At 36.9% G+C, this 72,089-nt stretch overlaps 1 protein-coding gene across 1 annotated transcript; it reads left to right on the top strand.

The window, feature by feature from the left end:
- The first annotated feature begins 20,731 nt into the window (after positions 1 to 20,731).
- LOC129249782 (apolipophorins) lies at positions 20,732 to 59,098 on the top strand. Its single transcript, XM_054889413.1, has 8 exons — positions 20,732 to 20,878; positions 21,403 to 21,485; positions 47,018 to 47,047; positions 48,769 to 55,904; positions 56,003 to 56,223; positions 56,290 to 58,399; positions 58,464 to 58,584; positions 58,676 to 59,098. Exons 2-8 carry the CDS (start codon positions 21,413 to 21,415, stop codon positions 58,996 to 58,998), a joined length of 10,014 nt encoding a protein of 3,337 aa, XP_054745388.1. The 5' UTR covers positions 20,732 to 20,878; positions 21,403 to 21,412; the 3' UTR covers positions 58,999 to 59,098.
- The last annotated feature ends 12,991 nt before the right edge of the window (positions 59,099 to 72,089 follow it).

Below are 72,089 nucleotides of genomic sequence, written 5' to 3'. Positions count from 1 at the left end.
TATTGTAGTTCTGATAGTAATTGACACTATAGTTATTAGTATTTCCTGTATTGTAACTTCTCCTGTTGTAAGTATTTGTTTCGTCCCTGTCTTGACCATAGCTCTGAGGGAAATTGAATTTCTTGTTATAATTTTTATAACTATTATAATTTCGAACTTCATTACTTTTAATTCGATTTTTCGCATCTTGGTTTTGGTTAAAGTTGAAATTGTTTCTACGTTATCACTAAAATTTCGTCTAAAGCTATAGTTTTTTCCCGTTGGTCCATACGCTGTATAATTTTGTTGCCTGGTGTCTACAATTATTTTATAAGTTGCTTCTAGAGTTTCCGGATTCCTCCCATAAATCATCGTTTTCGTCGGCTCTGGTAAAATTTCCTTGAAAATTTTTAAAGCTATTCTGTTGATTTCGTCGGTCGTATAAATTCCGTCGTTATGCGTTAGGTTTCTGTTATGTAACCTATTTACTAATTGAGTTACGTTGTAGTGATAGTTTTCAATAGTACCATACACTTTTAATTTATCCATTAAATTGTTGGTATTTTCTTTTTCACCAAAGTTATTTTTTAAAATTTCTTTCAATTCGGCCCAATTTCGCGTATTTGTGTGCCGGTGCAAAACTTTTCGCGTGTCGCCTACACACTTGTTTTTAATGTAATCGAACAACACCTTTTTATTATTTGCGTCAAACGCTTCCACTGACGGCAGAATATTCTCTACTTGTGTAAAGAAGTCAGGCAACTGATCAACATCTTTGCCGTATTTGTATTTTCATCCATGTTTTTTTTTTTTTTGTTTTTATTGTTACTGATTGATTTTTATAATTACTTCTATTTAGTAATTAATTAGATATATGTAAATTTTTTTTTTATCGGTATAGTTCAGAGAAAGTGTGTGAGTTTATTTTTAAATATCTTTCGATTATATGCACTTGTACGTATTTATTTATTTTTTGTTATCATTACGAGCTTCTTTTAGATTGAATGCGACATTGCTGCTCGTTTGCATAAAAAGTCAATTTCACAGTTTTATTTTTTCTTATAGCATTTACATGTGACTCATTTGCATTGCTGCTATACTTTGGCTTGTTGATATTTTTGCGCTCACACTTTTTTTTTTGCACTTAAAAATAAATGTATCTTACTAAGTTTGATAGTCCTTCCTTGGCTTAATTTGATGCTTGAAGTAGTCCTTCCTTGACTTAATTTGATGATCGAATTAGTCTTCCCTTGGCTTGATTTGATGCTCGAATTAGTCCTCCCTTGGCTTAATTTGATGTTCGAATTTTGTAAGCTTAATTTGATGCTTGAAGTAATCCTTCTTCGGATTAATCTGATGAACGAATTGATTTCATCCCATCCTCGTCGCCAGTTAAGTGTCGAATTGAAAGAAGTCTTCCTTCTTCGGTAGTTTTCTTCAACTGCATTTATTTTCGCTTGCCGCATGCCGAATTTGAAGCTTTAATAACATACACCTGCATTTCGTTTACGTTTATGTCACGTCTTTAGAACTCGCGTGTAAAGTGTCTTCATATGTATGTACGTATGTGTGTTTATTTGGATTTATGTATTTATATATTTATGTATTTAAGTATGTCTTTATGTTTATGTATGTAAGAATGTCTTTATGGAGGTGTCTCAAGTAGCCCATATATGACTATATCCCTCTTAGCATCATTCACCGAGTAGCCGCTTATGCGCTATAATTTGTTTTTATAATATATATTAAAGCAAATGCACATCGTGGCCTATTAAAGAAATTATGTAGTATGTATGTACATAATTTATATAATAATAATTTTGAATAACACACATATATTTACTGATAAATATATTTATGTAACAAAGAAAATATAGCCATTTACGCAAAATCCCATATAATATGTTAATGCTTTTATTATATTTATTTATTTTTGTTTTATTTAAAAGAGTAACAGTTACTTATTAATAACTATTACATTTACAAAATAAGCACTGGCTGCCGGGGCCTTCGGCTAGGTATTATTTTATTAACAAATAAAAATATTATATGTACGTGAATCATAATAAGAAGTTATAAGAATATACAAGTTCGGATTTTACATTAAGCCAATGCATTGTCCGTACCTCAGTAAGAATAAATAAATAGTTTTTCATTAATATATTTAAGTAAAACTGTAAGCAAGTCAAAATACATAGATAGAGCTTATCGTACAGGGGTCGAGTTTGGACTGCGTTTTTATACCGTTAAATTCTTGACTATACTTGTGATTTAGCTTTCATGAATAACGAAATAGTGGAGCGTCTGGAGCGTTAAAAACATTAAAACCTAGGATGTCTTAGGGACTAGATGAAATTAAATTATCTTTGCGAAAATGTGTTGTGAATAACATAAATAATAATCTCTACCTATTTAAAAGTTGTGCATTTGATTTTTAAATAGCAAAAATTTATGATTGCAATAACTTATGTGCTATAATGCAAATAACGTTGTAGAATTTATTTATTTTGTAACAGAAGTGGAAGCAACAGAAAAAACAAATAGATTAAGAATCATTAAATGTTAAAAAAAAAATATTACGTAAACTATTTGTTTATTTAAATAATTAGCATACAAAAAAAAAAAATAAAAAAATTGTTTTCTGTTATTATAGCATAAAAGTAAAATCGAATTAATTATTAAAAAAATAATTAACAAAAAAATTTGTCTATTGAAAAATTTACATTTTTTCAAATATCATCTTCAATTTCACTGATGTTAATCATAGGCGCTATATTTAGACAGCTGTCGTCGTTGCACTGTAGGCATGCTACACTGCAGTATAATCCACTTTTTCGGCATCCGCATGCAGCTCCACATCCTTTTTTGCAATTGCAAAATAACATTTTTAATAAATTTTCCGGAGCAGGTAATTGATTCGTAAATATTGGATGATAGGTATTATTGGAATAGTTCCATCCCCAATTTTCGATGATTAAATCATTCCCTAACCACATCTGGATTTGTGGTAAACCCGTTCTCAAAATTTTTGATAAACTTAATTTTTCCTTTATTGTAAAACGCAGAAGTAGTATCACAGCCCGTGAAAGCATGTAAAAATAGAAAATGTTCTTTACATGCTGGTAGAGATTTTTCTAAACTTTTCGATGAAAATATTTGTTGGTTAACTTTGCCTCGAGATGGTTTTAAAAAATATATTTCACGATCAGTAGGCGCCAATGCCATTAACACAACCAAGACGTCAATGTCTTCAGAAATTACAACAATATTTTGAGATTCTAAGCTAATTGCTGTATCAACAATTAATTTATCTGCATCGCTTTCCGCTTGGCATTTAAAAATATTGTTATCAGCTAATTTTATTCTTAACATTTCGATTAGGCGAGATTTATTTTTTTTATTCGTTAGAAATTTATCTTGAGCGATTTTTAATGGCATATTTTCATCAAATTCAATATCTGTACTTATATTTTTTAGTGCGCGACGATTCCTTTCAGCAGATTTAATACTGTCCTTCTTATATCCATCAAATACCACGTATGCGTTATTATAATTATTCCTCAAATATCTTACGTAATGTTCGCATTTCATTTTGAATGTTTCATTTAATTGCCATTTGCAACGATATAACAACATGCCTCCATCAATAACATAATGAATTAATCTGAATTTCCGGGAATAATTCGTAGAAAGTTGATTTTTTTGTCTTTCGCAGTTGGCCATCTTCTAACAGAGCAAGTGGATATGGTGCCAGTTCATAATTCATATAAGTTTTTAGTTCATCATTTGTTTTTTTCAACACACAAATCCGTTGAAACAGCAACAATGGATCAACGGGAATAACATTGTCATGAATTTTTATGTTATTAGTTTTAGCCAATAGAGAATTTATTTTATCTTTCCTTAATAACTTCAATTCGCGCACATTTTTCCCTTCGATTTTCTTCATAACTTTTAAACCTTCGTCAAAAGCATTGTAACAATTTATACTTTTATCACCGGTAATTCCAGTGGCAATTGACATAATTGCATCTGTATCAGGAAAAGGACTATGTTCTTTGAAAAAGTTTACCAATCTTTTTACATCGATACCATGCCTTTCTATTCTAACATCTGTAGAATCTGTGTTGATGACTTTTATTGAAAGATATGTCACAAAAATTTTCTATGCTTTCAATAATACCTTTACTATAAATATATTAACTCCTCTGATCCATTTATAAACTACACTTTCAGTGGCACCTCGTTTAAAAGGACCCCCTTCGAAGCTCATTCCTTTCATCAATAGTCTGATCACTTGCAATACCAGAAAAGTTTGACTACCTGCTCAAGGTCTCTTCGACCATTCAAATAAAATGGAACGTTGGGAAGATGTTTGTCTTTATCTATTTAAGTAAAATTTAACGTACAACTAAAAAAAAATTATTTCCAACTAAATATTATGCTCCAATATATTAATTTTTCATATTTTTTGTTTAAACAATGAAAAAATTAATTGCACTATATAATATTGGTAGAAGTTACAATTTAGAGCATACAAAAGAAAATCCTGTTGGTTACATGGCAATTCATTCAGTCCCTATGAGATCCGAGCTCAAAACCCCCGGGCGCTCCACTAAAAGTGAACGTCAGCTGGCGCACCCGCGGTGGGTGTGATTGTGGGAGGGTACGAAACGTGTCGGAAAAAAAATTCTACCAACTCATTTTATACCGGTGAAAATTTTTCCATGTATTGTTGACATTTAGTAGAATAAAAAATAGTCAGCTGCGCGGTAGAGGGGGTAAAACACGTCAGCTGAACAGGTGAACTTGTAAAAAAAATTGAAAAGTTACTTTATGCCGCTTGAAATTTTTTTTACATAATTTTTAGTCCGGGAGCCAGGGGTCATTTTGACCTCATCATTTCATGCCGACTGATTTTAATTCTGAAGCCAGATGCCATCCAATGAATGACGAAACCAACCATCAACTGGTCCAGTAGCGGCGGGTACGTGCGTGGGATGCTGCGAAACGTGTCGAAAACAAATTTTTAACAACTCATTTAACACCGGCTGAAATTTTTTTTGTGTATTGTTGACATTTAGTAGAATAAAAAAAAAATAGTTAGCCGCGCCGTAGAGGGGGGAAAATACGTCCGCTGAACAGGCGAACTTGTAAAATAAATTAAAAAGTAAAACTACTTTATGCCAATTGAAATTTTTTTACATAATTTTGGACACATATGAAAATATAATAATGATGGTCAGCAGCGTTTATAGCGGTGGAAAGACCGTCAGCCGAAGCAAGAAAGGATCATTTCGTTCATACATCTCGGCGGCGTACGGAATTTTCAATGCTTCGGTTGATTTCGTCATCCATTGGAATTAAATCAATCGCCATGAAATGATGACCCCTGGCTCCCGGACTATATGTACGTAACCGAATGCTACACGGTAGTGCCCGGGGAATGAAACACCAAATGATAGAAACAGTTTTTCTAATAGCGTTCGACTTCCGAGTGTATTTCTGCCATCGAAAAGCTCCGGAGGCGACATAAAACTATAGGTAGAAAAACATTAAGATGCACACCACAAACAGGAGAAGGAGCTTGGGTTTAAGCACCATAAATACAATTGACCAGCTACAATGCCTTCTTAAACATTGCGTTTTTATTAAATTTCACATAGCATTATTATTCCTAATATTGTCAACCTAATTAATAACAAATCTATTGATTTATGTATTTTTATTGCATTTTAGAAGCTCATAATTGCATAATACACTTGTATGTAATATAGTGTATAACAATTTTCTTGTGTAAAAAGTCGTGAGGATGCATGTTCTTTATAATAAAATATTTATTTATAATTGAAATATAATCATAAATAACTGCTTAACTGCTTAATAAATAACTTCGCCTTAATTTATTAACTTATTTCATAAATCCCTTATGGTTAATGTGCGCCACGTAGCGTAACTAAATACGATACGTATAGGTACAATCAATAAGCTTAGTTTTTAGTTGGAAAACCAGCCAGCTGACTATCCTTTCTGTTTTATTTTCTTTACTATTTTTATACCCGTACTTGTGTCCAAGGGTATTAAAATTTTGTTCACATAACAAAAAATGCTCAGAGTTATGAGATAAGCTAATTTATTCATGTCAATCCGTTCGCACGAGAATTTCACCAAATTATTATTTTTCAGTTAAACTTGGTTCATACATTACTCCTTGTCCAAGGAAGTTTCGTACTTAAAATAGGAGAAATACCTCACAGAAATAAGTATATGTGCAAAGTTTTTATACCGATGTCTTTGTTGATAGTAACGGTACATTTTTATTTGGTATGCCAAAGTCTGCATCTAAGCGAAAATGGCAAAAGTATTTATGAAATCGCTGGTAGAGTAAATCGGGATAGGAATACCATCAGTAACTTTCTTAAAAATTCAACTAACATCGACAGCACATGCAAACGAGAAATTCGTTGTCTGGCTGCTCAAAAAGAAATGTCTTGCAAGAAAATCAAACACCATTTAAGTTTTAAGGTCACCGATAGACGAATAGATCAAATTTTGGTCGAGGACGGAACGCTTAATTATTGTTTGCGGCACGCCACATTAAAGCTCGTTTAGCAATTGCCGGAAAATATAAATTTTGTACTAACGAATTCCGAAACGTTTTATTTTCGGACAAAAAACAGTTCAACTTAGATGGTCCAGATGGTTGCCAGAAATATTGGCTGCACCTTAGGCAACCACGGCAAACGCGCCATAAACGGAACAACGGTGGCTAGTCTTAGATGATTTGGGCCGCTTTCGGACATGGTGGAAAGTCTCCAATTTATTTTATTCCGACAAGAACCAACGCAGAATTCTATGTTGAAATAATAGAGGATGTTCTCATTGACTTTGCGGGAAACATATACGGAGACGACTGGGCTTTCCAGCAAAACAACGCTCCAATCCATACGGCTTGTTTAACTAAGGCCTTCCTATCGTCAAGAAAAATTTCAGTTCAGGATTGGCCAGCACTAAGTCCCGATTTTAAACCAATTGAGGACCTCTGGGGAATATTGTCGGCCCGTATTTATAAAAATGCTCGGTAGTTTGAGACAATCAAAGACCGGATAAGATAGCCTATCCCACTCTTCAAAACTTGACAGACTCTAAGCCTAAACGTATAAATAATGTTCTTTCTCAAAATGAAAAACATATTAATTATTAGTAAATCGAAAGTTTTAGAAACGTTGAAAAAAAAGTGTAAAGAAAGGCCAATGCGCATGTACTTATTTCACATGAAGTTATTTTAATTTAATAAGTTTAGTCAAGTTGAATTTTTGTTGTATAATTTTTTGTTCCTATTCTTCCTAAATATATAAAAAAAATTATTGGTTGAACCTTTCTCCTGCTTCTTTACAGTTTTTCATTTGCAAATACCCTTGCACATATACTTATTTCTGTGAGATAGGTCAATATCCATGCCCAAATTTTTGGAAAATGAATAGTGCCGCACCCGCTTTTTGGTAAATGCGTGTAAGTTTTATTTTTATTATACTTTTTTATTATGTCTAGGCATGAGCATTCGTCCTACAATGTGACACCTTCATGTAAGCGGGGACCAAAAATAGTAACATGCTCCAATTTTTATGATATTTTGTATATGGTCTACCTTCACTTAGGAAAAGAGAAATATGAAATACGGTAAGGATAGGCCCTAATGCTAGACCTCGCACTCTGTTAAGTGGAAGAATTAACTATAAAATTTATGAAATTTTTTTTAAATTTACTGAAGCATTATCGTCAAAACCAAAGGTATTATTGGGAAAAAGTGATTGACAGCCAAAGGGTATTTCTTTGTGTTTCAAAATTATATCTTTTGGACCGCGAATAAACGAATTTATTATATTATTATATACGATATTGAGCTTAAAGGCTTAGTGTTACGGAAACTGGGTTTCTTAAATGAAGCCATTAATTTAAGCTTGCTTCCCGCACTATTGTATAATTTTCTAAGTTCAACTTCGCTTACTTCATTAGGATTAAATTGCACTTACACATCCTTGTCGTTGTTGTAAAAAGACGAAGGCAGGTTACATAATTTTCATATTTTGGTAAAATATTTTTTTGAGAGATATAATATTTAAAATCTTTTTGTCGTGTTAAGTATAATGCATACATAGTCATTTATAATAAATCATATAAACCAAACAATAATGTCCTAATAATAAATTAAAAAATAATTATACATTCAAAAAGCTAAATACTAGTATGGATATAAGAAAATATTATGAAATATTATAAAATGAGAATAAAGTAAAATCAAATACTAAACGCTTAGGAAGAACGCAAATGGAATTCATCGAAGAATGAATGTGGATGTATGTATTTCTAAAAACTTAAGTGCCTAAAATTATCCATGCAATACACAATTTTTTATAAAACTTAAATTTTACGAATATTAGTCACTTAATAGTTAAATAGATAGAATATCATATATCTTTCTAAAAATTCACTGAGTCACAGAAGTCAAATTCGAACATATGAAAACTTATATGTATATTGATCGTCTGCATAACAACTACTTATATATGTACACAACATAGAGTACACAGAGTCTTTACATAAATACACTTGTATATTTTCTTCGACGTGCATATTAAAATGAGAAAAATGAAGGATTGTTTCAATCAACAACTCAAGAAGAAGGATTTATTGAATTTACAAACGTATACACAAATACTCATACCTAATAAGAACTTATATTACGTTTATTATTACATTATTCATTATATAGTGCTTGTGAGATAGCTCTTATGGTCTATTAAATAGGATTTGGTTTCTCTACAACAAGTTTGTTTAATACTCATTCAAGTTAATCTAACTAAATAATAAAGTATTACAGAATTACATACACACAAATAATATGGTTACAAAAGTTCTTATGTAGTATTAGTAGCACATTTACTGAGCATGGATATGAAAATTTCAAAGTTCTTTAAGAATTTTTTCGTTCCTAATTTTTTTAGAATGTTTTTAGTAACCCCTTCAGAAAATAAAAGGAGTATGATTAATTTTTGTAAAATGTACTGCTTAACTAATTATGATAAACTTATACTATTTGTTAAGTTGCGCTTTTAAACTGTTTTTATTAGTAAGACAATTGTAAAAAGAATTCTTGTCGTTTTGTAAAACTAATATAAAAATATTCAAATTCAATAATATAAGAATATGCTTATTTTTTGTTGGCGCGTAAGAGTCACAAGCCTTGCTCTAGATTAAATTCGCAATGTAGCCGTATGCAAACGAAGAAGATAACTGATACGAGCACTTTAGTTTTACCATTATATCGGCAAATAATTTAAAAGTAAGAAGAAGAATTTAAAAGTAATAGTGGAGCGTTTAAATACAAATAAAAAGATTTATTACTCGGCTCATTCGTTTTGGTTTACAAACAATATTGGAAATATCTAATGGAGAAACAAAAGCCTATTTGAATATCTTCGCTATGGCAGAATCCGAAGTAGATTTAATTTAAACACCGCTCAATATTCCGTTTGATAATTTGGCTGCCAACTGGCATATGCTCTGGAGGGAGCCGTCGTAATATAAAAGTTTCGTTAAACAAATATACATAATTTGAAAAACGGGGCATTGCTTCAATCTATAACTAGAAAGAAGTATTAAATTTACAAAACGTATACATACTATATATACATACCTAACTACCTATACATAGGTATAATGTTAAATAAAGTACTTGTAAAATAATGATTATGGTCTGTTAAATAGGACTTGTTTTCTCTCAACCTACTTTTTGTAATACTCAACCAAATTAAATAAAAAAATATTGTAAAATTACGCTCGTTAAAAGGAAAGCTTATAGGTACAGGACAGTTTGGAAAATACAGAAGTGCTTATGAAAAGTTTAGTTTCTATTTCGTTTAGGATATATTTTTTGGCTTATTAAGCGAACAACTATGAAGTTAATAGCTTTTTGTACAAATAAAGACATCCCTTTAAAAACTAACATTCCTCTTTCGCAAGTTTTGTTTTACAATTGTAGTTTTTATAAGTATCTACATACTACTACTTAATGTAATATGATAACCTTGTATTGTATGTTACGTTGCGATTTCAAAGAAAATATTTATTTAAGAAATTGCAATAAGGTTTCTTGTCATAACATGAAGATATTAGAATCAATAGGTAAGTAAGAAAATACATTTTTTGGGATTAAATTCTGAATAAATCCATGTAAGAGAGCAATGGTTGATGAACAAGAAACGACGAGGAATATCCCTAATTTTTTCTTATACTCGTATAAATAAATAATTTAAAATTTAGTTAAAGCATTTTAATATAGTTAGATTGTTTCATTTAATTAACAAAGGAATGAAACTTTAAACGTAAAAAGTAATTGATCGGAAATTCGACACTAACCCATATGTATAATATTTTTTGTGGCAAAAGGAAAGCTTATAGGTACAGGACAGTTTGGAAAATACAGAAGTGCTTATGAAAAGTTTAGTTTCTATTTCGTTTAGGATATATTTTTTGGCTTATTAAGCGAACAACTATGAAGTTAATAGCTTTTTGTACAAATAAAGACATCCCTTTAAAAACTAACATTCCTCTTTCGCAAGTTTTGTTTTACAATTGTAGTTTTTATAAGTATCTACATACTACTACTTAATGTAATATGATAACCTTGTATTGTATGTTACGTTGCGATTTCAAAGAAAATATTTATTTAAGAAATTGCAATAAGGTTTCTTGTCATAACATGAAGATATTAGAATCAATAGGTAAGTAAGAAAATACATTTTTTGGGATTAAATTCTGAATAAATCCATGTAAGAGAGCAATGGTTGATGAACAAGAAACGACGAGGAATATCCCTAATTTTTTCTTATACTCGTATAAATAAATAATTTAAAATTTAGTTAAAGCATTTTAATATAGTTAGATTGTTTCATTTAATTAACAAAGGAATGAAACTTTAAACGTAAAAAGTAATTGATCGGAAATTCGACACTAACCCATATGTATAATATTTTTTTTAGCTAAAACACTCCGAAATATTCAATTTGAGGATATGGTCACAAGCGGCCGTATGCTTTGTGGTAAGCATAAAACTATACAAATTTCTAGTATATGATTAGAGTGCGTTCAGATAAAACGACTTTTATTGCGGCAGCTCATAACACTTGGTGAGATGGTCGCGGGAAGTGGAGAGTGGCCTAGTACTCGCGCAATACATTTTGTGCTTTGCAAGGAACGGAGTACATGAAAAGAGAAACCGCTGATAATAAGAAATACCATTTGCCCTATCTTAACGCAGTCTTAGACACCCGCCATACAAGTAAAAAAGTAAAAAATATCTGATTAGATTCCCTATTTGAAGAATCTAGTAGCATTATCTGAAGGCATACTTCTGAAATGGCGGACTTCATAGTACAAAATGAAAAGAAAAAGTACGTTTCAGTTCAGTTGGAAGATACTAATTTAAGAGTAAAGTCCTTTCTAAATTAAAATAGCTGAACACTCTGAAAGACTTCCACGAATGTGATGGACAATGTGCTTCTGTGTGGCAAAGTAAGGTAAAAAGTAAAAATTGTTTTTGAATGGTTAGCTATGTAAATTTGGGATTTCAAGGTCCAGACGATCTTTCAACATTGGTCTTACTCGAGTTTTAAAAAGCGATTTAGTAACTCGTGGATCTTACTTTATAAATGTTTATGGATCTTGATTTATAAATTAAGTTTGGTATCCATTGTAATATATTTACATTCTGGAGTATTTAAAGAAACTTCAATTATGCTAGAAGCACAGTATAGTTAGGAAGAAATCAACTTTAAGAACAACGCTGAAAACCAAAAAGATCGAGTATATAAATAAGCAATGCGTGACATATTTTGTCAAATGCTTTACTGAAATCAGCATACAATACATCACTAGGAACATTTTCTCTAAAGCTGTTTGAGAAGTAAGGTGTGAATTCAAGAAAATTGATAATAGTCCATTTGCTTTTACAAAACCAGTGTTGGGAAAAGAAAACTTTGGTTAGAAAAAGCACCTGAAATAATTTTGGCATATAGCATGCTCCTGCACCCCTGTAGTTTTCTATAGATTACCTCCTTCGGCTTTTAAAAAGGGGACGAATGACTCTTTAGGTTGCTATATCTGTGTTATCATTCCAACCAAAATTTTATCGCCAAGGCTTTACATTTGTAAAAGTTAAAAGTTATGTTTGAATAAATCTACCTCTTCACGTGTTTTAGATTTTTTATAGTTTTAAAAATGGATTTGACATTATTTCTTTAGCTTAATCCGACGCAACATTAATTAAATGCATCATCACTTGAGAGGAGACGTGGGTTTATGAGTACATGCAATCCAGACATCAAGAAAGTGAGTGGAGAATTCCGAATAAACCAAGATCGTTTTCAGTTACAAAAGAAAGCGATGCTCACGGTTTTTATGGATTACAACGGTAATGTACATCACGAATTTTTGCCAGAAGGTTAGAGTCAATTAGGACTATTATTTGAGCGTTATGAGGCGTTAAGGGGGCAGATACCTGTAAACGGCCATATTTTCCCAGAATTTCATTAAAATTATTTAAAACGAAGAAGTCAATATATTTTTTTCAATTTTGGCATACAGTCTATTTATACATTAAAATAATATAATTTTTATTTTTATTTTAATCAATTCTTCCAGGAAGGTCGCAGCGGGGCTTCTCAGCCGGCGGGCATTGTAGCATCGGCGTCAGTGACCTGAATACAAAAAACCAGAAATTTTTTTGTTTATTAATGGCATAATTTCTACGAGTATATGAACTAAAAACAAATAAAAAAAAAAGATTCGCGGAATAAAATGCTTCAAAAAAAATTAATTTTGGGGCGAATTTTCCTACTATTTTTGCTTAGAAAAAATTATATTTCGGTCGATAACTTTTCGAGTTATCGTGTACGCCAATTCGAAACATATAGTTTTGAGAAAAGCGCGTCTAAAGTTTGAATACATAACTATACCTCTCCCAGCGCTCGAACGCAAAGTATAGAGTCGTCACGGTTGACGATCTATAATATAAGAAATACTTAAATTTACGTTCTAAAATTGTTTTGACATATTCTTAAAGAATTATATCTATTAACATCTTATGAAAAAAAAAATTACAGGTATCTGTCCCCTTAACGTCAAGCAATTCAACAAAAATGAAAGGATTTGTGGGAAAACTATTCGTAAATGTTGCCCCATGATAACGCACAATCGCACAGTGACATCATTATCCGTGATTTTTGACGAAGTATGAAACGAACAGCCATCGAATTCACCTGATATGTCTCTCTGTAATTTTTTTCTGTTTGATCGAATCAAGAGACAACAACAGGGAACTTGTTTTAATAGCCGAGAAGGGGTAATGGAAAAATCAAAAGCGGCTCTGATAGCTATACCAGATATGTTTTGAGAGCTGAATCAAACACTGGCAGTTGAAGGGATTACTTTGAAGGCGATAATATCACTATTAAGGAATACATTTATATTTTTAATTTTCGGAATATATCCCCGAACTTTTTTATCAAGGTGGTACATTAATTTTTGTTCGAGTTGTGGTGCGCACGGACAGACGGATACAGGAATGGACTCCTTTCATCATTCTGAGCATTTGATGTGCACACTATTCACCGTAGCTGCTTCATCATCTGAGTACGTTGAGTCTCTCAGACGCTGCTGGACGAATGTCGATTTCCAAGTTTAACGTCCAACATATACATCCAACATCCAACTTGACGAAGATAACCTATATAACATGAGTATTACTTTTAGTCTAACAATAGACCATAATGTAATAATATGGAGAGCAATATGTACATTTTATCTATAATATTTACTTAAATCTACAGAAAATGTTTTTACAAACTAACTCAGTTAATTACGTATTGTAAACAGACCAAGCTTAAATTTTACAATATTTTCATTGAAATTAATGACGTTACAATAATTGTTACACAATCGCTCATGTTGCAAGAGGTTCATTAAATTAGTTGTTTTATTAAAAAGGTTACAAAAAACAGTTAATCCTTAGACTATAAAAAGAAGTATGGCTTAAAATTGGCTTAATAACTCATAGCAATCGATATTACCATTAATGATATTGTAGACAAAGACTTACTTATCTATAAGGGGCAGAATAATCTTGCCAGCCCGTTTTAAACAACGGTAATTTTGTGAAAATGTTTGTACCTTTTCGATGAATCCAATGAATCTCGAAGAATGGGTTCCATATTAATTAACAGTACTCAATGCGAGATCGTTGTTTATAAAGATTGTAAACAGCAATGGGATGCAATGAGTTCCTTGCGGTATACCAGACCCCATCTTCTATGATACTGTGAAAGATATTGAAGAGATTTCCTCTAATTCCATGGTGATCCACCTTATACAAAAGTATTGAGTGGCCTACCTTGTCAAAGGCTTTCGAAAAATCTGTATAAACTGCGTCTAATTGGGAACAGTTTTAAAACGCACTTACCATTTGATTAGTAGGTAAAACGAGATTAGAGCAAGACGACCTGCCGGGGACAAATCCCTGCTGGCAATGAGTATAGCCTTATTTATGTGATCAAATAACGTCATTTGTATTATGTGGTCGAATAACTTAGCAATAGTGCTGTGCTTGATAATAGGCTTATAGCTACAGACGTCATTCCGATAACCTTATTTATAGACTGGTTTAATCGAGCAAAGTTTCCATGAACCAATGAAAGTTCCGTTATTTAAACACATTTTGAAAATCAACAATAAAGAACGAGCTAGTAGTAAAGTCACTACCTGATCTAGCGCTGGGCTTAAGTTTAGAAATCGCTAGAAGCACATCACCATCACCAACCTCAAAGGAACTGATAGTTTGCAAAGGTGAAGTTGGTATGGTAGGAAATAGCGTGGTGTCATATCTATCATACACTTTCTAAAAAAAAACGATCAAACAAGTCACATGAACATCGGGTTATCAAAAGCATTTCCAGCAAATTCTAAACTCACAGGAAAACCAGTGGTTTTTCTTTTGCTTTTAATGAAATGCTAGAAACTATTTAGAAGAATTGGGCTTTAGTCTCGTTTCAATATTTCATATTTTATTTCATATTTATTTTTTTTATATAAATAGTACATAGTAAGACTAAGGTCTTTTAATAGTACTTCAACAATATTATAAGCAACTGGAATATTTTTAACATACAAGTTTCTTAATCTAAATTTTACACCAGTTCATTTACGAATCAATCCAATATATTTAACTTAACTATAATAATAAGAAGAAAAGAAGCAATAGGAAAAGAAAAGAAGGATTTAGAAAAGAAAGAACAAAAGTAGTAATTAGAGAATGTAGAGAGAAATTTAATGCAATCAAACACTTTTAAAGTAATTATAGACTTGTGCCCTGAAGTTAAATCTGTTAAGTCCAGCCTTCACAGTGTCGGGTAATGAGTTCCACACTTTAACAGCGCTAATGAAAAATAATCTGGATGATGGTAGGTAATTAAATTTTGGAACGATGAATTTGTTGTGTCTGCGAGACCTTACTGGTATCAACTTCTCTGTCAGATAGGGAGGAGACTTGAATAATGTAAGTTTGCACAAAAAAATGCAATTTCTTGCAGACAAATAACTATTAATGCAACAGCCCAGTAACCTTAATCGCCATGCAGAGATATGGTCATATCTGTCAATCTCATATACATACCGCGTGCGTTATTAAATGTACCATTAAGTTTATGGCAAGATGTGGAGTCGAGATAGATAGCATATATTGTGTAAATAACAAATTGTGAAAGGAGTTGAACTCCTTCCTTAATTTAAGAAATTGTCCATAGTCTTACTTTAAATTACTGAGCTTAAACGTTTTGAAAGCTTTATTTGTTGTGTTTTTTAAGTTCACTAACCTAGAATTGGCAGCTGCCGTAGCCGAATGGGTTTGTGCGTGATTACCATTCGGAATTCACAGAGTGAACGAATCTCTGTGAAACACCAAAATTAAGAAATAATTTTCTAATAGCGGTCGCCCCTCGGCAGGCAATGCAAACCTGCGAGTGTATTTCTGCCATGAAAAAGCTCCTCATAAAAATACCTGCCGTTCGGAGTCGACTTATAACTGTAGGTCCCTCCATTTGTGAAACAACATCAAGACGCACAACACAAATAGGAGGAGGAGCTCGGCCAAGCACCCAAGAGGGGTGTACGCGCTAATTATATATTATATATATATAATCTAAAATTAAACCATGGTAGCCTATCTTTGGCTACTGATTTCTTTAAAGGAACAAATTTTGAAACTGCAAATGAAAATCTTCGACACGAAATCTCATAAGAATAAGCAGGATCACTTGATGACTCCAGAAAGCTCAGAGAGGAAGTTTAAGTATTCAAAACCTACTGCGAATAATTTCTGTTTTGTTGAATTTGTAATATGTCTTTTATTTTTGTGAGTTATGCTTGAAATCTAAAGAAAAGTAAAGTTTAAAATAATTTACAATATATTATGTAATATTATCTTGAACTAAAAAATAATAAGTTTAACAATTACCACCGATAGTAAAAACATTATTTTATTTACTCAATTACGCTGCATATAGTATATCAACATGCTGGTGTATCACGAAATAGGACTGATTGTCAGATCGCAGAGAAGCCTATGTTTGATGAACTGTAATTTTTTCTGTTGAAGAAAGAGAATTCAATACTTGTTTCCCAGATAGGATTGTGACGTTGCTTATCGAAAAATCATTTGTATAAATACATACATATATATATGTATATACATGTGTAACATTCAAAAGTATGTAATATACATTTTAGCTATCAAATGATGTAGTGACTTAATTGAAAAATCCAACTGAGAAGAAAATCAATTTAATTATTTATGTATTTTACTTTCCTGTAAAAAAATTTGTGTAAATACACCCTTCTTTTGGGTGTTTTGCGTTCCAAGCTCAGCCAAATCTGATTTTCTCTTGTACCATATGCATAAGTATACTAACTAAGAGCTGCCCTAAATCGTGTGAATACTTTTTATTATTTTCATAAAATTATTACTTCTTGATTGTTATGACCAGGGAAACATTTAAGGGCATTTTTTAAGATTATCATTAGGTCAAATAGCATTTTCATGTCATGGCTTCGATCATATCACTCATAGCGTACATACCTAAATTACAGGGTGGGCCATACAGCGTTTGCTTTTTGAACCACCTATTTTTTTGAGAATGGTAACACAAATGACATGTCAAATGTGTTCATAATTTACTTAAAGGTTTCACATTTACGAAATGGGACGCTTACGCTTGAACAAAATTGGGAAATATTGAAAACCTATTTCCAAAGTGATGAGTCTTCTTCTTTTTTTCTGATTTTCACATCGGTGGCTACGTCAATAAGCAAAATTGTCGGACTTGGAACTCAAAAAATCTACACGTTACTGTAGAGAAGCAAATGTATCCACAACGAGTCACTGTTTGGTGCGGTTTTGGGTCTGGCGGCATCACCGGGCCATTTTTTTCGAAAATGAGCGAGGAGCCGCGGTTACAGTAAATGGCCGACATGCTCAACGAGTTGTTTCCAAATATTGAAGAGGATGACATGGACGACATTTGGTTTCAACCGGACGGTGTAACTTGTCACACTGCCAAAGTTACACTCGAACTTTTGGCTACCGTTTTTGAAAACCGAATAATCAGCCGAAATTCCGATATCAATTGGCCACCTCGGAGCTGTGATTTAAGCCCGTTGGACTATTTGTGGGGAGCCGTTAAGGACAAATGCTATGCGAACCATCCAGAGACGATTGATGCTTTAAAACGCGAACTCGAAGTTGCCATTCATGAAATTGGAGCCCAAACAATCGAAAATGTGCTTAAAAATTGGGTTGATCGAATGGCCTACATTAAAGCCAGTCGTGGCAGTCATTTGAATGATATTATTTTTCATTCATAAATGACAATGTTAAATCTTCAAAATAAAAAAAAGTTTGAAAAAATATTGATTGGTTTTTTTTTGTAGCCGAATTAAAAAAGCAAATTTTACATGGCCCACCCTATATAAAGACGGGAGAAAGCACCTATTTTGTTAGTTTGCTTCTCCTTGTATACCTTTATCTACTTATATAATCTGGGTGTTATATTTGCTCACAATATACTCGTATATTTAGGTTTACCACTCAGGCTTTTCCGACTAATGCAGAGTTTAAAAATGGCGTAAAGTCGATACATAGCCAAAACATGTAGTAACCTTAAGCTAAATTTTAAGCTCATGCCCGATTTTCTCAGCTAAGCTTGAACTCGACGACACCCCTTCCAGCCATTACGGCTTTCGAAGTTGTTCAGGCTTGTTCAGTAGGCAACTCCGTATGATAGTTACCTGACGTGACATTTACTCGCAATGTTTACGTTTTGTAATGAACATTTGCGAACGTTGCAGGATACACGCTTGTGTATGATATGAGACTGAAACGCAAAAGCGTAGAGAAGAATTTTCAAATAAGTAAGATGAATATGAATAAGATGAAAATAAAAAAAATTGTTATTTAAAAAGAAAATTTATTTTGTTTATTGTATTGCAGATCTTCTTCAAGCACATACATATTAGCTTAATAGCAAATGTTTCAGTTCATTTGATTTCCCCAATTTTATATTTTGTATAAAATGTAGAAAGAACTATCGATTACATCATTATTGTATTCACTCGCACCAGAATTATGTATGAAACAACTATTTGTCCCCAAAATTTCGGCTATTTTTACTAATTTATCTTTCAAGGATTAAGCTCAAAGTAGAGGCGCCATACCATACCGATATTTATAGCTCAAAGTAGAGGTATCATACCATAACGTCATAACCTAAACCAAAGCATTAACCGTAACGATACATATGCCAACAATTAATAGTGCATTTCAAAGTGCAGAAACTAAATAAAAGATAACAACATGTATGCCACAATGCAGCAATTCACAATGTAACGCACCGCAACATAATGCAACTGGTTATGGTTACGGTGAAAACCAAAATTCCATTGGTCTCTAGGCTTATGCTGAAAACAGTGAACACCGTAAACGCAATCCCCTGTCAGCTGTTACGATCAAACTAATGAGAACCCCATGTAAATGAAAAATTCCTTCCTTCCGTATCGTAGTACAGTAGATTTTATTTCACGATTTTTAAAAAATCCCGTAATGCCCTTTAAGCTGATTGCTCTGTCACCACACAGTGTTGCCAAGCAGTACATATAGAAATCATTTACAAAATAAACTTAGAAAAATGATAATTTTTGTTAAAATAGCTTAAAAATACTGTTGAATAATGTTAATTATAGATAAATGAACTATTTGCATTTGTTGGTTTTTGGCTTTGGTTTATTAAACAATGAAAAATTGTAACTGATAACGCGGATGTGTGAAAAAGTGTGTAAGCAAAAATATCAATGGCAACGTAGATACAACCAAACACATACACACACAAACCGATGTATTGTGTAAATATGTAATTAAAAGAACGCAGTTGTTCTCAGTGGTGAGTTTTTGTAAGGTAAGGGACTGCGGTAAGGGACTCCGTACGGTGTTCACTGTTTTCAGCATTATGCTTATGACTACGGAATTATGGCATGTCACCTATAATAGATTACAGTGTTGCCCATATATTGGTTCGATCAGCAAATTTATGGCGTTATAGTTATGGCACCTCTAATTTGGACTTTAAGTGGAATATGCGGCAACGGTTGCAAAGACCCTCCATACTGGTCTTGCTTTATATATTCCAATTGATTGTGATACTGTCCACTCATTAGTAAATACGTTGTTACAACGCAACGTAAACAACTTTATGCCGAAAATGCTTAATTAACTAACTAACTAAAACTAACCTTCAGTTAGTGGTGGTCTCCATATAGCATTTATTTAATTTTAATGTATCGACAGAGGTGTGTGTGTTGATAGGAAATATTGATCTCATGAACACATACTCAAATACATATGGGTGTATAATATGTACACATAGACATGATTCGGTACGATCGGTTTGTGAACATATATTGTAATAGTATTCATTGCTCGCATACGTACACTCGTAAATAAATTCTCTCAAGAATACTTAAGAACATATATATGTATATGCATACATACGCCTATTGAGGTGCGCTGTACTTTTTTTAAAGCTGGCTCTGAAGTGAGAGCGTTAAATATTAGTATGCTATTGAGCTCCGAAACGAGTATCAATGTATTATGTATGCCTCACTGGTTCTCATTTCCCAGCAGCCTTAAGAGTTTTAGTGTGCACAACTTAGTATTAACTTTAATTGAGATGATAAGCGGATGCAAACCCATACGCATACATGACTACATACATACGAACATGGATAAAGAGCGGAACATCAGCCCCAGGGAAATCGCTTTAGGAGGCATTGACTAGCACAGCCCTATTATTTGCCCCTTGACAAGGGAAAGCAACATATGCATACATCAATGTGTGTATACATGTACATACATATATGCATGTACAAATATATTAATACCATTACATAAATTTGAATATGGGTATTAATCACATTGGTTCTCACTTTGAGATCTACACACAAGCACAGATCCAGATGACAAGCGCAACAGTGCCAGGCTCTAATTCTTTAACTTCAATTTTATATTCACCAATGAATTGTTGTTTTTATTTCATTAAGATATTTTCTGTGAGACAGCAAGTCTATATAAGGGATACAAAGCGACAAAGTTATGACTTACTTTTAGATTGTCGTTGCATTCGGTGAATGCGGCCAGCCTATTATTTTTGAAATTCCTATACCCCCGAAATCTATAGATATCTGAATGCAAAAGTTGTATCAGGCTCATAATTAAAATAGTGATACAGAAAGTCCAAAGGTATACATAATAAAGAATCATTTACATATATAAATGGATTTTCGGATAAGTGAATACTTGTACTCCTGGTTGAGGATAATAAAAAAGAAAACAGTAGCCAACCTCAAATAATCCTGCGAACATTTCCTTGTTGTCGGGTTATGGTGGTTTTAAACTTCAGCCTGAAAGTGGACACGATTGATACATAAAACATAGCAATGAAAATAAACAAAAGTGTGTGAAGAAGCTATAAAAACGTTAATACATATACAATAATCAAAATATATTATTTCTAAAGGATATAGAAAAAACTACCATATCAATATAAATGGTGTTAATTATAACAACTGGATAAAATGAGAAAACCGACTCTTAAAATCAACAAACCCTTTTTTAATATGTTTTAGTTAAAGTGAGAAACCCGAGTATTAAAGTTATGCCTTACAATATCATTTATTTTTTCATATTATGTGATTAAAAGGCAAAATTTGTTTAGATTCCAAAAGCAATTTAAAAACAAGTTCTTTAATCTTTTTTCAAATTAGAGCTCGAACGATGAGGGTAATTTATCCTTCCCTACTAAATGCCGTCCTGTTTTTTAGTTTGGTTGTTGGTGTTGTAAAAGCAGGTGAGTTGACAAAATTCCGCTTAAAATACATGTATGTATATGTAGCTATATAACAATTTAATTTATGTTACAAACAGGTTAAATTTCTAAAAAAATAATATCTTTATTGGTAACAAAATATGGCAAAGTTGTCAAATTTTTATAAAATCCCAAGAAACATTTGTCGGTTGGAGTACCTCGCCACCCTGCTGAACTGTGATAGCGGTTGAAATTACTAATGAGATGAAGAGTCTGTTTTTGCAATTGCTTACGACAGAATTTAACTCTCGTTACCCGACTGCGATTGATATCTGAACATCGAAGTCGCTATAAAACAAAAAAAAAAACGAAGTTCCGGAAGCCGGCAGATTGCCATCTGAGGCATTTAACAAAATACGGCTGTGAGGAGCATGGCGTAAAGTGCAAAATATGGTCGAACGAATACATGTCTTTCTATTGGAATTTAAATAGGCTTAGTCCTATCCCCAAAAGGGTTCTAGGTTCTATTATGTTTATGTATGATTACGAATGAAATGACTTAATCTTAACGATGTGGCTTTAAACTTGGTAAATTTACCACCTACCAGGTATTAATAATAAGCCAAAACTTGGAAAAGACGACAGAAAAAACAAAAATGGGGAGTCTCTTCAGCAGCACTTATCTATTGGGCACCTTGTTAAGGTTCAATACCGGCGATAGGCAGGACCGAAGTATTGAAATTTAGTTTTATATCTCATCACAAATCTTTAAAAGCTTCTTTCGCGGGTAATGATAATTGAAGCTCAATTAATGGCTTCAATGTTTTCTGCTACACAGCATTCAATATAATGTGTTTTTGTGTGTGTTAACTCCCTTAATCATAAAATATTCAACGGCACTTAGTTTCCTTTACGGTGAACTCACTCATCTGTTCAAAATAGTTCACATTTTTCTTCCCTGTCTTAATTATTGACATCGTTTTAAAATAACCAACATTCCGCATCTGCTACTGGCTGTATTCTAAATTCCCAATAATTTGTCTAGAAATTCTATCAAAACTATGAATTCTTCCTATACTATCAGATAATTAGTGCTCAACCAAAATACTAGTTAGTTCCGAATCTCTTGAACTAGAGAGGAGCGAGTCGAAATTTTTTATGAAGATTTACTTAGATCATCAATCTCCTTTTCAAGCAGCAGAGCTCTATCCCTTTAGCCCTCCAATTCCTGTAGAACTCATATGCCGATCAATATCGTTGCATGAACAAGGACAAGATCAAATGTATCCAGTCATAAGTTTACTGTTAATTTTAAAGTGTTAGATTACCACGTTTATTTGAGGATCAACGTTTACACCTATATTAATGTAAACATTAATTCTTTTTTTGAGCTGCGTGGCCATTGAGGAGCTAAGTCTCTTCGCAACGAACAAAACTCCCACTGTAAAAGTTTCCTATTGCGCGCTTCGTATTTTAAGATGCAAAAGTATTTACGATGGCTGGACTTGGATAATTTAAATACCTATCATTGTTTCGAAGGGCAAGAATTTATATGTTATTCTTACAATGATTTGTGAGGGAGGGGATATCTATTCCTTAAATGTTTTGAATTAGATATTTTTTCGATCCAGGTGTCAAAATCTTAATGATCGCATTTTTCTGAGAAATGTATCTTAAAGCTAATACGAATATTTATGGGACTCGGGCTCCTGGGAAGTTCGAAAATCCAGAATAGGACATATTCGTGATGGGTATTTCACAGATATAGCTTCTTGATAAAAGTTTGGCCATCCGAAGCAAAAGTGTGAGATTAACTTCGGCTGCTACGTCCTAGGGTATTCGAAGAAGTATTGTACCCACGATGGGGAGAATAATAAGGTGACGCCTATCTTGGTACCGTTACTTTCTCTTAACGAATTCGAAAATATCAGCTGATTCTCGTGACACCGCACTGATGCATTTGGTTATCATAACTTAATTTAGCTTTTTTTTGTTCTCTAACCTCGGAGTTTTAGTTCAGTAATTCACTCAGTTCTATTTTCCCTTCTTTTTTTATCATCTGGTCACATTGTCGGCGATTGTTCGAGTGTTATTTGTGTGTGACATTTCTTCGCTTTATTTCAATTTTTTCCAAGCAGTCAAATCTCTCTTTCGGAACTACAGTGATGCCTGGCACAGAAATGCCCATTTAAAGAAAAAAAAATACCAACTGAATTACTTAAGAACTCGCCCAAATTGTCCTTACTGTAAGCGTTTTTTAAATAAATGGTTTATGGTTATGTAGACTGTATTGAAAAAACACAATTTGAAAAATCCATCCTTGTATTCAAAACTTATGTTAAAAGAATTTCTTTAAAAAAGGCTGAAAAAACTTCTTTGCTATATTTGAGGTTATGTACAATAGATTAGGTACTACTTCTTTAAAAAGGTTCTTATAGTTTCCTCAGTACTATCTTGTATTTTTGAAATGAAACTTCTGGGCGAGCGAGAATTGAGAGTAAAATTTCGAGGCCATGCAATATTTTGAGCATTTTCGTTCCGCGAGAGAGAAAAAAGATATAACGTAGAGGAAAAGAAGACAGAGAGCCATACCTTATATATATCTTAGATACACTTTAGGCGACTTTTCCTGAGGTTTTTGTTGTGGTTGCTAATTTCTAGTGAGAAATAACACTGCCTACTTTTTGGCGCTTGTTTGTTGGTGCAAACTTGTAGGAAATACATTTTTGGTGCCTACTTTTTGGCGTTATATTTCCTTGGTGACTACTCTTTGGGGCGCTTTTTGGTCAACTTTTTTGGCGTTTTTTTTTTGGTGCCTACTTTTTGGCACTTATTTCCGTTCCCTGGCTAGTGCTTGTACGTACTATAAAGTGCTATCCATTCCGGCGTCGGACTTATTGGTATTGCGTTGCGGTAATTTGTGCCGTTGCTGTGGTCCTGGAATCGTTGCGTTTGTGCGGGTGATAAGCGTCTGGAGTAGTGCGCGTTGTTGCCGCGGTTTGTGTCCGGCGTTTACCTACATCGGTCGACCCTTCTCCGTAAATTTTGTCTATTTGTATTCTCTGCAAATGTTGTGCATTTATTTACATATACATATATTCTTTCTCTCTCTCTCATTCTCCCTCGGGTCTCTCCCACTTTCTTTGTCTGCCTTGAAAGGTTTACTTCTGTTATGTGCACTACACTACACGCACTTTTTTTATTATTGATACACCATAGCTATGGCTTTTAAAATTTATAAAAAGGTTTTAAATGCTAAGAAGAGGTCCAGGAAAGAAGATCCAATATTCTTGCATACCCTCAAAAGGACCAACAAATTAGCTCTGTACTTTCAAAACAACAAATTTTATAAGTATCAATAAATTTTCAATAGCACTGAAATCTTCTCAGCATAAGCTTTAAATGCAAGAGGGACCATTTTTAGCCTTTTTAATTATACCACTTTTTTTACTTACAGTTTTGGTAGCTTTAAATTAAAAAAAGGGTTACGCGCTGTCCGCTATAATTCTGTTTCGGGCATTAGACGGCAACAAAGTAACATTAGCGGTGACTTTCTTTATTTTTTCTTATACCACTACCTCAATCTCAGTTTTGCCCGCCATAACGTTCCCGTTACGTCAGCAAATCAGCTTATTCCATCAAATTCACTGAAAGCCAGTTATATGCCTAATTTTGGCTATACGTTCTGAATTTTTTTCACCATAATTGTATTTAGCCTTGTCCATTGCAAAGATTGTAAGTTGTACATATATTGTAAACTAGCAAACCCGGCCCCCTTCGCTGGGCACACTAAAATAGAATAGATATGGTTTAGAACAGAAAATATATGGTTTTCATATTATTTATTTCTTTATTCATTATTCAAGCGCTTTGGCATAAACAATATTTTTTTTTCTATTTGTTTTTGAGTAAATATAAAATATAAATTGAAAATCAGGAAAAAAGAAGATTGTTTTTAAATTTCAAATCAACGCCAATGAATAACTAAGAAACAATCGTCTTTTTTCCTGATCATCCATGAATTTTTCGTTTCAATTTATATGTTTTATTAAGCATTGGAGCTTTTTTAACCATTATCCATTTATATTTTTCAAAAAAAAAAAACGAAAAAAATTGTTTTTTCCACGAACACATAATTTCATTCGGATTTCACATTAAATTCTCAAATTTCGTAAGAAATTATTCACTGTTCCAAAATCCACTCCAAAAAAATTCACAAACAATTTTTACATGTTGCACTTACGTTTTTTCCTTATGGCATCCAAATCAGAAAGAAATATTGACACATTGTAACTCACACTGTCAATTTGACAGTTCAGTTCCGCCCCAAGCGTTAAAAAAGTAAGCGACATTATGGCTGGCTCAAAAGAACGCTGTACCCGTTGCCACTGCTCCGAATTACAACCAAACTTTACGAAACCCATTTTCAATACTTACTTAATAATGTGCATAAGTGTGGTTTAATTCGATGCAAAGACACGGCGGGTCCACGTTTTGGCATATATTTCGAGACCCTAGTCATCAATAAGTATGAAAATTACCCCGTATTAAAGCACTTATCAACAGCTTTCATTTGATACCCATATTGTACATACACAACCAAAGGTTACCCGGGTCCACGTTTTGACCTATATCTCGAGACCCCAGTCACGTAGCGGCATGAAAAATACTCTGTACAACTTGATATCCATATTGTATTATACATACACGTCCGAAGGTTACCCGGGTCCACGTTTTGACCTATATCTCGAGACCCTATCCACCAATAGGTATTCAAACTATACGGAAATCATCTTCAATACCTACTTAACAATGTGTGTAAGTTTGGTTTAATTTGGTTCAAAGACACGGCGGGTCCACGTTTTGGCATATATTTCGAGACTCTAGTCATCAATAGGTATGAAAATTACCCCGTATTAAAGCACTTATCAACAGCTTTCATTTGATATCCATATTGTACAAACACATTCTAGGGTCCACGTTTTGGTCTCTATCTCGAGACCCTAGTCACGGAGCGGATGGAAATACTCTGAACCAAAGCACTCACCAACAACTTCCATTTGATACCCATATTGTACATACACATCCGAAGGTTACCCGGGTCCACGTTTTGACCTATATCTCGAGACCCTATCTACCAATAGGTATCCAAACTATACGGAAACCATCTTCAATACCTCCTTAGCAATGTGTGTAAGTTTGGTTTAATTCGGTGCAAAGACACGGCGGGTTTTGGCATATATTTCCAGACCCTAGTCATCAATAGGTATGAAAACTACCCCGTATTAAAGCACTTATCAACAGCTTTCATTTGATAGCCATATTGTACATACACAACCAAAGGTTACCCGGGTCCACGTTTTGACCTATATCTCGAGACCCCAGTCACGGAGCGGCATGAAAAATACTCTGTACTAAAGCATTCACCAACAGCTTCAATTTGATGTCCATATTGTACATACACATCCGAAGGTTACCCGGGTCCACGTTTTGACCTATATCTCGAGCCCTATCCACCAATACGTATCCAAACTATACGGAAACCATCTTCAATACCTTCTTAGCAATGTGTGTAAGTTTGGTTTAATTCGGTGCAGACACGGCCGGTTAGCGAACACACACAAAAAGTTGACTTTATTTTATATATAAGATTTTTTTCAGTTTGTGTCCGAAAAATCCAAATATCTTACGGAACCCTATTTTTTTCAAAAATAAAATGTAATCCATGTTACTCTTGAATAATGTAGTTTTCGAATGGTGAAAGAATTTTTAAAATCGGTCCAGTAGTTTTTGAGCCTATTCGTTACAAACAAACAAACAAACAAAGTTTTCCTCTTTATAATATTAGTATAGATAACACTATAACACAAAAAACACCATATATTTTTCCGGGCGACCTCGGGCTGTGAGAAACGTAAATTATTCTCACAAAGTGGCCTTGAGCGAGCAAAGGAACATACTGACTTTGATTTAATTTTAATATAACTTCACTTTTTTGTTTAATTGAAAACTTCGCCAATTTTTCCATGAATCCCAGTGTAGATGAGATAACATATCAATATCCGCACAATTGAAAAGAAAACACATAACACTGTGTGACAAAAAAAAAAAATTAAATATACTTTTATGGAGACCTAGCACAACTTGTGGCTATAGAAAAACTAAAAAAAATGGTATAGGAGAAATTTCCAATACACCCCCAAAATCTCATTTTATGGCCATAAAACCGTTTTTCAGTAGGTTGATGTGAAGAATAACTCCTAACTTCGCCAATTTCCATCCGATTTCGAATTTGCTTTTTTAGTTCGAAAGAACAAAAACAAGCCTTTTTGACAGTGTGTTGACAATTTTTCTGAAATGACAACTGACGAGACTGTAGAGGGAAGTATTTGGAATTTTTTTATTTTTTCGACTTTGACATAATTTTTACGATATTATCCGATATTGAGGATTTTTTTTAGTACACTACTGTTATAGTAAATTTAATTTTGCGTCGAATGAGCTATATTTGACTGTAATTGAATTAAAATTAATAGAGTTGTGTGGGTTTTAAGAATTTTTCTTTTTTTTTACTACGAGATTTGGTATGCGTTTCGAAGCATGAAAATGATAACAAGTGTCACGGTACATTTGTCATTCTCTTCCTCAGTTTTGAATACTTCTCTGTAAGAAATTCGATCATCATCATTCATCTTAAGTCCTCATCAACTAAATTCCATTGTTTAAATCGAGAAGCGAGCGTTTCAGATTGTCTTCCCGATAGAAGTAAATCACGAGAAAGATCCTGAAAATCTGAATTGGATACAATGTGTCATTCTGAAGACTTAGAACCAGACGGAAAGTACTCTTCGTCATCAGGTTTATTGTTATCAGTTTGATCATCATCAGCAATGAGTTGAACTTCCTTCAGTTCATGACCTGCAGTTGAGTCAATCATATCGTCCAAGACTACGGAGTTCTTAACAGTTGCAACATCAGCATACTTTATGTGCTTTCGAGTTTTATAATGATGACCGTTTACGTCCGTTTTACAAAAATAACAATCATCTGGTTTATGATAAGGCTGATGATGCCACATCATCGGAGAATATTGAGAAATTCGACTTTTCTGGCAACGTTTTGATTTATATCTCTTGAATTTCAATGAAACAAACAATAAAACTTTGACGTTTTAATAAGGTTAAATTATAATAACAAACTTCTTTTGTTAATCAATGTACAGTGTGAACTTTGGTACACTTTGAAGCTTTTTCATATTTCTATTGAAAAAAAAGTGCTATAATATGTCAGATATTTTCGTAAGTTCTAACCAGTTCTGTTGTATGCAGTACAGTGTACTCTTATGTATACATATATACTCCAATAAATATTACGTATCTATAATAACGCATCAAAACACGTCCTTATTCCCATTTAGCGTGAGCTATACCTAAATACCAAATTAGTAAAAAAAAATCTTAAAACTCACACAACTCTATTAATTTCAATTCAATTACAGTCAAATATAGCTCATTCGACGCAAAATTAAATTTACTATAACAGTAGGGTACTAAAAAAAATCCTCAATATCGGATAATATCGTAAAAATTATGTCAAAGTTGAAAAAATAGAGAAAAAATAAAAAAAATCCAAATACTTCCGTCTACAGTCTCGTCAGTTGTCATTTCACAAAAATTGTCAACACACTGTCAAAAAGGCTTGTTTTTGTTCTTTCGAACTAAAAAAGCAAATTCGAAATCGGATGGAAATTGGCGAAGTTAGGAGTTATTCTTCACATCAACCTACTGAAAAACGGTTTTATGGCCATAAAATGAGATTTTGGGGGTGTATTGGAAATTTCTCCTATACCATTTGTCTTAGTTTTACTATACCTACAAGTTGAACTAGGTCTCCATAAAAGTATAATTTCACTGTCACACAGTGTAATTAAAGAACCATTGTTGTACATCCTGATAGATTACAGTGGAAGAAATAGAGAGACAGGATAGATATTTTATGGGTGGTAAAATTGAAAAATTTCTTTAAGATTACTCTTCCGCGAATTTTTTGGATTCATTGATGAATCGTACGGGATCCAGAAGAAGAAGACTATGAACTTTATCCATACTCAGTACATCGCACCCCAATAGACTAAGTCTCATTCTAGAAAACGTCGGACAGCTACAGAGAAAATGTTCTCTAGTGCCTTCATTCTTACGGCAGATATATCGGGTCATCAATGATTCCCATGGTCGCCATAGGCGTTGTGCACTGTGATTTCATCCACCAGTACTTCTTTCACAAAGCACTTGGTTACTCTGCAGGAGCCCAACTCAGACCAATGTCGTCCTAGTTTAATCAATGGAGAATTGACACCTGGAAAGGGTTCAGGGCCTAGTGGTATGCTTGCAGAGCCTTCAGTTTAACACCCAATTCGTTCCCTGTAATACCACAATGTCCAGTCACCCAAATAAGACAAACTTTTTTGTGTTTTGAAACACTGTTCAGTTGTGTCTTACATTCACCGACTAATTTGGAAGAGCAGCGTGGGTTAGCAAGGGCTCTTACTGTAGTACTATAAATTCCAATACTACTATCCCACCGCTTTTCCTCACTTAGTTAATTTGCTACATTCAAAATAGCATAGACTTCAGCTAAGAATACCGTAGCCATCTGTCCTGTAGCGTAAGAGTACTTAGTGCCTTCGTCTAAGTACCATCCAGATCCTCTACCATCACTGGGTTTGGATCCGTTCTCTGAACCTAACCATTGATCTTTATCTACCGAAGCGAACGTAAGACACAATTTCAGGATGGCATTAAGGGCATCGCCAGATGTCGTACTCATAGCACCTGTGATACCAACGAACACACTTCTCTGTAGTCTGAATAATGGGTCTAATCAGAGTAATGTACAACCATTGTACTATGGTCAGTCATAGACCCCATGTCTTGCTAAAGGTTCCTTTACATTGCCAGAAGACTTTTATTGTTCGAGAGCTTCTGCTCGACGTGCGTCTACCAGGTCATCTTACAATCTAGGATTACCCCTAAGTACTTAGTAACAGGCCTTCCATATTGCGTTTCCTAGTGAAAGCTACTAAGGTGCTTTTTACAGATGCAATTCGCACCAATGCTCAATCTTGTTTAGAACTACCTGTTTTTTATTGAATAAAGCTTCTAGTGATCGTCCTGAGATTAGTACGCACACATCGTCCGCATAAGCTTTAATGTGTCCAATTTCTTGCAGATTAAGAAGAATATACACAACAAAGCGCCAAAGTAGAGGAGAGAGTACACCATCACTTTGATAAGCTCGTAGTCTGATATTCAGAGGGTTGTGACCTAGAACCGTCGTCCTGATATACTTCTTGGCCATAAGTTCCAGACTTGTAAGCATAAACGTTGTCAGGCTTATAGGTCTCAAACATTTTGGTTAAGCATAGTTGTCTTTGCATGGCTTTGGGACAAAGATGACTTTCAAAACGCCACGATTGTGGTACAAAAGCGTTGGCAAGACACGATTAAAGATTATTTTCAGAACGTTCATTAGTTGTTCTCCGCCACGCTTGAGCATGAGTGGGTAATTTTCTGGTTAACTATCCTATACGCAATGAGGCATGATCAGATTTATCGATGGAGCTTTGACCAACAACATTTCTGCAGCCTAGGAAATGTGATGAAAAGAGCCCATCGTTCACTTCTGATTTTGAGTCAGTGTAAGTACCATCAGGATTGAGCAGTGAATCCAGCTTAGTCGTCCGGTCCCTTTGAAGGACCTTGCATAACATTGCTGAACTCTTCCAATCCTCCAGCTTACTGCAGAAGGTTCTATAAGAGTTTAATTTAGATTTCCTTCATATGTTCCTTCCTCAGTTTCTCCTAGGCAGTCCAATCCACTTCCAACTGAGTTTTCAGAGCTGTGTTAAAAAGCTTTTTTGAAAGATGTGCATTCCACCAAGGAACAACCGAACCCATTTTCTCCTACGTTCCGAGCATAACACTCAAACAAAATTCGTCCCACTGAGTGTGTGGCTTTTTCAATCGTAGTTATTGTCCGGAGTTTGGGAATTTCTGCTGGTTACGTAAGTCGGGCTGGTGCCAACGTTCTGTATAACCAAGCGAGATGACTGAATAAAATCCATGAGTTTATGCCCCTTGAAGTTACATTGGGTTCTACCCTAGGGTGTTATTTGTGAATTTGCGTCACTTCCCACAATAAGACCTAATGCCATGGATTCTGCGTATCTTACAACTTTCATAAACTCCCTTGTAGAGGGAGGGGGAATAGAGTCGCAGGGAACATAGATTGAGACAACGAATGTCTTTACCCTCTAATCGATACTTTATCTTGACTGCAACTAAATCTTGACACCTGAGTTGTCTTAACAAAATGCAGTCGACCGCTTTTGCACGATAATACATGTTCAGGGACGAATCTCTCCCTCTTTATACTATGTATCTCCAAAGCCCTGTATTTGTCCTTTAGACACCTGCTGTGACACCATAAGAAGGCCGTAGCCGATATGCTGTGCTGCAAGTTAATTTGTGTAAAGGAAGTGTTGAGTGTCATATGGACAGTCACAATTCCAAGTTACACCTTGCCATATCTGAATCAAGAAAGGCAACGGATTACCTTCAACGATTCGATCATATCGCTAGCAGCATATCTGCCTCGACAGACGATAGTGGATCACTAGGCGGACTTAGTTTCACGCTCGCTCCTACTTTCTTAGCCCCCGCAGCGCTCGTTGCTCTGGGTTCGTTGATACTACTACCAGGTATGTGATTAGTGTAGGAGGCTCCTCCTGTAGTCACTGCAACCTGTTGTCCAAGGCTGTTGTTCAGGCTTGTTACCCTTCCTCCTTTTCTTCTTCCCTTTTCCAACTAGTGCGCTTGCCGTAGCTATTGCTTCCGCTTGCAGACGCTTTCTTCATAGCCGTTAAAGCAATGGTACTTTTCAGATTTGCATCCGAATCAACCATATTACTTCCGTCCGAGGAAGAAAGCGTCGGAGCGTTGATACGTAAAGTAGCTGGTCCAGCCTACCCAGGATTAGCAGGGGTAACCAGCGCCTCCATAGCTTGCACTGGTGTCACATTATCACCCAATAACAGGCTCTCGATAGAACTTCGAATAGAGCCCACCGAGGTCTACTAGGTGTTTATTCTTGACCAGTAGCTTGCTTCTTCCAAGGCCCTGATTTCCAACCCTGGTCGTGTTAGTAGCAATTGAGTTTTCGGCCTGCACATCCGATGCACAAACCGCTGGAGAACTAGCGGGAGGATTACCACAAGGGTGGATACCCCGTGCAGAAAGTGCTGGTTTGCATTTCAGCATTTCACGTCTGGTGTTCTGCTTTAACCTAATAATCTCTCTGTTTGTCGTTTAACACCGAGGGATATTACTGAGTTAATGAGCAGGATGAGATTCTTTACTCTTGCTATTGTTTTAAAAAATATCTTCTGGTAATCTAGCATCAATATTATAATAAAACAAAAAAAGTTAAGAAATTTGTATTGCATTAAACTTAAAAAATAAAAAATAATAAAATACTTTTTGTGAGACATGCTTCTTGCGACAGTCTGTTCCTGAAATAAGGGCTTCCACCACTATTAAAATGATTATCGCGAGATTAAAGCGTACGATCGTAGATTCCTTGACTAAAAATGTTTAATTTTCTCACTTATTTTGGAGGGCAGTTTTGGAAGAAACTAAAGAGCTGAATTAACAACATTTCCGTGCTGGATATACGACAACAAAAGTAATTAAATCTTTAAAAATGCATACTCAATTAAAAGCCGTTTTGAACAAGGTTTCATATATTTATAATACAGAAAAACAAATGTCTAAGAAGTCCAACCGTTCATTGGATGATTTTAAAGCATGGAGCCGAAATGCAACTTTAAATTGATAACTAAGCGGAATGATAAGACTTACTAACTTTTTACAGGCATTTTGGTACACAGTTTGCAAACCATCACTGACTATCTTTTCTTTGTAAACAAAAAAGGTGGAGACCTCAGAATGATGCTTGTCGTAAGGCTTTTAAAGACACAGTCTTTTCCCAGTTTTAGCAGAATTTTCGAAACAAGTTCCACCGAAAATTAAAATCAATCTAAACGCTCATACTTAAGATAATACATACGAGGTGTGCTCAAAAAATAACGTGAATTTTCAAATTTTGCGGGCTACGTCTATTCGACTGTCGATTATTATTTTTTTATGTTGGTACCTGTATACCCGTCTCGAAAATATGGTCACAGTTTAAGCAATATAGCATGTTTAGTTTTTTTGTGAGAGGCATAAATAAGACAAATGTTCTGCGTATTCGGCGATTTTCTGCTATCGACAAAAATGGATCAAAGAAGTTGCATCAAATTTTGTGTAAAAAAATGGAATTAAGTAGTCAAAAAGACTTGAAATATGGACAGAGGCATACGATGAAAGTCCTCTGAGTCAAAAAAATGTTTACAAGTGAATGACGACGCTCGCACTGGACGCCCCAGCGCATCAACAACCGGTGAAAATGTTGAGAAAGTGAAGAAATTGTTATGGAGAATCGTCGATGCAGAATTAGAGAAGTTGCTGAGGATGTCGGCATATCGGTTTGCTCATGCCATGCAAGCTTTTCGGAAATTTTGGGCATGAAGAGTGTGGCAGCGAAGTCTGTTCCGAAATTACTGATTTTTTACCAAAAACAACGTCGCATGAGCATCGGCAGGGATTGTTGAATGCCGTCAACTATGATCCAGATTTGCTTAAAATGGTCATAACTGGTGACGAATCATGGGTATATGGTTATGACAGTGTCCGGGAGAGCCAAGACCAAAAAAAAGCACGCCAAGTTCGATCAATTGTCAAGGTTTTGCTCACTGATTTCTTCCATTAGCATGACGTAGTGCATCAGGAGTTCTTAGTCGTACGGTAAATAAGGAGTAATATGCTCCGTTTGCGTGAAGTAATACGAAGAAATGTCCAGAATTGTGGGGAAAAAAATTCATCATTCTGCATCATGATAATGCACCTGCTCACTCATATTTGCTTGTGAGAGATTGTTTGGCCGAATACAACAAAGTTATCATACCTCAGCCAGCGTATTCTGCATGTTGGCCCCCTGCGACTTTTTTCTGTTCCCAAGATTAAAGACACCCATGAAAGGACGGCGTTTCGGGACGATTGAGGAGATAAAAACCGAATCGCTGAGAGAGCTCAAGGACATACAAAGAAGTGCATAACAGAACTGTTTCGAGGATTAGAAAAAAACACTGGCACGAGTGTATTATATCTGAGAGGGACTACTTTGAAGGAGAGAAAATTGAAGCTGAAAATATTTTTTAAGTAAAATAAAGCTTATTTTTTAACACACCTCGTACATACATACATAAGTATGCTCCCAATGATGTGACCATGATTTCGATTTGGAGGTGTGCCAAAAATCACTGATGTAATTCAATTTTATATTTCTGTATGTTTAGTTAAGATGATTAGAAACATTTTATTCGGACACTGGCAGTGCCCAAAATTTTGTCTGCCAGTCATAGAGTTAAAAATCGTCAGCAAGGTCGATGAAAATTGGATTGAGATGGCCTATTGAAAAATCAACCGAGGCAGCCTCGTTGAAGAAAAACTGTTCAATAAGTTTTGGAACAATTTTTAAAAATATTCGTATTTAATATTTTTAATAACTAATCCGTCATTCCTTGCAAATAAAATAAATGCTCACATGCCGGTCCGACCCCACGATTTCCATAACTTTGCCAACATTATCGACGATTGGCCTACCAGGACGAAATCGATGGAATGACTGCTTTACAGTTGCATATGATACTGTATTGGCTCCATAAGCAGCATAAATGTTTTTGCCGCTAACTCCGACTTTTCACATTGGTTGTAGTGATGCTGAAAAATGTTTTGAATTCCTCTGGTTTCCTTTTAGTTTGAAGCCACAAAATGAAACGCCCCAATAACACCATAATTTTTTGAAGGATGCATGCTTGGGTGCATACGTCCCAAATGTCATATGTGAAGAAATTTCCGAGTGAGCGTTTATATATGGATACCTCCCTGTTTGCCGTTACAAAAGTACATACAGGTCACTCTCTCTTAAGCGGATACCTAAGGGACTGACAAATTTGTCCGCTGATGAGATATTTCCGCTTATGAGAAAAATATAGAAAGAGTTCATAAAAATGTGTAATAGATGTAAGTTTAACCAGTTTTATATCCAAAACAAGAATATTAATACATACATAATTATAAGACAATGAAAGGTTCTTGATTTAAAGAAATCAGAAATTTTAGCTTGACGAGTTTTCCTTTCATTTCAATATGCCTTTGAAGATCAGTAAGAAGTTCAACACTCTTAAAGTCTTTGTGGTTTAGAGAAAAAGCTGTTAGTTTTCTTATAGCTAAATAAGCCTCTTTAAAGGAAGTTAACTTGTCGTCAATCTTATTTTCTATTTCATCTTCATTCTTGGGAAACAGGTAACACTTTAGTATTGATGTCTTCTAAATCTTCATCATTAATGAATATTTCAATTTCTAAATTACTATATAAATTACTAAAATACTACATTCCATGTCAACTTGGATTTCGCTTTGAACTCGATTAATAACGTTGGAGAACTGAGCAAGTGCTGATAGCGGAAGCTCATCTTCTGCGGTCCCACCGCTATCGTTATTGGGCATATCTGTTTTCCCAAACCCAGATTTAATGAAACAATTTTGTATGGTCTGTGGATTCACTTGCTCCCACGCTTTGAGTATGAAATAACCAACCTCTAATAAATTGATTGTTTTTGACAACTCCATAGCAAAATTTGTCTCTTCCATCCGAAACAAAATGTGTTTTAAAAATAATGATTTGTACATGAACTTAAATTTTTTTGTAACGCCCTGGTCAAGGGGTTGACAAAATGCTGTTGTGTTTGCTGGAAGAAAAATAACCTGAAAATGTTTCAATTTTAGTTCGCGAGGCTGGTAAGCCGCATTATCTAGAAATAGAAGTTTCATTTTTCTATCGAACTTCATGAGAAAATCTGTCATGAAATCCAAGCCTTTTTGTATGATCTTCACGTATGTTGCGAATTGCCCGAAGTCGTGCAGATCTCCCAATAATAAAAATGCGTTCTCTTTCTCCAGCCATATCGACGCAGTGTAAAATTGTGACCCCATCCTTAGCCATTTTCCTACCTCTGCATTTTTCATCTTTTAATGCAAATTTTTTATCGAGTAATGCTCGGAAAAGCAAGCCAGTCTCATCTGCATTATAAATGTTTCGTGAGTCATATCCTTCAATCAAATATGATACCTTTTCGGTAAAACTTTTGACATCATCTTGATGAATGATGCACTAAAATCGTCGTAATTGAGTCTCTCTGAAATTTCTTTTACTCCTTTTAAGTGTGCACAATTTATCAATATTAAGAACTTTGGGCTTTAGCATACTCCTTTTTCTCTCTGGATTGGCATCAGTGTTCCACAAACGTAAAATTTTGTCTTTGGTTTTGATGATGCAAGCAGCTTGAGTTTTGCTGATCATTTCTTTGCCAACTCGCGTACACTAAGTTCTTCATTTTTATGAGTTTCAATGGCATTAACTTTGCCTTTTAAACTCAGCACTGCTTAGGTATTGCGATTCATGTATGCAGACAATAAGAAATTACGCGTATACGTATGTAAATACATTTTTATGTTTCTACTGAAAAAACTGTCCCTTTATGGGTTAGGAGAGAGTACACTGTATGATGAGGAAATCTTTAGTTCATATACATATATTATTGTAAATGTATACACACAAATGTGAAAGCATAAAATTGGTTTTTGCTCGCGAGCTCAAGGCTTGGTATAGCTTTTATAATTATTGGTATACCATTTATAATTAGGGTGTTAACAGTTTTATGTTATATGGAGAGTAAATTTTTCCACATTTTACCAGGTGGGAATTTTTTTATTTCGCTTACATATCAGAGTTCCCGCTAGTGTTCCTCCCATAATATTAATTCAAGAACCGTGGGTGTCTAAAGGACAAATACGGGGCTTGGGAGATATAAAGTGGGGGTCTATTCTTCGTAAAGGTCCGTCCGCGTACGTGTATTATTATGCCGAAAGCGGTTGATTGCACTTTGTTAAGACAATTCTGTTGTCAAGACTTAGTTGCAGTTAAAATAAAATATCGACTAGAGGGGAAAGAGGTAGAGACAATTGTCATCTCGGCCTATTTTCCTTGCAACTCTATTCTCCCTCCCCCTACAAGGGAGTTTATGGAAGCTGAATCCATGGGATTAGGTCTAATTGTGGGATGTGACGCAAATTCACAGAACACACTCTGGGGTAGCACAAAATGTTACTTCAAGGGGCATAAGCTCATGGACTTCATTCTGTCATCTCGCTTGGTAAAACAGAACGTTGGCACCAGTCCGACTTTACCTAACGATAAAATATCAGATCATATCACTGGTTGGAAAGTACTCCATAGAGATTCCCTGTCGGACCACCGCTGTATAGAGATCAGGCTTGCGGCTGAGACAATCTTGATCCCAGCAGGCCGGAATCCTCGAAGCGGATTCGACACGACATGAGGATCTCACTAAAGAGGAAATCCATGATGCTCCCAAACTCCGGACAATAACTGCGATTGAAGAAGCTACAAACTCATTGGGGCGAACTTTGATCGAGTGTTATAACAAGGTGTGCCCGGAACGTAGGAGAAGAGGGGGTAAGACAGTCCCTTGGTGGAACGCCGCACTCTCGAATCTCCGGAAAACTTTCGGGAAACTTCTTAACAGAGCTCTTGAAACTCAGTTGGAAGAAGATTGGACTGCCTACCGAAAGCTGAGGAAGGAATATAAAAAGAAAACTAGATCATCTAAATTGGGCTCTTATAGAACCTTCTGCAGTGAACTGGAGGAAGAGTAATGAACCTTCCCGCGCGGAGCGTCTGCCAAGCGATCAACCGAATCGGCTGGTGGAGGAAAATGATCGTTGGACCTTCTCCTTCCACTAGAAACCGGTCCCAGTTCGGTGGCAACAGCGGTGCAGTTAACATCGCTCCGCGCGTGAAAGCTGTTTTAAAAGTGTGTTTGGATTTTGCAGTGGCGAAAATGCAGCTGATCATCTTTTTCGACTCTCGAGGCATCGTCCACAAGGAGTTTGTACCTCCAGGAAGCACAGTAAACGCGGCATTTTACAAAGAAGTGCTCCTTCGGCTGAAAAACCGCGTCGCCCGGGCTCGGCCCGACCTCGTCAACAATTGGACCCTTCATCACGACAACGCGCCGGCGCACACCGCCTTCACAGTGACTCGTTGTGGATGCATTTGCTTCTCTACAGTAACGTGTGTATTTTCTGAGCCCCAAATCCGACAATTTTGCTTATTGACGTAGCCACCGATGTGAAAATCAGAAAAAAAGAAGAAGACTCATCACTTTGGAAATAGGTTTTCAATATTTCCCAATTTTGTTCAAGCGTATAGCGTCCCATTTCGTAAATGTCAAACCTTTAAGTAAATTATGAATACATTGCACATGTCATTTGTGTTACCATTCTCAAAAAAATAGGTGGTTCAAAAAACAAACACTATATGGCCCACCCGTATTATTAAATACATAACTTCGTTCGAAATTTATTTACTTCTTGGTCTTCTGTTGTTTTTAATATTTGAAGCTAACAGGAAAAAAAAATATTGGAATCTAAATTCATAATTATGCATTATGTATAGGTACGATTTAATATTAAAGACTCATCACAAGCACGCTGTAAAAGATGTATTTGAAATTGATTTGGGTTAAGATATTTGAATGGGATTTGACAAGTGTTTTGGCTAATGTTTGCGATTAAACATGCTAGCCATCAAACCTAAAGTAAGCTGCGATGGAAACGTTATATAAAACAGCGTACTAAATTGACTATGATAGTAAAGAAAATAAACCCAGTTTAGTTGTTAGATGATAATGTTATACATTCTGTCAAAAAAGTACAGGGAATTGTTCAATAAGACGCAAAATAATTGTTTAGTCATCATAATTTATTTTGTCGCCTTCAAAGTAGGCTGCATTCGAGCGATTTAGTCCAGCTATTAAAGTACCTTTTAAACGCGTTTGAAGAGATCTTCTTCAGCTCCTTCAGCGAATTCTCCTGAATGGCCTCTGTCGACACAAAGTGGCGTTCGCGGAGTGGCAATTTAAGTTTTGGGAAAAGGAAAAAGTCACAGGGGGCTAAATCCGGGGAATATGGTGGTTGTTCGGTGTAAAGTGTTCATAATATGAGCCTTGTGAGATGATGCGTTATCATGGTGCAAGATCCATGAGTTTTCCACAAATTGGGCCGTTTCGACCATTCTCTTTCAAACGTCACATAACTTCCAAATAATGTTCTTTACTTACCGTAGAATCATGTATAATGAATTCCGAGTGCACAACACCATGATAACCAAAGAAAACGAGTAGCATGACTTTCACTTTTGACCGACTTTGACGTGGTTTTTTGGGTTTCGGCTCATATGGATAGCGCCATTCAGAAGCCTATTGACTGGTTTGCATGTCAAACTCATATACCCACGTCTCATCACTTACTATGATGCGCTGAATAAACGTTGGGTCCGAATTCACTTGCTCAAGCATGTCTTCAGCCACCTTCTCCCGATGAATTTTTTGAAAGAAATTCAACTCTCTTGGAACGAGGCGAGCAGCCACGCGTATCATGTCCAATTGATGGTGTAAAATGTTGCAAATTGATTCGTGAGACACACTGAGGTCACGCTACGTCCCTCAAATTTAAATGATGGTTTTCCAGCACCATTTCCTTGACTTTGTCGACGCTTTCATCCGTTGAAGACGTTGCTGGGCGACCAGATCGGGACAAATCTTCCACGATTCCTCGGTCCTCTGGAAAAGCCTTATACCACTCGTAGACCCATGTTTTTGATAAAGGATAAGGCACACTCGCCATAGGCTTTCTGCAACATTTTCAACGATTCGGCAAACGAAATCCCGTTCAAAACACAAAATTTAAGACAAATTCTTTGTTCGATATTTTATCCATAGTTATATACATACATATGCGCAAATATATACATACATATGCTGTGTTTATATATGTGCACTTGCCACAGCAAAAAAAAACTTCTCAAGAAATCCAGCGCACATTCATAGGCAGAGCATTGTATGTACAGTTAACTTTAAATATGTACAGTAATCTTCAAATACTCTGATTTCAGAGTAATAATACGTTCACATATGCATCAATCACCTATAAATCCACCAAAATATTCTACCCGTTCAAATATGGCTAATTACCTGCAAAATTGACAATCAGCTGTTAATACTGCTTTGAGAGGTTTTTCTTCATAGAAATTATTTTGGTGGAATATTTCGGTGTTTTTGGTTTGTTTAATTATTATTATTAACGGTATGAAGAAAATACAAGGAGAAGGAATAGCTAATTTAATTGCGCAATTGGCTGCCAATAATAAACAGTTGAAGTAAATCCGTATGCGACGTTTACTGAGGTTGCAAAAAATTATGGCAGTAATACGCTTCCGAAATTCAATATTACATTGTATAATAAGCAGGAACAGGTCAAAGCAAATGAACGTTATGATACCATTAACAACAAATGGATCCAAAGCCAAACAAATTTCGAATTCGTAAATCAACGAGAGCAACCAGAACCTACGTACTATACTCAAGACCACAACGTCAGCGCAGAACAAATTCGAGAATCAATTGCTTCGTTTTTATATTCCATTTAATTTTCATATATTTCACATTTTCCTTTTTAAATTATTTTTTTATTACAAAATTAATTAAACCTACTTAAAGTACTAACAATTCCTTCCCTAAACTTAAAATTCGTATTCTGTAAATTTAAAATAAAAATAATTCATTTATCACAATTTTTTTAATTTTTCTTTTAAAATCTTAAGTTTTTTTTTTTTTGGTGTGGTTTTCGTAAATTTGTATTCATTTGGGTGGCGATAGAAAATTCCATTACCTATTTTGCTTGAAGGCCTCTAAAATTTTTCGAGAGTACCATTGCGTTCTCTTTCAATTTGCAGGGCTTCTCTACCATCTCCCTTCAGTTCTTGGATTTCTCGGGCAATCGTTTGGTTGGCCGTCCGAAATTCTTCCAAATATGCATATTGGAAATTTTCATTATCCTTTCTGCGTTTTTTCGGAGGTTCTGAAGACAATTCCAATGCAAATTCCATCGAAGGTGCTTGCATTTGAGAAGAGCTGTTGCATTCTTCCTCTGCCTCAATATGAAGGGTCTCCACTTTATTAAATAATACATACAAAAACAATTAATATACGCATGAGATTATAAAGCTTCACCGTACTAACCTACACTCTCTTCTACAACTGCTTCAAGGTTAAAATACTTGTATCCGCCAAGGATATGGTGCACTTTATCATAGTACATCCACGCAGATGGGGTACCGCCTGAAGGCCCAACAACTTTCTTCTCATCTCTGTAAAACAAGAACACTATTTCTAAAATTACATACTCACAATTGCTATTGAACAAAATTGCCTATATTTATTTGTTAAATTGTGTATTTTAACCTTTATTTCACTTGAAGAAATCACAAAGCCTTTTATCGCCGTTTCCACGGCCATGTCTGCATATACATGCGTATTTCTTTTGCAGCCGCGTAGTTGCGGCAGCTTCTCCTCCCACAACTCCAAAAGAAACTCGACCGCCCCTGTATGCCAATGTGATCGCGTTTTTCTATAAAATGAATCCATAATTAATAATATTTACCAAAAATTTTATTAGAATTATGTTTACAGACCTGTTTTCTTTGTCGGGGCTCATTTTATTTAGTTTTTATTTTGATGTTTCTCCTTACATTCGTAATAATAATTATCGGTAGCACAGAAAACACAAGGTTGTATCTCGAAAAGTATCGTTATTATCTAGGATTACGAGGGGTGCCTTTTATATGTTGGGATTAGAGAACAAAAACAAATTTTAATCATCGAAAATCACTTTATTGTTTTTCAAAATATTCTCCATGAAGATCTATACACTTTTGCATGCGTTTGAACCAATTGTCGAAGCACTTTTGCCACTCTGAATGAGGTACCTCCAAAACATGCATTCTGAATGCCGCAACCGCTTCTTCAGGTGTCGAAAAACGTTGACCACTCAGTTTGTTTTTTACGTACGGGAATAAAAAGAAGTCATTCGGTGCCAAGTCAGGACTATACGGCGGATGACCCATTAATTCGATGTTTTGGGTGCTCAAAAATGCAGTTGTTTGAGCCGATGTGTGAAAGCTCGCATTGTCCTGGTGAAGAGTGATCCGTCTTTGGCGATTGGTTTTCCTAATTTCTTGTAAGACAACTGGCAAACAAATGGTTGTGTACCACTCAGAATTTACTGTTCTGCGTTGTTCTAGTGGTACGGTTGCGAAAAAACAGGGGACTATTTGCTTGGAAGTGCTTCGTGCGCGAACAACTTTTTTTGGATTTGGCTCATCTTGAAACACCCATACAGTCGACTGCTGTTTACTTTCGGGCTCATACGCGTAAATCCATGATTCATTACCTGTCACGATGTCATAGTCGTTTTCAAAGCCCCGCGATCGTATTTTTTGAGCATTTCTTTCGACCAATCGACACGAGCCTTTTTTTGAGCGATTGACAAATTGTGTGGGATCGAACGCGAACAAATTTTTTTGACAGTCAAATGTTTATGCAATATTGAATGTATACTAGTCCCACTAATGCCTAAGATTGTCTCAATCTCACGATAGATCACATGACGATCTTGCAATATCAGTTCGCGCACAGCATCAATGGTTTTCGGAACAACAACTGATTTTGGACGACCTTCACGAAATTCGTCTTGGAGTGCACTACGACCACGATTGAATTCACCTTACCATCGATAAACACTGGTCTTTGATGGAGCTTCATCGCCAAAAAATGAATTAAGTTCATCCATGCAATGTTGCTGAGTTAATCCACGTCGAAAGTTGTAAAAAATAATCGCACGAAAATGTTCACGATTTAATTCCATTTTTGGACAGAGATGAATCTTTTAAGTTACTGTAAACAACATAAATAGCGTTGGTATTTCAAAACGTTCTGAGTACGTAAAAGCCAAAAAATGTCAAACTTTGCGATACAGCTGTCAGTTGCCAGATTGCAACACCAGGGTTGCCAAATCCCGAAATATAAAAGGCACCCCTCGTATTTTATAATCTCAGATTTTGGGAAAGAAATTTTGTATGGGAAATAGCGCTTTTTAATCACGGATTTTGAGTTAAGCGCGAAATAGTAGATCATCTACTTATATGTGAACGTATTATAAGTTTCCAACCTTGCAGATATATGCATACGTTTTTGTGCCCTTTTTATCAATTGAAGAACTAAATACATACGTAAAGTAATATACTAATTAACTATTTACCTACTAACAGAGAACATAAAATAATGGTTTCGAAATTTTCTCCTAGTATTGAAAGGTCCGACACAAAACTTTTTTATAAGCTACTTGTGCTGTTTTCTGCAGCTTACTGTATGCTCATGTGCGCACATAACGCGCAGCAGCTGCGGTTATCGAGCATTTAGAGGGCATATTTACATACATATATGGATGCAAACATATATACGAGCCGCGACCATTCGACATGACAAAAATTCAAGATTTACCAAATATTGGTATATAATATACTATTTTCGAATGGTCGAGAAAATTGGCATATGGGCAGCTCGTTTTATACTATTCGTAGCCCGCGAGTCTTCTCTATCCATTAACGTTCTCTGGCGCATGTATACTCATATAGCAGAAGTGGACGCACACAAAGTGTTCATGCTTAAGTTGAGCGTGAGAATGTATAAACGTAAACTGATTAAGTATTGAAATTAAATAAAGGAGGCAAGTTGTGTGTTGCCACTAATTTGTGAGTTTAATTTAGTAATCCACTGATTTGATCAGAGGAATTATAGAGAGACGTATTTTTTGAGAGAAACATAATCATGATCATGTGATCATTGATAAGTACTGGGTCTAGCCATAAGTTCTTTTAAAAGTTCAGTCCATCATAGATATGAAATTATAATAATTTTTTTCATAAAGTTAGTTTTATTTAATCAAATAAATGCGAAAAAATATGTAATATTCATTCGAAATGGTCACCATTTGCTTTTACACAAGCCTTTAAACGATTAGGTCATTTAACTATTGCAGCACGCGCAGTTTCCATCCATATTGACGTCGTTGCTCGAACCAAAGATTATTTGAGACTCTCAAAATTACTGTGAAGTTTTCGACAGGCCATGTTCTCCAATTCTGGCCACAAACTGTAATCTAATGTATTCAGATTCGGACTTCCAGACGGCAAATCTTCTGCGGCTACGACGAAGATATTGTTTTTTAGTCACTGCTGAGTGGTGTTTGCCTTATGGGCTGGAGCAGAAGCTTGCAGGAAGATTCTACACTCTACAAGGAAGAGAGTACTGCTGAACTGCTTGCCTACTCCTTCTAAGCATAAATTGTGCAGTGTAAAATTTTTCACAGAACTTATGGCAGGACTAATTATATGATATACAGGCTTTTGCGCACATTTAATATACCTTTTCGAGAATCAAAATCCAGTTGAAAATTACCCAAGCAGTTACCAAACATACAAATTAACCTGTTTTAAAATAAAACGATTTTTTGGTTTTATTATAATTTATTTATTCCTCCTAATACTTAGGAGTAGCCGTTTCAACGAACAGTTACAGCCGCGAATCTGCCAAGGAGTGATCTACAATTTTTAATTAATCAACCAAAACCATGAACATTATTATTTACTGATCTCTATTCTACCTTGCTCTAACTTACTTCTACCCTATCTACCGTTTCTGTCGTTGCTGCGTTGCCGTCATTGCCTCTGCCAGCGCATCTGCTATTGCCACAGTTGTTTAATGCAATTCAACATGTCGTTTTGTTTGTTTTAATGTTTTGCATGGAATTCTCAAATAGCAGACTTATTGTCAGCATTTCTTGTGTGAAAATAATGTGTGGGTAGCTGCCCTTGATATCGACGTAGCACATCTTGTTATTGTAGCAGCATATAAGCAGGTGCAGTTTCTTATTACTTCAAATTAAGTTGGAATGAAAATAAGTTTGAATGACAAGTTACAGCTACCAAAGGAATCTGCAAGTTTTTCTGAATAAGCCCGTAGCCGGTGTTAGCTTATACAGGTTATTTAGTTCTTTATAATACACTACATTCGATACTAATTTTGCAATAGTTTAAGAATATTTTAAATGTTTCCTTGTTTTTTTTTTAGTAATTTCAAAAAATGTGTACTGGCAACTCTGTCAACTGATACGGTTTTATGTACAAAATCAGCTCGCTGTCTACGGAAACTGAAACATTCTGCGGTGGTGAGTTTTCATTTATATGGGACTCCCATATATTTGATAGTGTTGTCAGCTTACATATTTCAGCGATTAACGCCACTGGGTTACTAAAGTATGAAGCAAAATGAGAGAGTAAAAGTACGTTCACATATGCATTAACTACCAATAAATCCACAAAATTAATCTACCCGTTAACATATGGCAAAATTGGCAATCAGCTGTCAATATTGTTGTGAAAGGTTTTTCTTCATAGAAATTTTGGTGGAATATTTTGGTGTTTTTGGTTTGCTTAATTATTATTATTAACGGTATGAAGAAAATACAAGGAGAAGGAATAGCTAATTTAATTGCGCAATTGGCTGCTAATAATAAACAGTTGGAACAAATCCGTAAACGACGTATACTGAGGTTTCAAAAACGTATGGCAGCAATACGCATTCGAAATTCGATGTTACATTTCATAATAAGCACGAACAAACGCTTTTTTTCTGTTATATGAATGCATAATTAATAACACCTAACAAACATTTCATTAGAATTATGTCTTTGTCTATGTTTTTTTTTGCCGGCATCCATTTTATTTAGTTATTATTTTGACGTTTTTCTTTACATGCGTAAAAATAGTGATTTATTACACAGAAAATACAAAAGTCAAAAAGTATGGTTATTATCTAGGACTATTTTATAATCTCAGATTTTGAGGGAGAAATTTTGTAAGGGACATCTTGCTTTTTAATTACGGATTGGGAGTTAAGCATGGAAAAGTAGATAATCTACTTATTATAAATATGTCATTAATAATCTTGTATGTGAGTATGTGATTACAGATGCTATGACAGCTGACCATATTAAACATAGAAAACTTTTAGAAATTAAATAATAAGAAATAGACAGTTCAAAGCAACTTTTACAAGAGTCAAATGTTTCCAAATATCAAAAGAAGTATTTTTCAACTAAAAACTATTATGTTTTAATTACGATTTAAAAGCCCGAGAATTTTTACTAAATGGTCAAATTAGTTCATTAATTTCCGCTACCGGCATGAGGACAATTGTTGTGCGCATATGCATATGTACCTATGTACCGTATACATACCGTTCTATGTGTTCTGTTTTCTAAAGTCAACTTCTGTCTCGAAAAATTCGCCGTTCGCGGATATTCTGTTTAAATTATAACACAATTTTTAAGATATTATGTATTAATTTAAGCATATTTTTTATATTTTTACAGCCAATACTTGCAAGAGAGGATGTCCCCAATGTAAGTATAAACTTTGATATTTTGATGAATTGAATTTCTACCTTGGCTGAAAACTGAACCATGCCCAAGATTTTACTCTACGTGATATCCCAATACTAAATTTCATAATAAGCTTTACTATTCATGACAACAATACGCAGTAAACGTAACCTATTAAATGTTTTGAATTATTTTACCAACAAGGATTTCGCAAAGGAAAGAAACGAAAATGACAATTGCGATTTCTTTTATTTTTATTCCATTGCTAACAAATAACTATTAACTCTTTTTTCTTTATGATAATTATACATTTGTTAAATGATTTTATTTAACTTGCTCTGAATGTATGGCTATTTCGATAGAGTCTTACGACCAATTTTTAACCAACTTCCCGGTGACTTTTGTTTTCAAGATATTCAGCAAACCTGTATTTATGGCCTGATTTGGTTGATATTCAAAACACATATTACTTACATGAAAATATATAACTCAGCGCAAGTGCATTTTGTGTTTAGAAAATACTATACATATATCATACCTACTTATATTGAAATCAATTGAGCAAAAATAATTTTTTATATTGTCAAATCTAGTATGTTAGGAAAAACATGTAGAAATGTGAAAGTTCAAAATAAATTAATAGTACACCAAATTTTTTATTTAACATCTTACAACATTTAAATAAAAGCATGTTTTCAAATTTTGTTTTTTTTTATTATTCATGTATTTGTTGTATTTTTAAACTGTAACCATGTAATATGTATTATGCTTATATTGTATAAATTCTTATAAATAAATTATAGATAGGCAGTGAACATTTCACTTTTAAAAATTCTTCTCAATAGGCTGTTAGTAGCTCCAGTTTTTTATACAAAAAAGCTCTAAATTAGCTTATTAACTTAGCTTAACTTAGGATTCTACTATCGCATTTAACTATATATATATTTATACATATATATATATATGCATATATGTATATATGATATAATATAAACACCCTTTTTGGCTGTTTGGCTGAGCTTCTCCTCCACTTTGTGGCGTGCGTCTTGATGTTGTTCCACAAATGGAGGGACCTACAGTTTCAAGCTGACTCCGAATGGCAGATATTTTTATGAGAAGCTCTTTCATGGCAGAAATACACTCGGAGTTTTGCCATTGCCTGCCAAGGGGCGACCGCTAAACTTAAAAAACTGTTTCTTCTTTTTGGTCTTTCACCGAGATTCGAACCTACTATACGTTCTCTCTGAATTCCGAATGGTAGTCACGCACCAACCCATTCGGCTACGGCGGCTGCTAGGATTTTACTATCGCATTTAACTACTCCTAATAAAAATTTAAACATCATAACTATTCTCCATTCTGCAAGGTGTCCAAAGTTCTGCCCATTTATAATTTATTTCCGTTATATTACATAAGTATAACATATTCTCTCTTGCTGCATTTGCCTATAGAGTATATAGAGTCTAATCTAATCATAAATAAGATCATTATAAGAATTTTGACGCAAACGCTACCTGGATGAAGTTTTCGGGATAAAAGAAAGCCTGTCAGGGAAAGTTCCGTCAAATTCGGTTCATCTGTTCGAAGAACAATGTGTTCAAACACATTGACAGAGTTTTCAGAAAAGGTCTATTATATTCTGTTACACTCTCTCCACTATCCACGATATTCTACATGTAAATACATACCTATGCATATTTACAAGAAAATAAATATGTTTTTTAACTCCTTTTCTCCTTTAGCTGACAATGGGATCTTAAAATTTCAGCCAGGAAATGTTTACGAATACAACTTTGATTCAATTCTGACATATGGACTAGGGCCAGGCGCGTCGACAGATATCGATGACACAAACTTAAAACTAGTTGGCACAGCTAAAGTTTTTGCTGAAGGCAATTGCGGATACACGTTACAACTGAGTATTATCAAAGTTTCGAGCACCAAAGAAGTCATAGAAAAGAAGATAGTGCAAAGCATTCAGAAGCCTGTACATTTTACCTTAGTGAATGGCAAACTGGAGTCTCAATTGTGCTCCGATCCCAATGACAATCAATATGCTTTGAATATAAAACGAGCTATTATTTCCTTGTTACAGTCTAGCACGGAAGACGGTACCGAAATTGATGTCTTTGGCCAGTGTACAACGCATACATCAGAATCTAAAGTTGGTGGGGCGCAGATTGTTACCAAAACACGTGATTTAGATCAATGTAACTATCGAGAGAATACTTATAGTGGTTTAATCCAAGGTGTTGTTAACCAAGCGGCTGGAATCAAATCTACGCATATTTTCAAAGCTAGCTATGTCAAGGAATCGAAAATTTCGAATGGCGTTGTTGAAAATGTCCATTTGGTTGAAGAGTACAGCTTTGGTGTGGGCGAGAACGGCATGCACAGTGTGCAAGGCAAAGTAATTACGAACCTAAAGTTAAAAAATCTATCTGGCGCAGCCGCAGTTGCCCCTCAGACTGGCGCTCATGGCACTTCAATTATTTTCCAAAAACCGGAGTTATATACAACTAAAAATTTGGTTGTTTTAAAATCGGCCTTAACTCAACTAGTCGACTTACTGAACGACTATGTGAAAAAAGACTCTGCCAAAGGTTTTATTGAACTTATACGTTTAATGCGTAATGCGGACACGGATACCCTGCTAGAATTGGCCGCTGTGGCTCACCCAAACACCGTCTTGGCACGTAAGGTGTATCTGGATGCATTATTTCGCACTGGTACCTCCGAATCTACCAAGGCCATTCTAAAACAGTTTACAAAATTAGACGAACATGAAAAGCTTATCGCCATTATTTCACTAAACCTCGTACAGTCTGTAGATAAAGACACTTTAAATCAAGCAGAAAAGTTATTAACATACAACGCTCCAAAACAAGTATATTTGTCTATTGGCAAACTGGTTTCGAAATATTGCAGTGCAAATGGATGTGAGCAGGCAGAATTGGACGGAATCTCAAAGAAATTTATTGATAATCTTAAGCATTGCAAAGCTAACACAAAAAAGGACGAAGATCGTATTGTAAATGTATTGAAAGGTATAACTAATATGGAACATTTAACAAGCAACGCTGCTGTTGTTTTGGCTGAGTGTGCTTCATCGGGCCGCTCGACGCGAATTCGTGTGGCAGCGTTGCAGGCTTTTTCTTCAGCTAGCTGCGATTCAGTTTTGGCTTCAAAAGCCTTGGCCTTACTGCGCGATCGTAATGAAGATTCGGAGATAAGAATCGAAGCATATTTAGCAGCTATTAATTGTCCTACAGCTAATTTGGCCACCGATATTGCAGATATTGTAAATTCAGAGCCGGTATATCAAGTTGGTGGATTTATTGCATCCAGTCTTAGAGCAATACGTGATTCAACGGACGCTTATCGTGCTCATCAGCGCTACTTTTTGGGTCATATTCGTATTACAAAACATTTCCCGAAAGACTTAAGACGCTACAGCTACAATAATGAAGTATCCTACAAACTTGATGCACTAGGTGTTAGTGGTAGTTCCGATTACAAGTTGATATATTCACAATATGGATTCTTGCCCCGTTCGGCAAGGCTTAATGTTAGCACTGAAATTTTCGGCACGAACTTTAACGTTTTCGAAGTAAGTGCAAGGCAAGAAAACTTAGAGAATGTTTTGGAATATTATGTGGGACCTAAAGGTTTGCTTAATAAGGACTTTGATGAGATAATGAAACTAATCGAAGTCGGAGGAAATCCTAATCGCGCCCGTCGTTCCATTGTTGATGACACATCAAAATTTTCAAAAAAATATAAAACATATGGGAGCAAAAACCTTCAAGACATCAATCTTGACTTATCGATGAAGTTCTTCGGTTCAGAAATGCTGTTCCTTAGCCTTGGAGATCAGATTCCAAGCACATTAAATGATATAATTAAACATTTTTCTTTCATGTTTGATGAAGTAAAAAAGGAACTCTCATCGTTTAATAAAGAATTCACTTTGCACGATCTTTTCCTTGATGTAAATGCCATATACCCGACTGGTCTTGGTATACCATTAGAGTTGAATACGCAAGGTTTTTCCGCTAATAAATTAGATTTCGGTATAAACCTAGATATCGATGCTGTCCTTGAGCAAAATTGGATAGTCACCAAATATCAAATGAAGCTAGTACCAAGTGTTGATATTAGTTTAAAATTACAACTTGGTTTTAACGCGTATGTTTTGGCTACAGGACTTCAGATAGAATCTAATTTTCATTCAGCGCCTGGTACCGATATTAAGTTCGATTTCATTAACGAAGGAAATGGCTTCAATTTAGACATCCAGTTGCCCCGAAACAAGCTTGAATTAATCGATGTGGAATTTAACCCAGGATTTTATATAACTGAACTTGATAAACCAACAAAGGTAATTACGCCAAAAGTTGCCAAGAAGCGAAACATCGATAAATACCACATGTGCTTTAATCAATTGGATAGCATTGGACTGAATTTATGTATAAATACAGCTGGGGTTGCCATTGGAAAAGAAAACTCAGCAAATAATGGGGACATTTACAGTTTAACACATCCAGTTAGCTTCAGTGTCTGCACAGAAACGGAACGAAAATATAATCTGCAGGGATCATATGTGTCAAAGACAAATAGTGGCAGTCAGCAGTGGAAACTTGAATTGAATACTCCAGGATCGGTAGAATCTCATACTGCTAGCATCACCTTTGAGCTTGGATCGAATCCCCACTCTTATGGACGGTTGGCTTTTAATACCCCGTTGTATCACTTTGCCCTTGAGTCCGGTTGGAAAAACGACAACAAAGAATTGGTTCTATATGCTCAATATGAGGATAATGACAACGTCAAACGAAACAGGATTGGCTTCATTCGCAGTGGTAATGAATATCGTCCTGTTATTGAAATTCAGGATAAGAACGGTGTGGCCCAGGAAATTAATGGCTATAGTATGGATGGAAGGATAGTTTTACAAAAAACAGGCGACAAACTAGCCAGATACATTTTCGATAATTTCCAGATAAAACATAAAGAAAATGAATGTGTTGTTGTAAACGGTTGGACAGAAGTGGGACCAGCTTGGTTGAACAATGAAATGCGCATAGGCGTTGGAAAGGATTCATATCTGATCAAAGGTAACTTCAAGGTGGATAAGGGGGTATATGATATTGGATTCTTCACAAATGATGAGCGGACGCCCGACAATGTCTATGGAGGATCCGCCAATGTCCAGCTGGCTGAACAATTATTCGTTGTACAGTTGGTTGGCGCCGCTGCTTATTGGCAAGTGGATTTTAATAATGAAGTGCAGTACACAACGTCTGAAAAATCGAATGCCTTTGCATCCAGCAACTTCAAACACGAAATAACTATCAGGCAAAAGAAGAATGTGTTTGGACAATTAAAATTAAATGGCATAACCTCTGGTAACAACAAACTGGAACTCGATACTGAATTAGTGCGAGGCAAGAGGCTGACTGCTTTTAAATTCAAATATTTCGGTAATCGGCATGCTCAAGGTGATTATATTGTCGAGTTACATGGAAAATATAACAAACATTTTGCTGACATAATCGCCAAGAGTGACTTTAATGGGTATCGTTTTGTCATTGATAACTCTCTTGCCACTAGTTGGGGTACATCAATCACAATTAAAGGTGAAGTAGGTCAACGTTTCACCGCTCAAGATATTCATATTGATGTTAATGGTGCAGCACAGTTTAGTAAGAAAGATAAGCCATTTCAATGGTATGTCAAAGTGATTGGTGCACCCGACAAGACCAGCAACGAGTTGAAAGTATCACGTGACAATACAGAAATTCTAAAATATATCGGTGAACTGCATCATCCTCAAGACAAACTATCAGCTGGAAAGATCAATTTGTCCGCCAAAAATTTAGCAGTACTTAAAGCTGACTTTAAAGTCGCCAAAAATGGGAAAGGCGAAGTTAACGTAGCAATTGAAACAATTAAATCCGATCAGAAACATAAAGTTGACGTAAATTCAAAATTCCAAGTGCAAGCACCCAAATATGAAGTGGAAACAATAATTGTCTTTGACGACGAAAAAAAAGTTTTCTTTAGGACCGAAAGCCATTTGGATAAAGTGAAATTTTCATCTAAGAATTTAGCAGAAATTTCAAACAAAAAAATTGCATTCGATGCTACTGCTGCGGTTAAAGGAGATTTTCGGATAAATGGCGAATTGCAGGGAAACTTTGTTTTTACTTCCCCTACGGGTTATGTTATTGATGGTAATGTCAAACACAAAGTTACCACCAATACCAAAACCGGTAATGCACAAGGCAATCTTGACGCACAAGTAAGTGAATCATACGACAGCAAAAAACGCTCTTTGGCGTTCACGGTTAATGCTGACAAATTTAATTCTAAAACAAAAGAGCTCTTGCAAAACGTTGAATTGACGTTCACTAATTTTGACAGTAAGAAATTGGAATTAGCAGCGAGTTTAAAACATTTACCCAAAGAGCAAAGCAAAACCATCGAAATTAAATCAAGCTTACGAGGCGATTTCCTAAATATACCTGCAAATGCGGATTTTGTAGTTGATGAATATGATAGCGAACATGCCATTTTCCGAATTGACCTTAAATATGGAGAATCCTACAATTACAATATTAATGGTAGATATAATTTCGGCGGTAACGATAGCCCCGCGTCATACGAAGTCCAAGGAAATGTTCAATTACCAAGGAGTAGCATCAAGTCGGTCCAGTTCAGCTCGAATGGTAAGCTGATAAAGCCATCAAATGGAACTGGCACCTATATCATTGAACTGCATGTAGATGAACATGCTGGAGATAGACAATTCTTGCGTCTGAACACTGTTTGGAAGAGTTCACAGCAACAAAGTGCTTATTCTTTCGATTTGGAAACTAAAGATATGCATGGACCACTGACATTGGAGGGTACCTACGAGCATCAGGGAGCTATTAAAAACGGCTTAACTAGCATAAAACAAGGATATTCATTCAACTGTAATTATAACAATAATTTTGTTAAAATGTCTGTTGGTCTCAATTTTGATGGTGTCAACAAAGCAACCGCACATTACGCATTGGACAGTAGTTTCGAATCAGCTAAAAATGTTGGTGTAGATATACATTTGCAGAAACTTGAAGTCGATGCTTATGAGGTCAAGTGGCAGGCAAAGTGTGGCAACAGCGTATATTCATCTGATGCCAAAATCTATCAGTCGCAATATAAAAAAGGATTTGATTTGTTTGTCAAAACTCCAAAAAGTGGTCCTATAGTTTTTGTGGGCCTTTTTGAAATTTTAGGAGATCACAAATCGAAGCTTTCGATTGAAATAAAAAATGTGATTGATTTAGATTTCTCCTATAACTCAGAATCATCATATAAGAATTTTGATGATTTCTTTATTCAAGCAAATTTGAATTCGGCAAAATTAAATCTTCAAAACTACGACCTTGATGTGCGATCCCAGGGTAAATCTATAGTATTTCATTTGAAAAACGCACAGGATGTAATTTTTGCTGGCAGCGCGACTTACTCGCATAAAAAGGAAAAGAGCAAGAGCATTATTGAAGGCCAGGGCCAGGCACAATATAAAGGAAAATTACAGAAGACAAATTTCCGACTCATACATCAAATTTATGACGTTAATGTTGACAAAGAAATGGGATTCTCATATACCTTGGATGGCACTTTTGGTCCAAAAAAAGGTGTGTCTACTTTGAAAATTACGAACAAGGAAGTTGATGTTAAATTATCAATATGTGAGGAGAAGAAACAATGTACCAATGTGCAGTTGCAGTCTATTGTCTCCCAAAATGGCCAAGAAATAGAGTCGCCGCAACATTCCTTACTTATTGTAATAGACTTGCGGGAACTTGGCTATCCTTACGAATTTGAATTCCAATCAAAGACTATTCCTCAAGGATTGAAGCTTCAATATAGCCTCGAATCACAAATTGTGTCAAACAATAACTTAAAGTATAAGTTTGTCGCCAACATATTGCCAACAAACTCTAATATTCAGGTCACATTACCTCATCGGGAACTTTTACTAGAAGTAAAGCAACTATTCCCCGGGCAAGGAAAAATCTTTGGACATTACGAGAATTCAATCATCTTCTACTTTGATAAAATGAACAAACCAAATGATGTTACTCGTCTAAAGGCTGTTGCTGATATAACTGGTACTGAGCTCTTAGACATAAATGTAAACAGTGAAATGAGGTTTGAACATCCAACTATTCGCCCATTGACAATCTCAGGGAAATTTGATGTTAACCGCCAGCAAAAGATTGTTAACAGCGAAGTTATTTTGGACATATTCCGTTATCCGGAACAACAGATTATCAGTTCCCTGCGCACACAAAGCATCAACCAAGGCAATGGTTTTAATATTACTACTTTGGAAACATTGCATTCCACCGGTCTGGGTTTTAAATACGAATTCAGCGGTCACACAGCGGTTAACGTGGACTCACAAATATTCAGTGCGGGTGCCATTTTGCATAGTGGTGCATCAGATCTGAAAGCTGTTGCCAACGTTTACGCTACAATGGAGCATACTGATGTGTCCGTGTACGTTCTGAATGAGCCCATTTTACAGGTGGCAGTCGATTTCAATCGCCAAAAATACGCAGTGAGGATAGATAGTAAGCTGCAACTTTTCAGCCAAGCTCCATTTGAACTCGTCAGCGAGTTACAGCCCTCACAGTCAAAATTCACTGTTAAACGCAAGGGTCTTCTCGATCTGAACGCCGATGCAAAACTTGGCAGGGAATTTAATGTTAGTATTCAAGGCATTGATAAGCAACTATTCAATGGTCGCGTGGCTTTAGATGCTGTCAACTTTTTGCAAACAAGTTACTCGAGCAACCGCGATGACATCACATCATTTCTGGTAGGTTAACTGAAAAAGACTTATTAATTATTAAACTATAATATTGTGCAGGTGAAATTAATGTATTCTTACAAATACATTTCCTGAATTTCTTACAGACTGTTGCTGAAACCGAAATGAAAAAGGATACAGATGCAGCAATTGAAAAAATAAAGAGCAGATTTAAACATCTACGCGAAATGGTCAATAAGCAAACACAATTGTTGAAGGGTAGCACACCCGATCTTTCGAAGCTGAAGGCAAATTATGAGGAAAGTCTCAACGAAATCGTTAACGAACTAGCGAATGACCCGGCCTTAAAGCAGATTAATGAAAGCTAGTAAGTTAACGAGAGTAGTATACATTTTTTAAACATTTTTAATATAAATTTTTATATATATTTCAGTGAGAAGATTTACAGTAGGGCTTTGAAAATTGCTGAGGATGTATCAAAGACTGCTACTGCGTTCTTTGAAAACGTGCACAAGTCCATTGCAGAATTTTATGAAAACTTGCAAAGTACATTAAAGGAAACCGTGCTACCAGCATGGGAAGACCTGTTGGTTACCGCTTCCAAAGTTCTTGGAGATTTGCGCGTGAAAATAGTAAATATTCTAACTCAACTGGTCCAAGATGCTTGGAGCATATTGGAAGAATACGGGCCTGCGTTAAAAAATTATGGCAAAGCCATTAATGATACACTGAAGCCACTGAATGAAGCTATTCAAGAACTTATTAAAGTAGTAGCCGAGATCATTGAGGAGTTCTCCGAGGAATTGAAGGAATATCTTACGAAACTTCCCAAACTTGATGCACTCCAAAGTGAATTGAAGAACCGTTTGAAAAACCTTCGACTTTTGGATAATACTTTAAAGTTTTTAAGCAATCTCTTTGAACAATTGCAAATTTTACCATTAACTCAAGAGTGTACCGAATTCCTCAACAAATTCCGTGAATATGCTGAGGCGAAGCTAACTAATAAGCCAATAAATGATGAGCAAGTTTTTCAAGAGCTGACGCAACTCCTAATGCAAGCTGTAGGTTCTATTTGGACTAATTTGGATGTAAATTTACCATCAATCATTTCCGGCAATATGTTTACTTCTTTATTGGGTGCAACATCGGAATCATTTGACATACTTGAGAAACTCCCAAGCGTCTTGTCATTCCGCTTTAGCATTTTTAATTTCTTCTTCAATGAGAACTGGAAACATATTTTCAGCGAGGAATATCTAAAATCTTGGATATTCTTCCAAGACTTTAATCTTCATGGTCATATCGCCGATGGCCACCAAGTCTTTACTTTCGATGGTCAACATTACTCCTTCCCGGGGAGCTGCAAGTATATATTGGCTCAAGACAGTGTGGATAATAACTTTACCATCATTGCACAGCTCAACAACGGCAAGCTCAAAGCTATTATATTAACCGATCGTGATGGTAATTTCGCTGAAATCACGGACTCTGGCGTTCTGAAAATTGATGGCAATCAAGCAGAGTTCCCTCAACATGTCAATAGCATTTATGCCTGGCGTTTATTCTACACCATTTGGTTACATTCAGAATATGGTGTTGAAGTTATGTGTACACAGGACTTGAAGGTGTGCAATATTAAAGTAGATGGTTTTTACACCAGCAAGACACGCGGTCTACTTGGAAATGGAAACGCCGAGCCATATGATGATTTCGTTCAAATTGACGGCTCAATCGCTCCAGATTACGCTTCACTTGGTAACGGATATGCAATCGGGAAATGTGCATCAATTACTGCCCAACCAGTGGATGAAACTCCACGATCAGATATTTGTACCGAGCTATTTAGTTTGTCTTCACCTTTGGTACCTGGTTATATCTTTGAGAATCCTTCACCCTACCGCGCAAGATGTGATTCCGCAGTCGCTGAAGCACCGGAGAAGGAAAAAGAGCTGGCAGCTTGTATAATAGCTACTTCTTATGGTTCTGCACTCAAATTGCAAAAAATTTCCATTAGGTTGCCATCACGTTGCTTAAAATGTCCTGGTGCTGTTGGACAACGAGAACTTGGTCAGGAGTTTACAGTTAAGATACCGAATAACAAAGCAGATATTGTATTCGTCGTCGATATGGACGTGAGCCCCACTTTACTAAGCAACTTGATTGCACCTGTAATAATGGAAGTTCGAGACTCTCTTAAGACACGCGGCTTCACTGATGTGCAGATCGGGGTTATTGCTTACAATGAATCCCAGCTCTATCCGGCTTTGTTAACTAGTGATGGTGGAAAAATTAACTACCAAGGTAACATAGCCAATGTTCAGCTTAATGGTCCCAAAAACTTCTGCATACACTGTGCCTCGCAGGAGGTGGCTGATCCAAAAGTGGTCGAAATTTTCAAGGGCATTGAGTTATTTTTGAGAAGCATCATTCCACAATCTGATGAAAAAGCGTTCCGTCTTGCTCTCAATTTCCCATTCCGTGCAGGAGCTGCAAAGAGTATTGTTGGAGTTCGTAGCAATACCTTGGAATTCTCCAATTTGGTAAATTTTCTGGCAAACATTTAAAAATTTCCATAAATATAACCCTATTTTGTAATTTTTAAAGCTCAAATTGGTACGTGCTCATTTAACGGATGCAGCAACCAGCTTCAACGGCGCTTTATTACACATGATCGGCCCCGTAAAGGAATTGTTCATGGAAGGCATTTCCAAGGAAAAAATAGTCGGTAAGAGTGATCAAGATTACTATTTTTTTTTTTATTATATGAAGCATCTTCTCATCTTTTTCCTTAACAATATCTAATTTTTTAATTATAGGATTTAATTCGCGTTTAATCGCAACATTAGACGGTAAAGATGCAAAGAAACGACAGAAATTACAATTTCAAAATGATATCGGAATTGATTTTGTTCTCGACAATGGGGGTTGGGTTTTCACCACACAAAACTTTGATCAATTAAAGCCCAACGAACAGAAAAAGACTTTTAATCAAGTGGTAAATACATTAGCTGATACACTTTTCAGAACGGAAATCGTTAGCGAATGTGAATGTGAAGCACCCCATGGGCTGCATGCACAGCATCGTTGCGTCATTAAATCTTCTACTTTCTTGCCGAATAAGAAAATTAAGTCGAAATAGATCGAATTATATTTAAGCAATGACTACAAACTAAACATGCCTTTGTTATACAATAAGAATAAAATTAATACATTAAAAAAAATCGTTTATTTTTACTAAACTCGGATTTTGAAACATTAACATTACTTATTTTAATCAAATTTCGTCAAGCGAAGAGCTTAAAATTAATTAAGGGGGAAATTTTTTGTATCGTTTTATATTTCATAACTACAGTAAGTATCGTACCACACAAATTATAGTCCAATTGGTTTTTTCACCGCGGACCAGCAATTTCATGAATTCTTTGACACTAGGATACAGGTTTCTAGTAGGTGAAGATTTGAATGCCAAATAAACATTCTGAGGTTTACCCATTGTAAACTCAAAAAGCCGACAGCTTTACAACACAATTGATACTCGAAATCATCAGGCATTTGTGCCATCAAGACAGCCCACTTCCTGGTCAACACATTTAGAAAATTCATTTTGTGATATCTAAAAATATAGACCGATACCTTATAAGTGCTAAAACTTGCGTCGATGTACATTCTGATCACACATAAGTTGTGGGCGAATTAAATGAACAGCTAAATGCAACTGTGAATATACACCACTTAACGCCTTATACGAGGTGTGTTCAAAAAATAAGGAGAATTTTCAACATTCGACTTTCGGCTATTTTTTTTATGTTGTTACACTCGTTTACACTAAGGTTCATAATTAACAGGTTCACGGAAGAATTCTTTTTCGGACCACAGGCTGATCCTTTTTGAAATCGATTTCGTTCGGGAAACCTTGCTACCCCGAAGGAACCCTAAAAGAGCTGATTGGTCTCTTTTTCATAGGGTTTTCAGTAAGAAGTTGAACATGAGTAAGTTTATGGCTACAACTAGGGAACAACTGGACATGCAAGTTAGACACTTAGAGAGGTCGTATCAGAATGCCTTTAAAGAGGCCTGTCCAGTATCCTTTAGCAAGAAAGGATTTCCTCCCTGGTGGAGTAAGTCGCTGACTGACTTGAAAGAGAAGGTTAGGAGAGTCTTCAATAAATGTTGTCAAATAAGGAACTTTCAAGATTTCTGAGTAATTTTGAAAGAGTATAAGAAAGTCATTAGAGATGCGAAGCGCAACTCTTGGAAAGAATACTGCGAGTCCTTAAATCCGTAAAAGTCTCGGTCAGACTTAGCAGGGTCCTCTCCAAGGACCATTCATGTAAAACTGAGTGGGCTGAATCTGCAGGTGAATCTTTAAAAATCCTTGTTGATGCCTATTTCCTGAAAAATCCTATTGCTTATCTGTAACGAAGGTGCGAATAGGCAGGAAGTTTACCTGCGCTGTCCTGACATCTGTCCTGTCAGTCAACAGAGTAAACTGGGTAATCGATAGCTTTTCCCCTTTCCAATCTCCAGGTATCAATGGTATCATGACAGGGATGCTTCAGAAGACTAAAACCTTGGTGGTTCCCGTCCTTCAAAAGACCTTTTTGGCGTGTATCTCATTAAACCACGTTCCTGCAAGCTGGAAGAAAACCAAGGTGGTCTTCATTCCTAAGGCAAGAAGGAGGGGCCTCCAGCTCAACACGCTTACCTGAAAGGGAAATCTACCGAGACAGCCTTGCATAAGGTAGTAAGAACTGTAGAGAAATATCTGGAGGGAATACACTTTGGCGGCCTTTGTAAACATAGAGGGTGCCTTTAATAATGTTACGACTGAGACAATTGCCACTGTTCTAAATAGTCTATGGGTAGAAAGACATATTTTCGGGAGTGAGCTAACGTGAGAAGGCGAAGCATTCCAGTATAGCCGGTTGTGCGCTGGGTTTGGGACCCGCCACTTAAAAATCCCCACCCAATGAACAGAACTGCAAAGCCTCGGATGAGAACTGCCTTTGCTGATGACGACCCCTGCAAACGAAATAAGGAATATGATTTGAGGGCATGCATTGAGGCACGTCCGGTCCCTTAATGGGGAAGGTGCCTCTGCCGGGCTGGTTGATGTCCTCGTGAGAGTAAAGGCTGACATCACTGCCATCTAAGAGATGCGATGGACGGGGCAAGGTAAGAAAACCATAGGACCTTGCGACGTCTACTGCAGCTGCCATGTTAAGGAGCATAAATGGGCCCTAGCAATAATCCGCATCAAAGCCCGCTTTTTTAACATCTCGCTAATTTGCGCCCACGCCCCGACGGCAGAGAAAGACGATGCGACCAAAGATTCCTTCCATGAGCGCTTGGAACGTTCCTATGAGCGCTGCCTCCGCCACGACATAAAAATCGTGCTTGGCGACTTCAACGCCAGGGTGGGCAAGGAGGGAATTTTTGGTCCCACAGTCGGAAAATTCAGCCTGCACAACGAAACATCCGGTAACGGACAGAGGCTGATCGACCTCGCCGGGGCCCGAAACATGGTAGTATGCAGCACCAGATTCCAGCATAAAAAGATACACCAAGCTACCTTGCTGTCTCCTGATCGAAACCAGATCGATCATGTTGTGATAGATGGAAGACACGCTTCTAGTGTATTAGATGTACGTACGATCCGAGGACCCAACATCGACTAGGATCATTACCTTGTTGCAGCCAAACTGCGCTCCCGCCTCTGTGCAGCAAAAAACGCACATCTACCTACGCAAAGAATGTTCAACATCGAAATGCTGCAATCACAACAGACAGTCAGAAGATTCGCCACTCGACTTTCACTCCTGCTCTCAGAGACCACTGCCCAACAAACCGGCATGCACGAGCAATGGAGCAACATTTCTCGTTCCCTACGTACCGCCGCCGAAGAAGAAATCGGATACCGGCGAGCCCGAAAAAACAGTTGATACGACGAGGAATGTCATGCTGCCGCTGAAAGAAAGGATGCCGCCAATAGAGCCACGAGACGATCGGGCGCAACGCGAGCCATGTGGGATCGCTACAGAGAGCTGAAAAAGGAAGAGAGACGTATTATCCGAAAGAAGAAACGAGAGGCCGAAATACGTGAGTGCGTAGAGCTTGAGATGCTGGCCAACAGGAACAACGCCCGAAAGTTCTACCAGAAAGTTCGGCGGCTTACAGAAGGTTTTAAGACTGGGGCGTTTTCCTGTAAGAACAAAGACGGCGAACTGGTGACTGACGTACAGAGCCCACCGTCAACCAACTGATTGGACCTTATCAGTGTACCATCGACCAAATATTTACAATACGCCAAATCTTAAAAAATACCCACGAAAGGAGAATCGATACACACCATCTTTTCGTCGATTTCCAAGCTGCATTCGACAGTACGGAAAGGAGTTACTTGTATGCCGCGATGTCTGAATTTGGTATCCCCACAAAACTAATACGGCTTTGCAAGATGACGTTGCTCAACACCAGCAGCGCTGTCAGAATTGGGAAGGACCTCTCCGAGCCGTTTGATACCAAACGAGCTTTCAGACAGGGTGACTCGCTGTCATGTGACTTCTTTAACCTGATGCTGGAGAGCATCGTACGAGCCGCAGAACTTAATCGCTCAGGTACAATATTTTATAAGAGCGTACAATTGTTGGCGTATGCCGATGATATCGATATCATCGGCCTTAACAACCGCGCTGTTAGTTCTGCCTTCTCCAAACTGGATAAAGAGGCAAAGCGAATGGGTCTGGTGGTGAACGAGGACAAAACGAAGTACCTCCTGTATTCAGTCAAACAGTCGGCGCACTCGCGTATCGGCACCCACGTCACTGTTGACAGTTATAATTTCGAGGTTATAAAGGACTTCGTTTATTGAGGTACCAGCATTAACACCGATAACAATGTCAGCCTTGAAATCCAACGTAGAATCTCTCTTGCCAACAAGTGCTACTTTTGAATAATTAGGCAACTGAGCAGTAAAGTCCTCTCTCGACGAACAAAACTAACACTCTACAAGACTCTCATCATGCCCGTCCTAACGTATGGCGCAGAAGCTTCGACGATGACAACATCCGATGAAGCGACGCTTGGAGTGTTCGAGAGAAAGATTCTGCGTAAGATTTTTCGACCTTTGCACGTTGGCAACGACGAATATCGCAGATGATGGAACGACGAGCTGTATGAGTTTTACGACGACATAGACATAGCGCAGCGAATAAAGATCCAGCGGCTACGTTGGCTGGGTCATGTCATCCGAATGGATACAAACGCTCCGGCTTTGAAAGTATTCGATTCAGTACCAGGTGGTGGAAGCAGAGGAAGAGGAAGGCCTCCTCTGCGTTGGAAAGATCAGGTGTAGAAGGACTTGGCTTCACTTGGTGTGTCCAATTGGCGCCGGTTAGCACGAGAAAGAAACGACTGGCGCGCTTTGTTAAACTCGGCCAAAATCGCGTAAGCGGTTACCGCTTACCAATTAAGAAAAAGAAGAAAGACATAGCTACCTCTGGATCTCTTCCCTGCTTGGTGGTAGTGAAATAAATGCTGTGGCAGGAGGGGCTAAAATCCCTAGATTCGGATATAGGGGTACACCGGAGGGCGGCGCTCTCTTGCCTCTCTTTTGGTACTGGTTAGTAGCTATTGATGATTAAACAACGGTGGAGTAAAGGTGGTAGCATTTGCCGACCACTTGGTCCTAATGGTCTCTGGACCCTTTCTATCAGTAATGGCTGAAATTTTGGAAGGTGCGCTGGCTACACTCAGTAGTTGGGCTGCCAGTTGCAGTCTCAGAGTCAACTCTGACAAAAGCAGGGAATACAAGCCTCCACCTTTTAAGCTTCCCAGACTAAACAACCAGTGTCTTACACTCGCATCGGAAGACTTGGTGTAATACTTGACCCTAAGCTCCACTGGAAGCTGCGCATAGAAAATCGAGTTAAGAAGACCAGTGTAGCCTTCTACGCCTGTAAATCTATGTTGGGCTGAAAATGGCTTCAGCCTTGAATGTACAACTTAGTGGTTCTGCCAATTTTGACATATGGTTCCCTAGGTTGGTGGGTAGCATGTGTGGGCATCTGCAAACTGGGCTTTGAGAGAGATTGGAAAGAGAGGAGAGTCGGCACGGATCCAAGATGGAATCTGGAGTGGGAGCGGGGGTTTTCTCTAAATCAGCCAATATTTCGGTATCCTTTAAACTGCCGGAAACGAGCAGCGTTTTCAAGCAGAGGTGTTCGTGATCCTGCAAGCATGCAAAATGCTTAGGGATCGCTGTTTGTAGGGAGACATAAATATTTTTTCCGTTAGACAAGCTGCGATCAAGGCTCTGTCGTCGCCGTATTGCAGCTTTCTTCTCCCTGTTAGGAGGAACTCAAACATCTCGAAGTGCAGAAAACATTTCCTTTACCTGGGTTTCTGAACACAGGGATATAGAGGGAAATGAAAGTGCCGATGAGCTTGCCAGGAAGGGGTCGAAAGAACCGGTTTCAGTTGTCCCCTTCTCAGACATTGCTGTCCCCTAGACTGTTGTTAAAGGGTAACTACATAATTTCTTTCTTAAAAAAGCGCAAGACAGATGGAGGTATGTCTCATCGTGTACTATTTCGAGAACACTTTGGCCTCAATACGATAGAAACAGAACGCTTAAGGTGCTGGGAGTCCCCCGTCATTCAATTTTCAAACTCATTGCTGTGTTCACTGGTCACTGGGTGATCGGTACTCATGCGGAAAAACTTGGAATTCCGTACAACCCCTATTGCAGAAGCTGTGGCGATCATACAGAGAAAGTGACTGTTGAGCACTTTCTCTGCAAATGTCTTGCTCTACCGGCTAGGCGCTTGAGATTCCTTAGCGTGCCCTTTGGGGGTGGCTTAAAGAAATTCTCCAGCCTAGATCTCTTTTCTCTCGTCCACTACATCAACAGCACTGGATGGCTGTAGACGGTTTTCTCTTCCCTAATTTTTTTCGCAGGTAGTGGTCCACATTATGGTACCAAAACGGTACGTAAGTGCTACTTGTAGTGTACCCGTGGTACTCTTGCCATCTAACCTACCTACCTACACTCGTCTCGAAGATATGTTCACGGTTTTAGCAATGTAACATGTTTGCTTGTGAGAGGCATAAATAAGACAAATGTTAAGCATGTTCGGCGATTTTCTGCTATCGACAAAAATGGATCAAAGAAGTTGCATCAAAATTTGTCTAAAAAATGGAATTAAGTATTCAAAAACACTTAAAATATTGACAAATGCATACGGTGTGAGTACTCTGAGTCAAAAAAATGTTTACAAGTGGTACAAGCTTTTCACAGAAGGTCGAGAAGATGTGAATGACGATGCTCACACTCAACAACCGATGAAAATGTTGAGAAAGTGAAGAAATTGTTATGGAGAATCGTCGATTCAGAATTAGAGAAGTTGCTGAGGATGTCGGCCTATCAGTTGGCTCATGCCATGCAAGCTTTTCGGAAATTTTGGGCACGAAGAGTGTGGCAGCGAAGTTCGTTCCGAAATTGCTGATTTTTTACCAAAAACAACGTAGCATGACGTGAACTATGATCCAGATTTGCTTGAAATGGTCATAACTGGTGACAAATCATGGGTATTGGGTAAGACATCGAACCCAAAGCCCCGTCTTTCCAATGGAAGAGTTTAGGAGAGCCAAGAATCGATAGCTGAAAATTGCCGAACACGCAAAACACTTGTCTTATTTATGTCTTTCACAAACAAACTAAACATGATATATTGCTAAAACCGTGAACATATCTTCGAGACGAGTGTACCAACATAGAAAAAAAAAATAATCGAAAGTCGAATGTACGTACTCCACGAAATTTTAAAATTCGCCTTATTTTTTTTAGCACACCGCGTAAATCCGTTGAAAAACAAAAAAACGAAAATTAAGAGTATTCATGTATAAACATTTAAATTAAGAATGAATAACATATGAAGCGAATTTTCGCAATAATTATGGTATTAGTTATGGACATGCAATCCGCATTTCCAATGAAAATCGTTCGAACATAGAGAATATTCCTCTCCAAGTTTTTTCGATGTGGCCCAAGCATTCTATAAAAAGTTTTCGTGGCATTATCAAGGCACCTTTCTGAGAGGCAATACGCATTGAATTATTGCTATGGAGTTTACCACTATGGGCACTGTTCATCACGGCAGCGTACTTGGTCCTACTTTATTTCTGTATTTCATTCTGATATTCCAGAAAGGTGATAAGTGCCAACTGGCAGCTGATCTCGTAGGAATGAAAATAATAAATAACATTTTATTTTCCTTTTGACTTACAGATTTAGATTTTTTTTAAATCAGACATTTGAGGTGACTTCACTTTCTACCTGTTTATGGTTGAGGCTTTATATACCCGCGCACTTGTGCCCAAGAGGCTTGTTCTTGATTGGCCACTTACGCGATTTTGGCCGAGTTTAACAAAGCGCGTCAGTAGCGTCTTTCGCGTGCTACCTGGCGCCATTCGGAAACACCTTTCTTACCTGAACTTTTCCTCCCTGCATGCCTGCTATACTCGCCGTCACCAACGTGCAAAGGTCCAAAAATCTTTCACAGAATCTTTCGCTCAAACACTCTCAGGGACAACTCATTGGATGTTGTCATGGTCCAAGCTTCTGCGCAATATATAATATTAGGACGAGCATGATGAGAGCCTAATAAAGTGTTAGATTTGTCGGCTTATTTCTACTCCCAAGTTCGGATTTCGAGCAAAGCACTCAACAATTGAACAAGTGCATAGGATTACAAACGTGATAGGAGAAGCAATCGAAGAGAAGAAAGTGTGCTCTTCCATAGTTCTCGATGCTGCTCAGGCCTTCGACAAAGTAAGGCATGATGGACTACTCCAAAAGTTTAAAATCTTGCTTCCAACGGAGTTTTCGGACATATTTACTTCGTATCTAAATAACAAATATTTCAGGATCAACGATAGATTTCATTCCAGCCTAAAGCCAATTAAAGCCGGGGTTCCACAAGCAGTATCCTTGGCCTTATACTTTATGTATACCAGTCTCTAAGACTAGCACTACAGCTACCTTTGCTGACGATATATGCACTTTAGCAATCGGAGCAAATTACTGAATGGACTACAAAAAGGCGTTTAAACTTACGGAAGCAAAATCGCTTCACTTAGATTTTACGAACATAAAAATTCAATATCATCCTATATTCATATCAGGCACTCAAATTCCATACTCCAATACTGCGAAGTATAATATTTAGGAATGACGCTGGACAAAAAACTCTGTTGGAAACAGCACGTTAAAACAAAACATGCGGAATTGAACCACAAAATTCAAAAATTAAACTGTATTACTGGAAGAAGTTCACCTCTTTTCATGCAAAATAAACTCCTAACATATAACCAGGTATTTAAACCCGTGTGGACTTATGAGAAAATTTTCCCATCTTGAGAAAATTCAACGATTTCAAAACAGGATCATAAAAGTGCACCATGATAAGTGAGAAATTCTGATTTACATCGTGACCTCAAGCTCATACCGAAAGGCTCAAAAAACATACTAACGCGCAGGCTCGGCCACTTGCCAGATGAGCAATGCCGGAGACTTGAATGAAAAAAAAACCAATTGATCTTGTTCCAGAAGTTCTAACAGCTGGCAAACAGATGTAAATACTGTCGCGTTCAATAAAAAAATATTAATTGATGCATTACTTGATACTTGAAACCAGGCTAGAAACCAGGTGTAATATAATGAAATGTATTTATGTCTTTATAACATTTTAATAAAAAGTCCAGATCTCGGCCTATTGATCTTGAGCATCAACTCAACGCCAATGGGTATAGCAACGGCTTGGTGGCGATGAGAACACTATTGTCATTGGGGCGTTGAACTACCTGGCATCTGCTTGGAGGTGTGTTTCAACCAAGAAAATGCAAAGTGTAAGCACTTATGTAGTTGTGAAATCACATCAGCGACTGTCTTATAGTAAGCGGCTGTTGGGTCGGCGTCTGACTCAGAATGAGCGGCTGTACCACTCCGGAAGGTTGACTAAAAGTAGTCAAAACGGGCATTTGACGACTTCATGCTACCACAACGGATACAGGATTCTGAGCCCAGTAGGATTCAACCTCAGAGGAAGAATACTGGAAGGAACGTTTGCTAGTCTGGATTTGACGCTTTTAAACACGACAGGATGCCACAAGTTCGATACAGGTACTAGACGATCAGTCTTAGACCTTGCCTTCGCCTATAGATCCACGGAAACTCGCATGCAGTGGCATATTTCAAGCATGTACACCCACAGTGATCACCATGCAATCATAATGGACCTGTACACAACTCGCACGCCCAAGCCGACAAGAAAAGTGCAAAGAGTGTCTTGGAAAAGGAATACTTTTGACACAGAATCTTTCCTAGTGATCTGGAGCAGGGCATACTTGGCTACTGAACCTGCAGAACAGCGAGCAAACGACTGGAAGAAGCCTGCGATGCAGCGATGCCAAGACGCAGAGGAACTACTAACCGGGAGCCTGTATATTGGTGGACAGACGAAATTGCGAAGCTTTGAAAACGATGCAACAATACTCGCAGAAGAGCTCAAAGAGCGCGTCGCCGGCCATCTTATCCTACTCAGCAGGCCCTTCATAAAGAAGCCCGACACGCATTGTAATAGGCAATACAGCAAAGCAAACTCCGTTGCTTTATTGAATTAAGAAACTCCGCAAATACTGACCCATGGGGGAAAGCATATAGGACAGTTATGAGGAAAGTGAGAGGACCAAAAATCTCCCAACCCATATGCCCTGTCGTGCTGAGAAAGGTGGTCCCTTACCTATTTCCACCTAAGAGCCCTGTAAAGGTAACGGATTTACATCCCTCCCCTCCGCAGTCAGAAGAGTTTACGGTCTCAAAAGAAGAGGTACTGGCCGCTCTTACGAAAATCAGCAACGCAAAAGCTCCGGATCCAGATGGTGTTCCCAAAGCAGCGGTCCAAGAGAACCCAGAAATTTTTGCTGAGTTTTACACTGAGTGTATTAAGTCTGGTATATTATATTTCCCAGGAGATGGAAGCGACAGCGTGCTACTGCTAAAACCGGGCAAATGGCCAAATGATCCATCAGCATACCGACCCTTATGTCTGTTAGATACAGTGGGGAAGGTACTAGAAAGAATCATCTGTGGGCGGTTGCATAAATACCTAGAGGGGCCAACAGGACTTGCGGAGCGACAATTTGGCTTCAGGCGAGTAAGATGCACTGTCGACGCCATTCGAGTGGTGGTCGACATAGCGAGCAAGGCTATTAACAGGACCGGTGGGGCATCGGCTCTATGAAATATTGCGCTGTCATAACGTTGGACGTAAAGAACGCTTTCAACTCAGCAAATTGGACGCTAATTCTTTCAGCACTGAGTGCTATTGGAGTGCCTTTGTACCTGATTAGGATTATCCGAAGCTATTTTGATGGCAGGATTCTTGAATACGACACAGACGACGGACCTCAGAAGTACACAGTGACAGGAGGAGTACCACAAGGCTTGGTTCTCGGCCCTACTTTGTGGAACGCAATGTACGATGGCATCCTCAAAATAGAGCTGCCCATGAATGCGACACTGGTAGGATACGCAGACGATATTGCGCTGGTTGTAACGGGGAAATAGGTCATTGATGTGGAACTCACTTGCAACGATGCGATAGCGTGGATTGAGCGCTGGTTATACAATGCCAAACTCCAGCTAGCAGCGCAAAAAACTGAAGCAGTCTTGTTGAGCAAAAAGAAGAAGAGGGAGAGTTTGACGGTAAATGTTGGTGGTCTCAACATCCAGTCCAAGCCGGCTATACAGTACTTAGGGGCTAAGATTGACTCACGCATGACCTTCAGTGGGCACGCGGTGAAAGTCAGTACGAAAGGCGCCGTAGTTGCAAATGCTCTAACACGGTTGCTGCCGAACATTGGGGGGCCCAATATGCAAGAAGAAGACTTCTATCTACTGTGACAGAGAATGTTAAAGACGCACGACACGTACTCTTCTACTGTCCAAGATTCGAAAGAGCACGTGAGGAGTTAGCCACTATCCTTGGAAGACAGCCCAGTGAGACTAATTTAACTGGCAGTATGTGCATTTCAAAACATTGCTGGGATGCTGTATGCAAGTTTTCCAAGCAAGTATTGCGTACGCTACACAAGCAGGACGAAGAAAGGCGAACAATAGAGGTGCTTCAGTACGGGCAGCTAGAGCAAAATAATATTAACGCCCTCTGCCGCGTCTGATCACACCGAACTTCCCGACAAGTGCCAAAACTAACATAAAACATTGAACAAGAGGAGGTCGACTCATACATACAATTACGGACGCTTGAGTTAATGACTCACGTCCATACAATACGCAGACAAGACGGTAATGCACACGACATTACCACACACTTTCGAAGTTCCATTTACTTCTTAATGGAGTAATGGAGACTATCACTGACGTATAACCTCCATACGTCATAGTTAGAGAGCCTGGACGCAGGTTTCTTTTGTGGTTATAATCCACAATCACGGCTCCACCCTCGATGTAATGCAAACGCGGTCCCGGGGTGGAAGTCAGCCGAAGAGGTGAGGTCTGTTTTAGTGGGAGCGTGCCCCACACATCATTGGCGCGACAGCATCAATTGAATGTTTCTGACATTTTTATCCTCCCCTCCCACAAAAAAAAAATAACATTTTAATACAAAAACAAAAACAACAAACGACTGTTTGTTTGATGACAGGAGGTACTTTGTTTTGTCCTCGTTCACCAGTGAAGCTAGCTATTCAGCAAAGCAAAATTAGAAGCTTTAGAGAAATGGTAGACGGGGCGAATATAGATCTATGGGATCTAGCGTATACAGCTGTCATGCAGAAAGGGAAGAGACCGTACTCATCTCAACCAACGTGCCCTCTGCTATTACAATAGTGGTTGTCGTGCTCTTTCCGCCTCAGGAAGACATTAATAACTCAGTAGACACATACGATTTGCAGCTGTTGAACAGTTGAAGTGCTAGGTACACTGATCCGTATTTAAGCAAGGCCCCAGACCAGATTGAATACCTAATTCTGCCTTTAAGACAACTGAACAGATGAAACTACACCTTTTTGCGAAACAGAATATCATCAACGGATATTTGCATTCTGTCAGACAGCCAAGCTGCCCTACGAGCCCTGGATGCATTCTAAACAACATCAAGGAGTGTCTTACGTTGTCGCCAATCTCTAAATGAGATGGCCAAACAATATCGTATAATCTTATGCTGGGTTCCAGGCCACAGAGATATACCAGGGAACTATAGGGCAGACCAACTTGCAAGAGAAGGTACCTGTATGCCAGACATAGGTAATTTTATGGAGATACTTCTCGCAACTTGTAAGCTTCTCATTAAGGACGCATTAATCAGTTCTGCAAATCAAAGATGGATTAGCGTTAACACCTGGGAAATTGCTAGGCAAACATGGCCAAAGCTAAATTTACGTCTGTCCAAGAGTATTATAAAACTGAATAGACTTCAAATCAGGACCTTAGTAGGGGCCTTCACAGGGCATTGTCTCATAGGAAATCATGCAAAGAGATTAGGCGTTTACACGCATGATTTCTGTCGTAGCTGCAGAAATGAGGAGGAGTTGGAAACAATTCAACACCTTTTTTGCACATGCCCAGCTCTAGCCAGAAGCAGGAACCGATTTTTAAAATCCTACTTCTTAACGAATATAGATAATCTATAAATTTTAGGTATCAACAACCTTTTACGCTTTGTCAAAAGCTCAGGATGGTTTAATATGGAGAGGGAAATGTAGCTCAGCCCCCGCGGTTCACAACGGACCCATCTCGTGGTCTAAGTGGCATCGTTGTCTCTATGTGCGATGCGGCTGCCAAACCTAACTTAACCTAGGGATAGATACATAGACCAGCTGCAATCAAGGGTAAGGGTATGGTTGGCAAAGGCCCGATTGAAATTGACTGCCCAAAAACCGAGGCGGTACTTATCTGTGCGTATCTACGTATCGGCAATACTCTATAAGGAGTCGTTTAAGTATCTTGGCGTGATAATAGACAGGCGACTTAGCTACAAGCAGCACTTATCTGCGGTAAACGTAAGATCTGATGCCATCAACGAAGCGCTATTACAAATGCTGCCTATTAGTGGCAAGGCAGCAGAAAGCGTCTCTTATCAACGGCTGTAGACTCCATAGTCTTTTACGCTGCCCCGATATGGGCCGAAGCTAAATATCCAGCATAAAATA

The sequence above is a fragment of the Anastrepha obliqua genome, chromosome 6 (genome assembly GCF_027943255.1).
Source record: "Anastrepha obliqua isolate idAnaObli1 chromosome 6, idAnaObli1_1.0, whole genome shotgun sequence".
Taxonomy (NCBI): domain Eukaryota; kingdom Metazoa; phylum Arthropoda; class Insecta; order Diptera; family Tephritidae; genus Anastrepha; species Anastrepha obliqua.
Note: the sequence above shows the minus strand (reverse complement) of the source record. Positions and strands in the feature narration are given on the sequence as shown.

What these genes read in the sequence shown, in the direction of transcription:
- LOC129249782 (XM_054889413.1), top strand. Translation starts at nt 21,413, where the DNA reads ATGAGGGTAATTTATCCTTCCCTACTAAATGCCGTCCTGTTTTTTAGT. An exon ending in TGTTGGTGTTGTAAAAGCAG is followed by an intron (nt 21,486 to 47,017) that starts GTGAGTTGACAA and finishes ATATTTTTACAG; the next exon opens with CCAATACTTGCAAGAGAGGA. An exon ending in ATGACATCACATCATTTCTG is followed by an intron (nt 55,905 to 56,002) that starts GTAGGTTAACTG and finishes AATTTCTTACAG; the next exon opens with ACTGTTGCTGAAACCGAAAT.